At 41.2% G+C, this 55,846-nt stretch overlaps 4 protein-coding genes across 10 annotated transcripts in view; 1 reads left to right on the forward strand and 3 right to left on the reverse strand.

Annotated features, from left to right (window-relative positions):
• The window catches only part of dtx1 (deltex 1, E3 ubiquitin ligase), a 49,528-nt gene extending 44,025 nt beyond the window's left edge, over positions 1-5,503 (reverse strand). For 2 of the 3 annotated variants that reach the window (XM_008419187.2, XM_017306840.1), the window contains exons 1-2: positions 5,415-5,503; positions 4,359-4,988 (exon numbers count right to left, since the gene is read on the reverse strand). In XM_008419187.2, coding sequence (XP_008417409.1) covers positions 4,359-4,617 — 259 coding nt within the window. In that variant the 5' untranslated portion in view covers positions 4,618-4,988; positions 5,415-5,503. The remainder of the gene's footprint in view (positions 1-4,358; positions 4,989-5,414) is intronic. The other variant, XM_008419186.2, reaches the window with a different exon arrangement.
• Positions 5,504-9,015: 3,512 nt separating this feature from the next.
• slc20a1a (solute carrier family 20 member 1a) lies at positions 9,016-18,333 on the reverse strand. 2 transcript variants are annotated; one of them, XM_008419190.1, is made up of 12 exons: positions 18,194-18,333; positions 16,507-16,633; positions 16,031-16,398; positions 15,799-15,939; positions 15,604-15,689; positions 14,529-14,625; positions 13,142-13,261; positions 12,053-12,256; positions 11,444-11,915; positions 11,182-11,367; positions 11,011-11,095; positions 9,016-10,107 (listed from the first exon to the last, which is right to left on the reverse strand). In XM_008419190.1, the coding sequence occupies exons 3-12, from the start codon at positions 16,377-16,379 to the stop codon at positions 9,952-9,954; spliced, it is 1,896 nt and encodes a 631-aa protein (XP_008417412.1). In that variant the 5' UTR covers positions 16,380-16,398; positions 16,507-16,633; positions 18,194-18,333; the 3' UTR covers positions 9,016-9,951. The 2 variants fall into 2 exon arrangements, with proteins under 2 accessions (XP_008417412.1, XP_008417411.1); XM_008419189.1 differs by having other exon boundaries at positions 16,031-16,401.
• A 6,042-nt stretch (positions 18,334-24,375) lies between these two features.
• On the reverse strand, positions 24,376-31,054 carry vgll4l (vestigial like 4 like). Of its 3 annotated transcripts, XM_008419195.2 has the most exons (7): positions 30,965-31,054; positions 30,583-30,702; positions 28,039-28,121; positions 26,276-26,399; positions 25,946-26,189; positions 25,322-25,403; positions 24,376-25,175 (listed from the first exon to the last, which is right to left on the reverse strand). In XM_008419195.2, exons 3-7 carry the CDS (start codon positions 28,103-28,105, stop codon positions 24,883-24,885), a joined length of 810 nt encoding a protein of 269 aa, XP_008417417.1. In that variant the 5' UTR covers positions 28,106-28,121; positions 30,583-30,702; positions 30,965-31,054; the 3' UTR covers positions 24,376-24,882. The 3 variants fall into 3 exon arrangements, with proteins under 3 accessions (XP_008417417.1, XP_017162249.1, XP_008417416.1); XM_017306760.1 differs by lacking the exon at positions 30,965-31,054 and having other exon boundaries at positions 30,583-30,774; XM_008419194.2 differs by lacking the exons at positions 30,583-30,702; positions 30,965-31,054 and having other exon boundaries at positions 28,039-28,461.
• A 102-nt stretch (positions 31,055-31,156) lies between these two features.
• On the forward strand, positions 31,157-47,198 carry syn1 (synapsin I). 2 transcript variants are annotated; one of them, XM_008419191.2, is made up of 14 exons: positions 31,157-31,246; positions 31,497-31,965; positions 36,742-36,799; positions 37,814-37,905; positions 37,995-38,151; positions 38,248-38,337; positions 39,542-39,604; positions 39,703-39,845; positions 39,954-40,028; positions 40,114-40,216; positions 40,304-40,453; positions 40,879-40,948; positions 41,047-41,530; positions 43,011-47,198. In XM_008419191.2, the coding sequence occupies exons 2-14, from the start codon at positions 31,646-31,648 to the stop codon at positions 43,144-43,146; spliced, it is 1,941 nt and encodes a 646-aa protein (XP_008417413.1). In that variant the 5' UTR covers positions 31,157-31,246; positions 31,497-31,645; the 3' UTR covers positions 43,147-47,198. The 2 variants fall into 2 exon arrangements, with proteins under 2 accessions (XP_008417413.1, XP_008417414.1); XM_008419192.2 differs by having other exon boundaries at positions 43,049-47,198.
• Positions 47,199-55,846: the final 8,648 nt, after the last annotated feature.

Raw genomic sequence — 55,846 nt, forward strand, 5'->3', positions numbered from 1 at the left:
CACACACACACACACACACACACACACACACACACACACACACACACACACACACACACACACACGCGCACGGGATCCTGTAAACTTTTCATTCTCATACATGGACGGCAGAATTCTTCAATAACTTATTTCCAGCTGAACAGACACAAAATTGAAGTAATTATCTTTGGACCTACAGAGTTGGCACTTCTCAGGTACTACAGCTAAGCTAGTGATCAGGTCTGAAATCTGGGTGAAGTAATGGACTCAGACCTGAACCTTCAGAGCCACATAAAGGCAGCTACAAAATCAGCCTTTCATCACCTGAAGAATATTTCCAGGATTAGAGGACTAATGTCCCAGCAGGATGTAGAGAAACTCATCTATGCGTTTATCTTTAGTCGCTTCGATTACTGCAACAGCATCTTTACAAGTCTGGCTAAAACCAAAAAAAATCAGACAGCTGCAGCTCATCCAGAACGCTGCTGCTCACATTCTGACTAAAACCAGGAAGATGGATAAATCACTGGCCCAAAAATATATTGAAGAGCATGTTGAACCGTCTCAGTTGAACCAATTGTGCTACACAAATAAATTTGACTCCCATTTCCTGCTGAAACTGGCCTCAGAGGATGAGATCAAAAATTCCCCTAGTGAACAGGATTTCCCAACAGCGATGGAGTGCATGCCTCAAACACCATGTTTGACAAGCTCACGATGCGTCAAAGACGATGTCCTGGCTGGAGGTTGGGCGCATTTAGGAGCGGGTGGGTGGGGGGCGGGGTGAGAGTTCAGAGGATTCTCGTCAGGCTGCGCCGTGACAGGTTGATCCCAGACGGAGGTGAAGGCAGCGCTCCGAACGACACCGGGAGACGAGATAAACGTCAGGCCCAGCTCTTGCTGGCTGGCTGACAAAGTGTTTACTGGCTCATCTCACAGCCAGTCAAACTGGAGGCACGTGTGAGGCTGTGCATTGCACTCTGTTAGACAGGGAAACGCCAGCGAGAAGGATCAGAAACTAAGCCTGACATCTTCGGAGACCATTCCAGGGTTGAACGGATGCGAGGAAAAGCAGCCGCGCTCGTTTCCACGTGTTTTATTCAAATGGAGCTGAAATAAGCCGTTATTTACTACGAATTTACTTGTAGAATTAGTTCCTCCCGTAACTAATTCTACAAAATGCAAGGCGCCTTGAAGAGGTTTTCGTACCCCTTCAGTGGAAGAGGGATTTTGCGCACTAGACCAACATATTAGGGCGTAATTGTGAAATGTACGTTGTTTTTCCAAGTCTTTTACTAATAAAGGACTTAGTTTTTTGGTATTTGTGTTCAGTCCCTTTGAGTAAATTGTCTAAAAGCAACATTTCCCTGCGATCAGCGCTCTGTCTGAGTGGACGGCGAACTTCTGCGATCATCAGTTTTCAAGTCTCGGCACAAGTTCTAAATTAGATTTAGGGCTGATCTATTCAAACACATTAATGCAATTTGATTAAGGGATTCCATATTAGCCATGGCTGTGCCGCTGATGGCCCTGCGACAGACTGGCGACCTGCCCAGGATGTACCAAGCCTCTCGCCCAGAACGTTAGCTGGAGATAGGAACCAGCAACCCTCCCGACCCCATTAAGGGACAAGGGCGTAAAGAAAATGGATGGATGGATGTGCCGCTGATGACCAAGGCAGACCTTCATCCGAGTCTTTTTGCAGTCTGACTGGTTTTTCTCTAAGATTGCCTCATTTACCTCCATCCAACTACGCCACCGACTTCGGCTTTACTACCCTGTCCCTCCTGAATAACAGCATCCCCAGAGGATGATGCGTCCAGCGCCGTGTTTCATGGTGGAGATGGTTTGATTGAATACAAATTCACATCAGATATTTTCAGTTAAAGGGGTATGGATACTTTCGAAGGACACTACATAATCACCAGGAACTGCATAAACTTTTTTTTACAAAACCTGGCAAAAAACCAGAACATTAGCTCATCTAATAAAGTCAAACCGGAGAAAAATAATCTGTGTTTAGTCAATGTTTGCTTGTAAAACCAGACAGTTACCAGCCCCACACACACACACACACACACACATCTCAGTAAAACTTCAGATGGATCTAATTCAATGAGGCAGAGCCCTTACCGAATTAGAGACGTGCTTCTGTTCCGTCTGTACTCTAATATAATGATGCACTCGCAAATTAACCACAGCAAACCCATTAAAGGTGACACAGAGCAGTTCCATGCACTGCGGGGTCACCTTCTGCAGATCCCATGTGTACGTCTGTGAGCCACGTGACGCTTACATGTTGCATAACGTCTACGAATAAAAATAAAAAATAAAAAAAAAACAGAAGACGATCAAGAAACCCACAGCCTATGACAGAAAATTATGAAATGTGTTTAGGTGGTAACTTGTTTTTCCTTTTTTTTTTTTTTTTTTGCAGATGTGACCACTGCTCGCGATAAAGCTTCAGATATAAAACTCATTTTGTGGCTATCCTGATTTCTAGCTGATCAGACAAATTTAAGCCTACAAATGAAACATGAAAGTTTGGATTACTGAACAGAAGTTGTGAACTCCGCCATTTTGAATTTTTAGAAAGGTTCTATTAAATGGTTTCAAACAGTTATTATGTGACCTGCTATAGCAAACTCTCTTTTCTTCTGCATTTTGTACAAAAGCAGATGAGTTGGTCTTCGAGGCAGAAGCTAACTGCTGGTGCAAAAAGGGAACCAACTCAAACTTTTCGCATACAAAGACACCTCCAGTCTCAGAAACGCGGTTTATGCAAAGGCTGTTTTAGAAACCGCTGAATTGTCGTCAATGTTTACATAAAAGTAAATTATTATTTACATCAGAAATGGAGGCAGTGCACTTCAGTTGTGTCAAATGTTGTTTTACATGTTCCTTTTTTTCAGCACTAGTTTCCCACTGGAAGGTCACCAAGGTGAACATATTCCTTCCTCCATTTCCTCCTTAAATCACTGTTGGGTTTCTTGTAAAAATGACAAAAAAAAAAAAAGAAAAAAGATTGTGGTTATCACAATCTTTTTGTGATAACCATCCTGGCGTCCGTCCTGGCGTCATCCTGTACCTCCTCTCAGCTTATGAAGATGTAAAAACTGTCCTGTGACACATTCGCTAGTGGAATCGTTGTCTTTGAAAGGGGAGTAAACAGAAAGGCACTGACTAAACGGTGCTCACTCTTGATGACCTTAGTCAAGGTCGTGGCATTCAGACTGCTGGATGATGACGAGTCAACATAAAACAAAAAACAAAAAAACATGTTAACTCCACTTGAAGCACATTAGTGCTGTTTGCTTCTCAGTTCTGCATCTTACATACACGGGCCTCAGCAAATGAATGACACAAAATATTAATACAGCAAAGTGTTAACCGGATGGTCCAGTGGTATTTTTACTCAAGCTTACCAGATTGGGAAAATCTCAAACTGACCCACGCCTGCTTAAGACATGAAGCTACTCTTAAAGTGCTGTGAAAATTATTTGAATACATACATGTACGTCTTCTGTTTTCGCTTCCAAGAGCAAGAAAGAGTCGGGAAAGAAAATGGAGCTTTCTGAGGTGAAAACCACACACAACCGCCTCATCTCACATTTACCTTCAAACATTTAGATAACCCCCCTCCCCAAAAAAAAAAAATCATGTGGATTGACCAGAACAAAAGTGGAACTTTTTGGAAGGTGTGTGTGTGTGTGTGTGTGTGTGTGTGTGTGTGTGTGTGTGTGTGTGTGTGTTTGTTTGCGTGTGTGTGCGTGTGTGTGCGTTCTCTGCCAGAAAATCCCGCAGGAAAATGTCCAGCAACCGTTTTGTGACATTAAGCTCAAACACACTTGAGTGATGATGCAGCAGAGAAATGATCCAAACCACAGACAGCAGCTAGTCCACCTCTGACTCGCTCATAAAACGAAACAAAAATAAATAAATAAAAAAATAAGTGGAGAATTTTGGAGAAGCCTGGTTGAAATCCAGACATAAATCTCAGAGATCTCCCCTCATTGCTCTAAATCTCTCCAACGTGGCTGAATTACAACAGGAAAGTCTGATTCCCAGTTATCACAACCGCTTGGCAGCAGTTGTTGCCACCAAGGAGGATGGAACAGGCTGTAATTAGGTTTAAGAGGATATTACTTACTCACTTTTTTTGGGTTTGGATAGCGTTTACCAGCTGCTAAATTAAATCACCATACGAACACTGATCCATATTTACTCAAATGATCTCTGTCTCGGTTTACTAAAAGACAACAAAAAACACACCACAGAAAAAGTCTGCAAGGGACAATAACACATTTCCACTGAAGCGCCTCCACGCTCCTGGAAAGCAACAGCCAAGTCATCTCTGCCCATGGTCTCCTGCCTCTTACCTGTGTCCTGCCGAAACTGGTGCATAGACTGCAGGTCGATGATGTAAGGGGAGAGCTGGGCATCCACCTGCCCGAGAACCACGCTTCCCCTGGCGTCCCCCTTCAGCACGTTCTCGATGTGGTGGCACACCGCCGCGCTGTACGGCCTCCAGCGCCCGTGCTCGTTCAGCCACTCCCAGACCACCACCCTGGCCAGGTTCTGAGGCGGGTATCCCACCCCGTTCATGGGCACCAGCAGCCCCGACCCGGGGCGAGCCATCTCTCTCCGGCGGCGGCTGCGTCTGAGCTGCTGGGCTGTGTCCCCCGTGCTAGAACACCACTGCAACCCCCCCAGGCCCCCCTAACCCCCGCTGCCAGTCAGCTCGCGCACAGGAACATCGTTTTGGACCAGCCCTCAAAAGAGAAAAAAACAGCTCGAATCAGCAGTTAGCGTGATAGTCCCTCAGTTATCTCATGCTGCTTTCAGGCAGTCGGCTCCGACGAAGTCATCTTCAGCAGGTTTCTCTCTTGACAGGGGCCACTTTCGATGATGAGCCGAAGTCTACCTTGTCCTGTTTGAAGTGACAGATCCCGATCCTGATGCTGCTGATGACCACAGGAGAGCTACAGCAGGTCGACAGAAGACAGCCACTAAACAAATGACAAGTAGCAAAGAAAAAAAAATATATAATAAAAATAAATCCACTAATAAACAGATGTCCTAAATGAGTTTCAGCTACTGAGGCTGCAGCTCTGCTACTGTTGGCTATCCGGATTTCTGTCAAAATCTATGAAAACTGAGCGAGTCTACATGCGAGCTGTGTCAGCAGCAGCAGCAGCAGTAAAATAACTGCCATCAGATGTATAGATGGGCAGTGTGCAAACGCAGCAAAAAAATTAAAACAAATAGAGCCAGCTATCATCAGATCATCTAAACGGTATCTCACAGAAACAGATCTGTCTGCTATGGAGCAGGGGGAAAAAAATTACAACAACAAAATAGCACATGCGATCTCCAGATTAACTGTTAATACTAGTCAGAGAAAATGCCTCAAAAGAGATGTTACAGATACAGACCTGTAGGCAGCAGCAGCAGCAGCAGCAGCTGTGGTGCCACAGACCCGTCAGGTAAGAGGCTGCATCTTGCGGGAACCGGGATGAAAACCAGAGAGCAATACGAAGAGGGGGTTTAAAACAAACAAACAAAAAAAAAAGAAAAAAAGAGAGAGATGCAAACCCCTCCGACACACGCCTGCCTTTTCACAGACCTATCCCTATACTCAACGCTCCAAATTGTCCCGCAAACGCTGAAGCTGCCCCCGACTCCGTTACGAAAGAGCGAGCCGTCGCCGTGCACAGATCACAGCGGCTTGTTGGTGCGCTGCCGCTGCTGTGTGCTGACTGACTGACTGACTGACTGACTGTGTGCCCTAGTTGCGCGGTTTGCAGACAGAAGCCGCTCCGCCGGTGGGGAGGATGTTTCCTTTCCGTCCGTGTCACACCAACAATCAGACGCTCCTAACGCAAACACCCGATCCCACGCTGCTCAAGTATGCGCAGCCGTGCACACCTGTATGCATGGACAGAAACGTAGCCTATTGGTCAATTTCACAGAAAACACCGAAAAGATGGCACTTCCGGTATCCGGTTTCAAAATAAACTCTGCATCGTCAACGAGAGGAGCTGACGACGATAAGATGGATAAACGGGTCACACTCACACACACACACACACACACACACACACTCACACATCTATGTACTTTTTGAAACGTGAAAACCGCAGTGTGTTTCTCACTGAGATCGCACGTGAGGGACTGGCACAATTCAGTTCAATTCTGTTTTATTTATACGGCGCCAATTCACAACACACGTCATCTCAAGACACTTTACAAAAGCAGTCAGATCAGTCAGACACCGTTGAAGTTGAAGTTATCGTTCAAATCCAAGGAAACCAAGCAGATTGCATCAAGTCACTGATTGGATGAGCATGTGGCAACAGTGGAGAGGAAAAACTCCCCTTTAACAGGAAAAAGTCGTGTGTGAACGACCGTCTGTCATGACGGACTGGAGGTCTATAATTTTGATGTAAAGTTGTAGGCAGCAGTAGCTCAGCCGATGCTGCCACCACTATGTATGTACATTTGTATTGAAATTTGTGTGGTGTGTTCACGGTGATGTACAGCGTTAGTTTTTCCTCCACACAAGGTGTTTTTGGCATGTAGGCCAGAAAGCTACATTTTCTTCAGCATGTGTGCTGCTGTGTGCCCTACATGCCTTCTGTGACGTGGATGAGAGTTTGTGGCCTAACATAAAAAACATGTAATGGGAGGTGGAGGAAGAATGCACTATAACTCCTGCTATGTAGTTTTTTTCTTTTCTTAAGGAGATTGTTCCTATTTCTGGTTTTTTTCCCCCGTTGAGCTCTGCAGTGCTGTCTTTTTTCTGCACAATAACTTGATCTGTCAACAAATTACAGCACAAACAGTAAAAGCGAAAATGTGAATCTTGCTATTACGTAATCTCCTGCAATTACAACTTGCAATATAGCTGTCATCAAAACTTTAAGCTTGGTTTACGTCAGCATATCCCTCTAGAGTACGCACTTATATTGACAACATGACTAAGCAAGACAACTCTTGAATTCAGTACACAATGAAAAAAATGACTTGTCGTTATTTATTTATTTTATTAGTAGTTTAAAATTAACATGTCTTATTTTAAAATATATTTTCTCTTCGCTAGTTTCAATGATTATTCCTCTTAACCTGCCTGATTGTAAAGGTTCACTCGCTGGTTTCATAATGTGAGCATTACACATGTGTGTTGCCTGGTTACATGGAGAGATCAGTGTGAGGAAAAAACATTTTCTTCCTTTTTTTTAAACCCCACCGCCAATAGCGACTCTAGCTTTACAAAACAGCGCCATCACGTGGAATGTTGGTGTTAGTGAACTGAGGACAAAAAACCCAGCGATTTTATGAGATATGTTTGTGTGAAGCTACATATATCTTCATGTTTTTATTTATTTATTTATTTTTGCTGTGGACTTTTGAAAATGAAACCTATTATGATTATTATATACTGGCAAAGTAACAGTACAGAAGCAAAATAATCAGTTTCTTGGTCTGGAAACTGATTATTCTATAGAGGTTGCTTTGTGTTACTCAAGTCTCTTTTATAATTTTCTTCCTACTTTCAGTTCAGTCAGGTTCATCTCTGGGAGGAGTCTTTAACACAGACCCAGCCATCTTTACCTATTTATAAAGGTTTTGTCATATTGAGAGATTTTAGGAAACAACAAACTGAACTTCAGCAGCAGTCAAAATTGGAACAACACCCAAATCCAACCACACCTTTACCTGATGTGTCAAAGTCCAGAATGACCAGCCTTGTTTATAATCCAGGCAGTGTCAGAAATTAGCCATGTGCAGCCTGAGACAAAACAATGCATTTTCTTAAAGGTCACATTATGTCTTTTCTGGTATTGCAGTGCAGTTTTTCACTGCTGGCAGAGCTACACTAGCAAACAGACAGAGACCAAAGAAAGAATATCTGTCATGTTGCAAGATTTAAATGGATATATAAATGCAAAAAAAAAAAAGAAAAAAAAGAATGAGAAAGGCTGAACCTGCCTTGCAGAAGGACCTGGGTTGGGATCTTGGTCTGGTGTCCGTCTGTGTGGGTTTTCTCCTGGTTCTCTTCTCCTGACAGTCGAAAAGCATGCCATCCATCCATCCATCCATCCATCCATCCATCCATCCATCCATCCATCCATCCATCCATCCATCCATCCATTTTCTTCCGCTTATCCAGGGTCGGGTCRCGGGGGCAGCAGCTTCAGAAGGGAGGCCCAGACTTCCCTCTCCCCAGCCACTTCTTCCAGCTCCTCCGGRGGAATCCCAAGGCGTTCCCAGGCCAGCCGAGAGACAWAGTCCSTCCAGCGTGTCCTGAGTCTTCCCCGAGGCCTCCTCCCGGTGGGACGTGCCCGGAACACCTCACCAGGGAGGCGTCCAGGAGGTGTTCCACGTCCCAAGAGCCAGCTTCTGTAGCCGAGGATCAGACCGCCAGGGTCCCCTCCCTTGGCTGCCGCCCATAGCACAATGCACCTCGACAAGCATGCATGTTAGGTTATTTGGTCTTTCTAAGTTGCACTTTGGTGTGAGTGTGTACGTTCATGGCTATTTGTCCTGAGTGTCTCTGTTTTTTCCGTCTGAAGGTCAGGCGGCCTTTCCGACCTCTTCTGTAGCACGGTGCCTGATGCCGTCTTGGAGAGACATTTGCATGTCTGGGTGGATGGTTTATAGAAAGTAGGGATAAAGGACATTGTTAAAGGAAATCCGGCAAGGCAGGTCATGCAACTCGAAATCAAAACTGACTTTTACTCATATTTAATGCCAGTGCTAGAGCAGGGCTTAGAGACCTTTGTTTGGTCAGCGTGAATGAGCCGCACGTGAGCAATGACACATAACAGGAACAGCAGGAAAGTGGTTTTATTAAAAATGCCTTTCAATAACAATGCGCCACGAGTAATTTGCTTATATGTAAACGTTCTGCATTCAGACTTGTGCCTGCACTAGTGATTCTGTGTGATTTCCTGATTGCTTTCTGTTCTCACCTCCCAGTTTGGACCTGTTTACCTTGTGAAATGCCGTGAGATGAAATTTGTTGCTACACACTAAAGATTAATACAATTTAATCGTTCAAAATTATTGTTCCAATGCACACGTTTGACTGATTTATAAAAGTATCAGTATCACTATATTATTGTCCACTTAGGGATTTGCTCCATGCAGCAGGATGGTGGGGGCGATACTAAAAAAAGAAAAAAAAGAAAACCCAAACAAATACAGAGATAATCATAGAACAGCATTAGTAAAACATAAAAAAAAGCTATCACATATGAAGTAATGTTCACATTATGTTTTCAACGCAATCTGACTGAGCTTCAACTGTTTATCTATTTGCCTTTGCAGTAACAGCACCACCTTGTGGTGAAATTAAAAAGAAATTACAATTCATCTAAAATTGTAATTCACGTTGTACTTTTATTTGAAATATTATTAAATGTGTCAGTGCAGAACAAATACGTATAGATATACATAGATATTATAACAAACACAAACAAACAAACCTGTTAATTTTGTTCCATTATTTTTAGAATTTGAAATTTAAGCTCAAAGTGTTTTCCCCCCACCCACAGAACAACGTGAAGTGAATATTTTCTTGGCAAACACTCATACTTTGAAATCACTTCTCATGAAATGACTCTTTCCATTCAAATATGTTCAATAATTTAATTTCCATTCCAGTTATTGGCTACCGCACACTTTTAATTTTCAGAAAACTGATTTGAATTATACACATCATTTTTATACAAATATACAGAGGAATATACTGTACACAATCGCAGTTTCTTTGACAGCTGAACAGTGTTACTAAAGCTCCGCGTCATTCTTGAAAACCTTCCTATAAAATGATGGATGGAGATAAAATTACGCTAAATGACAAATCAATCATTAGTAGGTGACAAAGTGAAAGCATTTTATTTTATTTTTTTAAGAAATTGGTGAAAATAGAGAGCGGGAAGCTAACAGTGTTTCAAGATGGTGGCTTTACAGAATAACATATATAAAGAGAGCCATAATGGCAGCACTGATGAGCCCAGAGATGGGAACTGTGACAAACCAGGCGATGAAGATGTTCCTGAACAGATGCCAGTCAACTGACTTCCTGGAGCGCAGCCAACCAACAGCCACCACAGATCCCACCTGTGTGCAAGTAAGAGTTACTGGAAGATAAAAAAAACATCTTGCCACTTGAACTTTTAACCTTTGTCACCAAGCACCCACAAACCTGAATATAATTTATTGCTTTTGATGTGATGGAGCAACAAAATGAAGTGCGTGATGATGAAAAGGACGTGCGTTTAAAAATTCCTCACAAATAACAATCTGAAGCTCTGTTCAGCCCACTTTAAAGAAACACCCTGAAATAAAACCGAGTCCAACCAACTGTCTGTAGAAGTCAACCAGTTAGTAAACACACCAACTCCAACATAAAGCATGTGTGGTTGTCAATATGATGCTGTGGATTTTCTTCATCCAGAGCAGAGAAGCTGGATGAAGGTAAAACACATTTTCAGAGTAATCCCAGCAGTAAACCTGCTAGAGCATATTTGTTTGTTTGAATGGTCCAGTCAAAGTCCAGACCAAAACTGAATTTAAAATCTGTAGCAAAACTTCAAATACGCAGTTTATAGATGCTTTGCATTCAACGTGGGAAATACTTTTTCAGTCTTCAAATGTGCAGAGAGACATCAATAAAAAGACTTGCAACTGTAAGCCAATTTTGGTACTTGGTACTAAAATAAAGGCTGATTTCGCAAGGTTTTTGTTTCAAGAATTTAGACTGCATTTGATCATCAATCTTTGAATCATCTATAATTTTTGCAAAGCACCAGACTAGTATCCAAAAACCCATCACACAAAATCCAAATGAAATAGATTTAAGTTTGTGGCTGTTGCATAAAAAAAATTAAAAATTGAAAAAAATTCAAGGGGTGTGATTATGTTTGCAAGGCAGGCGTTTTCGAGATATATGACTTTCATAACATGCTCAGAGCTCACCACAATCTGTTTGTGATAAAGGATCAGAGATTTTAGCTTTATTACCTTGCAATGCGTCGTGCTGACAGGAAGACCAATATTAGACGCCACAACGACCGTGGCAGCTGAAGCCAGCTCGATGCTGAATCCACTGCAGGGAAAGGAGAAGTTTATTTTGGTTTTACAACCTGGTAAATCATCGCTTCTGCTCGGACAGGGCATAGCTACGAGGCATACCTTGAGGGTGTAATGGGGGTCAGGTCTTTACCCATGGTCTGGATCACCCTCCGACCCCAAACCCAGAGTCCAGCACAGATTCCTACTCCGCCGTACAGGAGCAACCAGATGGGAGTGGGAGCATTTGACACCACGGACCCACTCTCATAGAGAAGCCAGAGGGCTACCAGTGGGCCAATAGCATTGCTAGAGAAAGAAAAGAAATGTAAATCATTAAGAAGATCATACTTTGGCAAACTGAAAAAAAAACACCCTTGCTTACCTGACGTCATTTCCCCCATGAGCAAAGGAGCCGAAACATGCAGTCAGTATCTGCAAAAACTGGAAAAGCAAAGAGACTGCAGGTTGGTCGATCTCCAGCTCGTCTTCCTCCACAGCAATACTTGCATCAGCTTCCTGCGTCACGCTCCCGTCCGGGACCGTGCTTCCGGTGGTCACTGCTGAGTTGTAGCTGCTGCAGCTGTCCACCCGAGGTCTCCTCTGGAAGCTGGCGTCCACGTCTCTGTATTTGGGATCGCCTTGGATACCGTATATGGCCATGGTGTAGGACGTGTAGCTGTTGTTCCGCCGCATGGGTCGCTCCTCCGTGTCACTGTCACCGATGCAGTCCCCGACCTTGGCCTTGTGGAGCTTGTGCAGCAGGTCTTTGTAAAGGCCTGAGTCCTTGTGGATGGTGTGGGAGCGTCCACTGTGGGGATCGGTGATCGTCATGTGGCCTACGGAGCCATTCAGACCTGTGGGAAAAGCTCGCTCATAACATCGATTTGTTAACTGGTCGGTCGTAGCTGCGTGCGGTGTAACCACGTCTTCACAGCTGAGACACCAGTGTGAAAAATGTAACATTTCCAGCACCAGATTTAAAAATTCTCACCGTTGGAGATGTCAAGATCCTTGGATTCTATGTCGCTGTTTAGGTCAGTCTCCTCTGAGCCTCCCAGTTTAAAGGCCACCTTCTGGGTTTCTACCAGAGGGTTCTGCAGATGGAGGTCAGACAGGATTTGAGGTTGTTCTGTTGGAGGTTTGCTCGGGTTCTTCTCCATTAACGGAGTCTCACAGGGAGCAGGAGCCGTTTCACCTGAAAAGCGAGACGTTACAAGTCAAACAGCTTTGTTGCGGACAGCTATACTGCAGCAGAATTTACAGATTTATTACATTTAATTTATTGCTGGTGCATCCGTGGCGATGGATTATGTAATCGTCCAATGATTTATGGGATTTTATGTGGTAGACCAACACAAAGAAGTGCATAAATGCATAGTAATGGCTGTGCGGTATTTTTGAAGTATTTCATCACTGTGTGTGCACATCACGAGTCTGAATATTGTACTAATTTCTCTTTGCAAAATTGCTCAAATGACTAAATAATAAGGAAACAACACTACAAAATGATCATTGTACAAAATGCTACAACACTCTGTCCATGCTGAGGTAAAAAATAGTCCACTGAGCATGATGCTGCCACCACTCTTTTCTATTTTCTGCAATCAGCAGGGTATGGTCAAAGTGATGAGCAGTTCAGTCGTAGTATTACTCAGCCAGAACCGGGCTTATTGTTTTACAACTAAATCCTGCTTTAAATTTCTCCACATCTTTAACCCTGGCCTGCCTGCTGTGTGGAACAGATGAACACACAATTTGACTCTATTTACTAAAAGGAGAAGTTCTAAACTCCACTATGTTTCTTTAAGTATATCAGAACACAGGGTGTTGAAATTACTTGTACACTTTGAATCATCACGTATCATTTTTTTTTCCTCCAGTTGTTTGCTATTTTCTGTTGATGCGTCAATAAATTACCAATAAAATGCACTGAGGTTTTTGGTTGCAACGTGACAAAATGTTAAAGAGATGATTGGGCGTGATTTCTTTTGTGAAGCTCTGTAGTTCCTCGTCAGCCGCTCAACAGTTTCATCCGCGAATCTAGAGCGTTTGTCTTCCTGAAGCTGTCTCTGTTACTCACGTTCGATTTTCTTCTTGAGGCGTGGACAGACAACAAACCAGACAACCAGAGCGGTGATGACGGCACAGCCCAGAGAAATGCACAGCGTGCCCCACCACGGCATCCTGTCAAAGCCGAGCACTGTTAACCAAGGAGAAGAGACATGTCAGGAAAGGTCGCCTCAGGAAAAAAAAACAAAAATACAAACAGAACCATGTGTCCATTTAATTTTTGCCATCATGCTCTAAAATCGAAAATCAACAAAACCTGTCTTACTAAAATTACATCACCTTAGAAGCAGGACATCAGGTGTCCGGCATAACAAGTCGGACGTGTAATTTGTAGAAAATGATACGATTTTTCTTAAACGTTCGCTCCTCAGATGCCAGCATGTCTTTCTGCTTAAAGGCAGCAGTATCAGTGAAAGTGCACACTCCTCTAATCAGATACTGAGAAAGAGGCAAGTCTTGCGGCGTAGCGATAAAAACTCAGTTGGTGGCAGTTTAATAATTCCTCTCCTCTTCTAATGTTTTCACTGAACAGAGAGTGTGCTGTTGTTTTCTGCCTTTTGAAGGTGGAATAAAATGAGCTTAATCTTTCTTTCTTGTGAGCAACTGGATCATAACACCAAATAAGCCTGGCCAACATTATGGGTGTAGCCTATCTCTAACGTACATGCTAAACCGGATCGGCCTCAAACACTGGTAACTGCATGTGAGGCGTGCAAGGAGATAATCTCATCTCAGTTCAAGAAAACTCAACAGAACTAATGGATTTCCATCAAACTTGCAAGAGATAACTGCAACGACCTTCTGTACGATACGATTGTGAAAAGATGAGCAGTACTTTTGCACAACAGGGCTATTTTGGACATTTTCTTTTTGGACAGCCACAGCGGTGTGCAGTCAGGCGCCCTTTTGAAAAAAGTCAAATCCTGCCAATGAATGCCAATGGGACTTTTAGAAATCCATTCGATAGGGGATTATTTTATTCTCTTCTCTTGACCTTATTCATTTCATATCAAGCCTAGTATGGTGATGTTTATTTCCTAATTAATACAAATATTAGCAAGGAATAAAGTTTTTTTTTTTTAAGGTTTTGTTGGTTCTAGTTGCCTTTATTTGAAAGTAGTTTGACAGGAAAGAGAGTTATGAGAGAGGGGGAAGACATGCGGCAAATGTTGCCAGGTTGGGAATTGAACCTGCGACCACCGGCATGAGGACTAAGACCTCAATACATGGGTTGTGCTTTGCCCTTGCACCACTACAAGGAATAAAGTTAATAATCTAATGGATTTTCATTCTTTGGATCTTAATTTCATCATCAACCATCCTTGATATTACCCCCGGCTCATTTGGATGAAAATATCAAGTGACTTTCTGGTTTGGTGTGTCTGTGTGAAACTCACGCGGAGCTCCGGTGAACATGATGGAGAAGAGGTTGATGCCCATAGTGATGCCATAGAAGACAGGAAGAGCTCTCAGTCCATTTGGTACAGGGTTAGACTGTGTGTATGTGTGGGGGAGGAGGTGGAAAAAAAAGAGACCTTTTCTGGGTTGTTTGTGATTTTAAATCAAGTGCAGTTTCTTAACAAGTAATGGGTTTTAAAACTGAGCACGTTCAATGTTGTGAAGTAAATATCCAGCTGAAAGTCTTTGTTCCTGTTTTCTTCAAGTTTTGCCTTTTAGAGTAAAGTTTGCTCTGATCAGGCAGACGTCTCAGAATGGATATTTCAGTGAAGTCAACCTATCCTGTATTGATGTTCCTCTCACAGTCTGGGAGAACATGCGGATTTGGTACAGACCTCAAATCCAACTTCACCTTATTCCACTTTAAAACTGGAAATCTGAGGGATCAGTGACATGCCAGCTACTATTAGCAACACAAGCTGATCATTTTTTTTCGTAGTATTTCGTGCATTCCAACCGTAACACACAATGCTAACAGAGGTTGTAGCGCACTAGCTTTGTGTACTATACAGTGAGATGTGAAATATCAGAAGTGCAAATAAACAGCTTTTAGACAGTTGCTGCAGCTGTCCCTACATTTTACGTTTTAAGACAACCGCTGTGGATTTTGAAGAAATCCAAAAGTCAGAAATGGAAGTCTGACTTTTCCATTTCTGCCATTTATTTTCCCAATGTGTAGCTTGAACATTTTAACAGCTGTGATGAAAAATAGATGGCACAAAAGTCAAAAATAAAGCAAACTGAAAAAAATCCAAAGTCTTGCTGTATTGATGTTGCAAAATGTCTGCCATGATGGTGGTACTTAGTAGGCTTAGTATTGAGGCGTTGCTTTCTACAGATAGTTAAAATCTACAATTACACTTTGTGTAAATTATTATTTACATGAAACGATGCTCAGCCAGGACTGAAACGGTACTACAGCTTTAATAATGTAAGAAATAACAAAACAAGAATATTAAATATGATTTGTCATTTCATGATCTAATCACACAGCTCCTTGCTTTATTTACTTACCTTGTTCAGGATGAATTTGCGGACGAAATAAAAGAGAATTGCCGACATGATTCCCGACAGAACAGGCGACAGGAACCATGATGCCACTTTAAACAGAACATTTCATGTACAATTTATTTACATGACTTATATTTTAGCTTTTGTAGATTCTTCTTCCTTTTTGCTGGAATACTTGGAAAGAGAAAGTCTGCTTACCGATGCGAAGCAGCTCCATCCATTTGACCCCCTGGTGACCTCTCGCTACCATTGAAAAGCCAATTGTGGCCCCAACAATGCAGTGTGTTCCAGAGATGGGGAGCTTCAGGAACGAAGCAGTCAGCTGCCACACGGCAGAGCCTGTGTGGCAGAAAAACACCAGCTGAGCTTCTGTTTATGGCCTAAAGATTCACACTTTCAAAACGAAAACAAAATCTGCGCAAAGGCTCACCACACATGGCACTTATGGATCCCGCCATGAGCACGTGCTCCGAGCCGTTGTACATGCGCACGTCGATGATCCCCTGACGGATGGTCTCGCTGACCTTTGCCCCCAACAGCACCGAGCCCACCGTCTCAAAGATGGTGGCCAGGATGCAGGCCTGCCGCAGGGTGACCACTCCGGAGCCCACCGCCGTGCCGAAGGAGTTGGCGACGTCATTGGCTCCCACCGAAAACGCCAGGATGAAGGCGATGATGAACCCGACCACTAAGAGCCACAGGTAGTCCGACATGTCTGACTGGGAGACCAGAGCTACAGTGGTGGCAGCAGCCAACGTTGCTAGAGTAGTCGTATCCATGAGTATTCTCAATGTTATTCTACTAAAAAATAAAAGTAAAAAAATAATTTGTTGTTTGATAGCAACTTTTGAGGTAGTATGTAGCAATAAATAATAACAAAACCTCTAAGGTTTAGAACAAACGAACCTATTAGTGGAAAATGTATTAAATCTATTGCTAGCTGGGTATGCAGGGTTTATCTGTGAGGCTCATTATAAAATGACCCTGTATGGAAATGGGAGGAGAGTCCATTGTGGTCCTCAGATGATTCACGCTGCAAAAACACAGATATACGAGTCAGTATAGGCACCGTCCTTAAGCTGAGTTACACATTAACAAGCCCAAACAACCCAACAAAACAACAAGCGACACGCATCATTTACATCGACATGCATGATTTACTCAAATATGGTGGAGTGAAGAGGGGAGGAGTTATTCTTGCCAGTAAAATAAAAGAACTTTCTTTGACCGGTGAACAAAATGGTTCAATCAGGAATAAAAAGCGCTAAAAATAACTTCACAGCAGAGTGTGTCAGAGCAAGCGGAGAGCACTGAAGTTAACTGGAATATGTTTTGGAGGGTAAGAGCTCATGAGTGTGTTTAAGCCTTTAAAGACTCAATCAGGTTATCCCCATGGCGATAAAAGAGAAGAAGAACCTTTTAAATGGTTTAATGATCCAATCCACATTAAGTCCACTGATGCTGAGGTACAGCATATAATTAACTTACAGCACACTGATCGACGCAAAATCTGAACTTCTAAGTGAGCTCACCCTGAAATTGTTTTGCTGTAATAAAGAGCGTGTTTTTCTTTTGTTTGTTTTTTTTTATCTAACAAAACGTAATGACTCATCTGCTTTTATAGGCGTTGTCAGTCATGGTTCTTGAATTGAAGGTGCTCAGGCCAAGTGCCTCTGGTGACCTAATTTTTTTTTGTTTGCTACAAAGTAAAAGTTTTAACCAATTTGTAAGAACCTGTGATCGGCGTAGAATAATTCTGTCCAGTTTCGAATGTTGCATAAAGTATGGTTTTCATGCTTTCCTCAAATAAGCATAATAAGAACATGCAAAGGCCGAAGAATTATGCAGAGAAATGTTTCTACAGCACTATTAATTGTATTTATTTAAAAACTCACTGCAAAAGTTCAGAAAATTTTAAAAATGTTGCACAAGTATACCCAGTCTTGGAACACAAAGTCACACAGATTAGCTTGAAAGCATATATTAATTGTAAATGGGAATTTGAGTTCACAAAAAATAACTTGTTGCAGTTATGACTTGAATCATGGGATTTACTCAAGAAAAAAAAAAAAGAAATAAAGAAAGTAAACTTTTTTTGTTCTATTCAATGTATTTTTATATGCAGCCAAGCTTTTTCTGTATTTATAGCACACAGATTGTAAAGGTTTGCATAATCTCAGTATTTGTACTATTTGTTTACGGTTCAATAACTACGGTTCAGGCACCTGCCTGAAATATCTTAAGTGAAAGTAATTTAGAAGTTGCTTTCCCTTAATACCTTTTAACACAAGGGCTGAAGTCACTAAGCCTCTGTAGTAATATCATTTTTATATAAATAAAAGTAAACATTTTGAAATTATATAATCCCTTAAATTCTGAGATCCATTTTCATATCAAGTTCAGACTAATGGGGGAAAAAAAGTATTGTGGAAACTTATACGAAAAAAACATATTAAACAGCAACAGAAGTCAGTAGTTTTGAGCCAGTTTTCATCAGGTGGTATGTTAATCTCCTTAGTTGCCCTTACATAATTCAAAGAGACCACATAAAAAGGCAAGTCACTCTATAAAGTGGGGAAAAAGCGACACTTACGTGAGAGACGTACAGTTTTACTCGGTGTGTTGGTGTCTGTCCTCAGGCTGCTGCTGTCAGCTGTGAGCAGGACCAACAGTAGGAGGATGACCGCGCAGGCTGAGGGGACAGTGCGGCGGCCTGCGGCATTAGTGGGGCTTCTGCAGGGGGCTGCTTTATATACCGAGCCGAGAACACGCCTTTTCACTCCGGTCATGGGACAGCTGCCGTACAGAAGCTAATGTTTAGCCTGTTTGTTGACAGAGTGCAGAATAATTACAGCTGTGTGCTGATTATCTTGTCTTATTTTATCCTCAAATTACGCCGTACTTGTACAGCCGAAATAAGAAAGAGACAAAGCTTTTGCTGTGACGAATATAATCTATTTTCTAATTCGGGCCGTACTACTTTTTGGGCGATAATGTAATTTCGCACAGTATATCAAGACAATATAAGGTTAAAAACGTGAACAAAGTAGAGTGCACTTTGGAGACACCTGCTGGCCAATTATCGCGTAGCAGCCCCCAAAACCTTGGAGAATCCCTATTGGAACTGGAGCCAAGATTTTATGAGATCATAATTAACGCACCTCTTCTTTTTTAGCCCTACTCATCAGCCTGCAAAGCACTAATCTGCCCAGACATTTTTTTGTTGCATGCCCTCAATTTAACAACCCTAAATTAGGTTTTGTGTAAGGTAACCATATAATTTATTGGTAACACTTTATTTGAAGGGGTGTGCATAAGACTGACATGACACTATCATAAACATGACATAACACCTGTCATGAACATGAAGGAGTCTTCATGAATGTTTATGACAGTTGTCATGAAGTGTCATTCGGTAAATAATGACACTTTTAATGCAAAGTTGCTCTAAAAGTTGCATTAAAAGTCCATTAAAAATGCCAACTTTGCAATAAAAGTGTCATTATTTACCAAATGACACTTCATGACAGCTGTCATAAACATTCATAAAGACTTCTTCATGTTCATGACAGGTGTTTGTGTCATCTTCAAATAAAGTGTTACTAATTTATCTAACTTTGTTCCCAGATTACTCACCTTACATTAACTATTAAGTGAAAAATAGTAAATTAATAACAAAGGTCATTTCTTGCTCTGACTCACTCATTTGGTGTTGCCGTCATGACTGGTGACTGGAGTGCAATATTTCAGCTCAGACTTAGCAGAGCTGGGAAGGAGAGGCAAGTTTAATCACCCGGTATTTATCCACTGATTAATTTACTTTCACGGAATGATTGAAGTGTGACTCCAGCACGGACGCAAACGGCAAATATCAGTAGTGAGTGATGAACTATTAAACTAGATATTTTTCAGATATGCTGCTTGTGTTGTTTCAAGGCAAGCCATGTAAGTATGCCAGAGGACCCTCAGAAGCAGAAGCCACAAATGTGGTCCTCATACTTTTAATAAAAAGTACCACCTCAATATATACCCATGTTTCCATATACCACAGTGCCGACATCTATTTTAAAATGGTAACATAACCCAATTTGTGGGTTTTTTTTTTTTCAAGAAGAAAGACAGAAAAGTTACTGTAGTCTCTGCTGAAGGATGCGGTTCAGTTATGCGTTCAACATCAATTTATACACAAATTAACAAGAAGTATCATCTATCCATCCATTTTCTTGACACCCTTGTCCCTTAGTGGGGTCAGGAGGGTTGCTGGTGCCAATCTCCAGCTAACGTTCTGGGCGAGAGGCGGGGTTCACCCTGGACAGGTCACCAGTCTGTCGCAGTGGTTCTAAACGAAACTTGCAATTCCTTGAACCACACGTCGCTGAGGATAATTGTAGCAAAAATAGCAGAGATATATTTATATTTTTATGTGAATTCGACATCATTGGTGTTTGAATAAATAAGACACACAGAAGATTACTGAATTATTGACCAGCTAACAATAGTTAGCTTGTCACTGAATACAACAGTTAGCATAACTCGCTAGCTTTCTGACTTGCAACTGGAAAACAGTTTGTTTGGGTTTACTTGGGTCGCTACCACTAGCCACTGCGCCAGGTTCATTTTTGTCTTCCTCAGTTTATACAGGGACTTCTCAGAAAATTTTCCACAGTACTACTTTTTTTTTTGAAGTATTTGTTTAAAGGAAGCATAAACATGCTTGAGCAACTCCTCTTTCTGGAAGTTTAAAACAAAAATTCCTCCTGAACAATCTCTAAAGACAATCCAAGTATCATCGGTTTTAGTTGTGCCAACTCTGAGAAGCATGTGTTTATGAGATTTAGTTTTTCTTGTCTATTTCTATGTTACTGTTTACGGTAATTACACATCCAGGAGACTGCAGGCTTCGTGTCTCTTCTGGCAGAGAGAATGTAGAGAGTGAAGAAGCAGCAAAAGACAAACCCCGCACCCCAAAATACCACAAGCTGACGGTAGCGATTTGAATCAATGTCTGTAAAATGAAAATACCTGAGAGGAAACAAAAAGGGCTTAATTTAGGTTGAACAAAGTGCTACCTTTAGTTTCTTCAAATGGGGACTTTAAAACCCTTAACTATCATGAAGACATCTTAGACCCATTGACTGACCCGTCAGCATTTTGGGAGTGACAGTTAAGGGGTTAAACCCATATGTGCTATTTGCTCAGAAACGACAGTGAACTCACCATTACTGTAAACTTAAATATGAATCACTGGAGAAATCACACCCTTTTAAAACTTAGATGACGACACACACACAAAACAGATCAAAGAATCTGATGCACAGTTTTCATTTTGAGTCAAACTGAAAACCAAACAAAATTACTTTAGTTGCTTTACAAATGTAGAATTATATTAGCCCCAAATAAAATTGCTATTGGCTCAAAATGTACTGCTGCCCCCATTACTTTGAGTATTTACTGCAGGCACTGCTGGACTGAAATCACTAACACTGGCTGGTGATTTTAATGACATGTTTTCATTCTAAATCAATAGCAATTTAAAAGTAAGTTCAACAATTTGGTCAGAAAAAAACAAAATCAAACTAAAATCAGCTCAGCGACTGCGAAGCAACAGTCAGTGTTACTAATCAACCTGTCGCTCAGGTCCCTTTTTCCGGGAATGTCCTGGAGACATGTTTAACGTCAGCAGTGCTGACTTCGTCCTAAAATGCTCGGATGCCTCTGAATATGCTGATCACTTCCTCCTTTCATTATTTATTTATACTATGCTTGGCGAGGTCTGCATGTGTGCCATGTATGCAGAAGTGCAAGCTACGTGGAATATTTTCACCTCGCCGAAGCCACGCTTACACAACCGTTCACAAGCACTTTCATCCTTTTTTTCTTATTGGAATATTAAGTGTTAGATCAGCACAAAGTCTTCTGCTTCATTGGGAAGCAGAGGAAAAAGGATCCACAATATTTTACTTTCAAAATAAAAATATTAAAAGCGTGGGATGCATATGTGCTTGTAACTCGATCTCAGTTTAAGTTTAGCTGTTCTGTGACGGCCTTGGGCGTTCGTTAGAGGTCATTAGTGAACAAACAGCGTAATAAAACCTATAAGGATCACAGCAAAGCAGGTAAGAGATGAAATTGTAAAGAAATTTAAAACAGGATTAGGTTATAAAACAATATCCAAGCTTTGAAGATTTCACAAAGCACAAAATGGAGAGGTTTGAGTGGATACGTGGAGCTACTGCTACTCATATAAACTTAACTTGAACTGGAACTTATCATAACGTCAAGCAGTCTCTCTGGCAAGACAGTTTTATCTTCATTATATGTTAAGTGGATGGATTTAAAAGAAAAAAAACATGCTTTGATGAGATGTAACATTTATTTTTATGTGCTTTCTTCTTTTTTTTTGTCCAATTCAAATTTCCCCTTTTAAATGTATGTCCTGCATTCCTCACCAATATCTCTTATTAAGTTCAAAACTGAATTACATTTTGCAGGAGCTGGAAAAAAACCCCCAAAAAATAAAACAGTTTTAACACATTAAATTAGCAAATTTCTGGAATATGGATTCTTGTCGATGTGAATGTTAAGACTATGGGATTGTTTAAAGAAACCCAAAGAAGAAGGAAGATTTTATTAATTCAGTCTTAATTTCAAACCTCAGTTGGTTGGTGACCTTTAACATACAGGCAGAGCAACAATGGAATGGTTTTGACCAAGTGATATTCATGTGCTATGGTGGCCCAGTCAAAGTGCAGACCAAAATTTCCAATTTTTTTTTCTATATTGAAAAGAAAAGTGAAAATATTCAACAGGAATATTAAGATTTGTGCAGAGCACAGCAGCAAAAATGCTGCAGATCGTAAAAAGGCAACAGCTTTTTTAGCCACTGGGATTTTTAAAGTAGCTTTTTAAAGTAGATTTTTAAAGAGACAAACCAATTTTCATGACTGGTTTTTAAAATTTTACTAGTAAGGTCTTCTTTTTCGGCAAAGCAATTCTACCAGCATTTAAATCCCTTAATTTGTCATGTGAGAACATCAAAGTGGTGACATTAACTTTTATTACAAATAAAATCAATTAATTAATAACTCAAGCTTCTCATGTCTTAGCTTGCCTTTGAAGCAATTTCTAAAAACTGGTCTAAGTGAATAAAACATGGAAAATTTCAGAAACAAGCTCTCTACGATGAGGCAACGTTGTTGCACCAGAGGCGCAGGTGTCCTTTCACAATAACTGGCTGATTTTAAAGCTCGGAATTATAAAAGTGTATATCCCAGACAACTTTCTCTGATTAAACACAGCGCTTCACAAGATCTATTTACCAACATCACAGCCACATTTATGTTCTCAGGAGATTAGCGCGCTACTGTTTCGTGTTTACAAAAAGGATTACGGATTTGTTGACAGCGATTTATCCAACAAAAATTCAAGAATTTTCCCAGAATGGTGTGGCCAATTTTTCTTATGGTAAGAGATTTTTAATAACTGTTTGCATGAGTTAAATGCTGTTTTCTGTCACTTATGAAGGATTAGGGATGGCAGTGAGCAGTGACTGCTCCCTCTCTCAACAATGTGCATTTGTTATCCAGCTGCATGAGAAGCATTTCTCGTCACATTCTCATCGCAAATTCGTCTGCACAGTTCAAAAACCATCTATCAAGGTGATGGCACTCAGGACCTGCTGTGCTTTACTAACCTCATTGTTACACTGGTAGATTTAATGTTTTTTGGGGTTTTTTGCATCGACTTCCAGATTTTGGAGGGAAAACCTTAAATGTGAGACTGTACCTGTAGGTGAGAGTCCATGCATTTCATTGTGATTCTACAAGAGAAAATGATTTCCTCTTTCGCTTCAGCGTCAAAACACCTGCGTCCAAACAGCCGTTTTCTAAAGAACTGATAGTCGCTGGTGAAGTTGTTTATCGCACGGCATGAGTCACTGGAAATTTTGGCTGTTTAAGCACTTCTTGGGAGCCTCTAGGTGGCATCAAAGCCCCTATTCAGGTTACACTGGATGAATTTGTTGAAATACCAGTTTGTGACTCACTGAGAAAGTAATCATCCAAGGTTGATCAATATTTTGCTCCCATACATGCGAACTCACCCAAGACGCTGTGGAGTGCGAACGTTTGATGGCGTTTTGCTTGTTGTAAAGAGGTTCAATTTGACAAATACAAAAGTTTATTCCATTTGCAAGATGAAGACAGAAACAATATCCGCAGCTCGGCTGTAGTTTTCCCGCCCGAGAACAAATTGTCCGGACATTCAAGGTAATCTTTTAAAATCTGAATTTCAGTCACAGCCTCTTTGGTATTTTTCAGTCAAAGTCTCCAATCGTTTTCAAAATTTGACAAGCTAGGACATGCAAATAGGGAACAGCAGAGCATGACTAGTTCTCATGCTCAGGCCTATCAGCCCAACCCTTTATTCCCCTGCAGCCCTACCTCCGATCCCTTGCCAAACAGGATCTGTAAGATCTGAGGGAGTCATTTTCTCAGGACACAGGAATGTCAGAGCGCCTGCTGGGACATGCTCCCTACATTCTCTCAGATTTACTGGAAAAGGGGTCCAGGATGAGTTGCTCATGCAGCCATTTAATTTTAGAGTTGAGCAACAATGCTCATTGTTGGAAAGCGTCTTCTGGCCAGGTGTGTTCACTGACTCACCGATTAAATTAAGATTGTCCGGATCACTCTGATCTCCGCTTAAAAGATACCCATAATCTTCCATTTCCTTTCAGACTTGTCATCCATGCAAAAGAAAGAAACATAAAAAAAATATTTTTTTTTGTTCATTTTATTCTTTTTTTTTAGAAAAACATTTGCTAATTTGTGTAAAGCTTACAAGCAAAAAATTTTACACAGCAGATAGACCAGTCATTCAGACTGGGGAAAAAAAACCCAAGTGTATCAGAATATAAATACAAATACAGTCAATTTGTGGCAAACATGCAGTCTGCTAAGAATAGCACAAACTTAAAGAAATGTAGAGGATTACTTGGCCCAAAAAAACCATCTAAAGTATTTCAAGTGTCAGATGCTAAGCACAGGGTAGAAATATAATAAAACAACGTTCTCCGGCTCAAGTGCTACATTTATCAGAGTTTAGTGTGTCGGGTTTGGATGTGCACGCGTCCACGGTGAGTGCACTCTGTTGTGATCTGTTGGCCATCTCTGAACACTTGCGCTGGCTCGTCTGTTTTACGTGGACAGGCAGAGCCATTTGCGCTGAAATGTAAAAAAAAAAAAAAAAAAAAGAAAAGTTCAGTAGTGGTGTCATTCCCGCTTAGTTAAGGGTCCAGTGGCTGGATGTCAGCAGCGACTGTTTGTGGGAATGGTTGGGACTGTGGCTGTAGGTGGGCGAGTGGGTGACGCTGGGGCTACTGGGAGGCGTGGAGGAGCAGGAGGACGACTTGGATTTGATCTGCAGCCACTTGTCCTGTCCCAGTGCCTTGGCAAAGTGGTCGTCCACAGACACACTGATGGAAAGTTCCTTGGTGGGCGCTTGTTGGTAGTTCACCCCTAGGCTCCTCTGGAAATGCTCCTCGAGGACGTGATCATAATTGGAATCAGAGTCTCCTGGAAAAAGAAAGGATGCATGACACAAGTCAAATACACACCTCTGTGAGTCAGAGAGAGTCTGTTCAAGGCTGAGTGGGTATTTAGTCTATGAGTTGATTGTGACGAGTTTGGGAGTGACAGTCTGGAGAGAGTGAGAGACTGACCTGAGGAGTGGCTTTTGCGGACCTCGGGTCTAGAAGAAGGGCTCTGTACTGATGACACACAGGTGATCACCGATGGGCGCATCTGTGGGAAAGGAAAAAGAAATAAGTGGGTCAATCATTATTAGGATTTCAACAGTGGCCCTAGGTTTTGTTTTCCTTTGAATCTTTAACCTTCAGCGCTGCTGCCTAAACCTGAGAATGAACTCTGTTAAGATTACAACCACAGCAATGTGCACAGTTTAACGCAGAAGTGATTAAACTGGTTGGGTTTGCTCCTGAAAATCAACTCGCTTCTACTGTGATGGCATAAACAGTTCAGAAGGAAAGCAGTCTGTTTGGTCTTGTTGAGGGCATTCCTCTTTCCATTGCTTACATTTTCTACTTGAATCCGGCTGGATTGCATTGCTCAGGCAAGCTTAGGCCTGTGTGCACTCAGTAGACTTCACTGACTAAAGAGTAGAGATGTACCCCTGCTGTGGGTTACCCTCAAGCTATGCTGCTGTTAAAAGGGAACATCACAGCTGCCACGTTTCCAAAGTAATGACTGCCTGAACTTCCTTTATCTCAGTCAAAAGCTGGCCTCCTGAAGAAACAAGCGGCTCTTGTTCAGAACAGCTGAAGTACCTGGATCTGAGTGGCAGCAGAGGCCGTAGTCTTTCCTCTTGCGTTTTCAAGGTCTTTCCTTGGTTTTTTGATGAGCGCCAGGGGTTCGTCACTGACTGGTGTGTAGTAGACGTAGGGGGGGAAAGGGCTGGTAGGACTAGGCGTTGGGCTCTGAGGGGATGATGGACTCTGCTGGTTACTGAAGGGTGCAGGCACCGGACCATCCCTCTGTGCCATCTTGTTCCTGTTTATTGCCCGCTCTCGCCTAAAACGGATAGAGTCATCAGAAATGGCTTTGTTTCTTCAAGACAACTTGCATTTATGTGGGCAAAAATCAAAGGTTCTGCTAACCTTTCCTCCAACGTGAGGCCCCTCTCGAAGTTACGCTTGCGTTTGATCGGAAACACAGCCGGAGCTCGAGGTCGCTCGTTACCCATATGTCTGTACCGGTCTTCACCTCTGAGATGAGGCTGACCTATAAAACAGGGGTCAGAGTCAGACAATCAGAAAGGTTTAAGCAACATGATGACGATATCCTGATATACTATTGGACGGTTACCGTCTTTCATCTAAAGTGACCTGTCACAATGTTTTTTTCTGTTAGAAAGCACTTAACACTTACGGGTGACTAATAGTTGTTTTCATCCCATGACATCAACCTGCATGACAGCTAGTCGTGGGAAATGTTTTTTTTTTTTTTTCACCGTTAATTGTAAGCTCCGTTAAGCAGCTAAACTCGATCTACCTGATCAGCGAGGGTTTCAACACTTCACAGCTGATTCAATACTAACGGTAAATGTTGTTTTTCTTCAATGCTGGCATCCAGCCCATTCACACGCCTCCAAGAATACGATCAACACAGTTTTTCATTTCATTTGTGGGGTAGAAACTGTTCAAAGAGTTGGAAGTTTTCAAACGTTTGGAGGTTTGAAAACTGTTCACATCCATGTCCACAGAGGGACGTAGATGCGAACCCCTCTGTGGACATAGATGTACCTACTTTTGAAATTTTATTTTGAGTCTACTCAAGTTAAAACGCGTGAGCTGAGGTTGGGTCTGATAAGCTGAATGCAAGAGCTGGAGAGATGCACAATGGTGAGATTCAGTCCCCCAGTTAAAAAAAAAAACAAAGAAAAACAAGGTGTGATTTTCACAGGTCTTTCATGGTTGCATTTGATTCCAAATAGAGCTCACGCTGAACCAAATCAACGCGCCATCAGGGTTTGGGATAGTTTGTCATGCTTATAGTCAAAACACCAACACTCCTTAAAATTGTGATCACCCCACGCTTCGCTGTTAAACACTTGCAAGTCCACATTCACTAAATGACTGGAGGATTCCTCCGTTTGCAAGACAACACAGTAACCACTGCAGTCTGACCGAAACAATAGGTGATTATCCGTTTCGCAGTGCAGGACTAAAAAGCGGGGAGTTCATCGTCATTGCTTGAACTCATCAGTTTGCCTTACCTATTGCATAAACATTCCATCACCTGCGTGCTACTCCTTCACACAGTTTGCCATTGTGGAGGGGGGGGGGGGAGCAGGTATAACCACACCTATGCTGATTTTCTAATGCCTCGGGCATGGATATTTTTTTCTTATTAGCTGTGAGTGTGCGGCGCGTGACCTTCAGTTTTGCTAAATTTAATCAGACTTTTGCTGAAATGCGAAAGCGGCACACACTGTACAGTTCCTTTGTTGACATTTTAGAAACAAGGTCTAAAGTGGTGTCCCTCATTGCTTTAATCTTGACAAGACTTCCCGTATTAAAAAAAAAAAAAAAAGAAAAAAAAGAAGGTACCAATCCAACAATGTTCATCTGTAACGTGCGTTGTACGAGGTACTTTTTGGGTTTTAGCTTCAATTTGATCAGATATGTGTTCTTATCAATCACTGCATTTACATAAACACCACTGACAGGACAAAGGCAGGCAGCGGCGGAACAAAAACAGGCAATGACTGTACGTTAATGAGGCAAATGGATATCACTGAAATGTAAAGCTGTTCATGTTACTTGTACTGGTCATAAAAGTACATGTATTTATATATACATATATATATCTATCACAAAGTAACACAAAGAAATAAAGAGAAAGTGTCCCCCAAACTCACCTTCTAAAATGTAGACCTTGAAGCCACTGCTCATCCGGGTAATGTACTGGAAGTTAGCCACAGCCATGGCTGCTGGACTTTGTCTGAGTGGAGAAAAAAAAAAACACTCGGTGGAGCAATCTGAACCTCAGATACGGCTTGTATTAGAAGGGTAATGAGATTCTGGCTCTGCGCTCAGGTAGGTAAAGTGTCAGGTAAGCGCGGACCGCCTCGACCTGTGACTCATGCCTGCACTCAGATTGGCTGCTCTCCGGGCCAATCAGACGGCCTCGTTCATTCACTCCATTGTTGCGGTGTTTTTTAGGCGTAAGGTTCTCACAGGTAAACTTGTTTCAAAAGTGGAAAGTTGAGTTGTTAAAATGTCATGGGGTTACACTGCTCCCTCCTACCAGAAGAGCATTCACAAATCCTTTAAATATACTCCCCCAAGTCTAAAATAATTAAAAAGCGAACCTTTTTTATTTTATTTTGTTTTATTTTTTGTTTTTGTTTTGTTTTGTTTAGGCATATACATTTCTTTTCCAAGAGGGGTTTCAAAGACTCCTAAAGGTGAAGAATGCCTTTTGTTTTCCCTCTGTGGAATCAACACCTTGCCCACCCTTGTATGTCCTTCCCTCTTCCTCCCCCCCAGATCTGAAATCTCACCAAACTGCATTTTTCTGAGTGCTTAGCCCACTGTGGCTTCAGTCATTCCACTGATCTGCCCATACACGTTTGCAGCTGTACTCTGAGCCCGCCTCACCTCTAATCCAAAGGCTTTTGTTAACGGCTGGACAAAGACTCCTAAGTTCTGAAAATACTGCAGGCATGAGAACAATCTTATCTGCAGACACTACGACCCTGGTGATATGAGAAACAAGTAACCCGCACTATGTGTGTGCTACTGTGAGATAGCAACCATCTAAGCATGCACGGGGAATATTGGCCTTAAGCTTAAAATTTCAAAGCACTCCAGCTGCAAAGGTCTTGCCTGAATAGTGTTTGTGAACAAAACCGGGTCTGATTTCAGCCCAACAGTGCCCCCTTACGTCGACATGCACTGGAGAAACAAGACTTTCTACAGCATGTTTCAATAATAAGAGATGAAACATTCCTGGTTAAAGGTACACATGTTTAAAGGCATGTTTACACAGTGACAAATTCTTTGCAGAGTTAACATTTCACAACATGAGGAATTTAGTCTTAAAATGCAAGGAATCTGTGAGTGGACAAGCAAGTCTGAGAGCAAACTTCTTCAATGAACGCGGTTCATGACATTATCTAAACCCGTGTGTCCTGACAGGGTCACCGTGACAGAGTTATGCTCCAACAAAGCTGCATTGCTCAGTGATCTCACAGTTTCAAAGTATTTAAATAATGCAAATAGAAATCAGACACATCATGTGAGAGACCGCTAATATTTTAAGACTGTTCTAAATCATTTTAAAATGCCCATTAGCAACAATTGTGCAACAAGGTGTCAAGACTCTAATCTCAGGGTGTAAAAGCAGTTGAGTTAGCTTAGCTCATCTTGAAAAAGAAAACACTTAAACCCACATCAAAACCTTTGGGTGACGAGACAACTGGAATGACAAGCATGGATTTCTCAAATAACATAAATAAAACTCTCACTATTACCACTCTTAGGAAAAATGAGGCAATTTACAAAAAGTTTGTGTTTATCTACAGAGCTGAATGAACAGAATCATGATGTCTTAAAGCCTCATATATATATATATATATATATATATATATATATATATAAAGCACTCTTGTGTAACTCTTCTGCTGGCTCCCTCTTGGGGACCCAGACAGACGCCTCATGTTCATATCACTGTAACTTTTGTTTGATACGCTTAAGTTCTGCTTTGTGAATCTCGTTTTCACTTGAGGCCGTCATTGTTCCAAAATGGTTTCATTGTAACCGTAGACCTCTGTGTAAACAGTAATAAACGAGTGGTTAAACTTTAAACAAGGTACTCGCTGGTGTTTCCCTAAAATTATTGATGCTACATTTTGCAAGCATGTTCCTGACAACATGAATTTAAAGACACATTGGTTGCTTGAGCAAATCAAGGATCATATACTTTAGTTCTTTATTAAGAGCTATTTTTCTGACATTAAAATAAAACTCATGTAATTCTTTCATGGCTTTTAGTTTGGTGTGTCCGGTCACCCCTTACAAAAATATTCTGGAGACGCCCCTTGTTTACAGGTCAACAAACTTGCAAAAAATTCAAAGATAAGCACTTTTTTTTTTTGGTTTATTTTATGAGCAGAGGGTGAGCTATACATTGACCCTCCACTATATTAATGATTCAAGAGAGAATAGCAGGAGTGCCTGTTTCCCTTTGTGATCATCGGCAAGTTTCCACCACAGTGTAGTTTCCATATACAGTAGAGGATATAGGGCTCCCACGGGAGGGCATATGCAGAGGGGGTGGTCTGTTCATCACCAACAGATGGCGCATCACTAAAAATCGACCGTATTGAAAATCAAACGAGCACCTGAGCAATAAATAGATGTGTTTCTATTGGCCCCCAGCGGGATCCCATATGACTTACCGACCTGATGGTCCCGCGGAGTCAGCAGCTGGTTCACGCGTGTCAGAGGCACACGACCTCTGCCACTGCCTCTCATCAGCACCACCCTCATTACCCTTCACACTGCTGCGTCAAATGCACCTAAACACAGCCGGAACACAGGAAGTGTCCCTCACAGTTAATGCTGGACAGAGCAGCAGGAAGCTCTAGTCTGATAAGAATTGTATTTATTTTAACTATCAGCATACTACTGTAAATAGGTAGGCACGTATTAATTACATTCTTGTCTTTTAAAAATGCTATCTAATGCAGGAAATTCGACAAAAAAAAAGAATGTAACTTTAACAGCATGCCTTTACTTTCCAAACAGCACCGGAAATCAGCTCCTGCATCCTCGCGTTACCTTGACAACTGTCCAGCCTCGCAGCCTCCTCTCCCTCAGGATGACTGGGGAGTGACGCAGGGCAGACGGAAAAAACTGGGTCTTGAAGGGAAGCAGGGCGGCGGGGATGCTGGGAAGACTTTAGCTTGTATTTATTTCTCCGGTTTCAAGTCGGACGCACGGCCTGGCTCTGCGCCCAGAGGACATGACGGTTACCTGCGTGCAGGCTTTTCCTGTGACTGAGCAGTAGGAAACCATCGCCTCATCCATCCTTGGGGCGGATCACTTTGGATACATTCCCAGGTAGGCTTCAGCAAGTACCTTGATGCTTATTTTATTGCGGGAGAGCCCCATTAAACGGAATTAATATGATTCAAACGAGTGATTTAACCTGTGCATATTTCAGCTGTAATCTAGCTGCAGGCTGATTTTCTCTGCTGTAGCAGTCACGATTTCTTACTATGTTCATTTCTTTAAAAAAAAACTAAAAAAACCCTGAAATTATTAATCATCGCGATCTAATTAATAAAAACCCGACTTTATTCTCTTTTAGGTGGCGGTGATTCCCGTTTATGCACATGGGAAACTAGTCCAATCATTTATTTTTCTCACCGAACACCAAGTTCTGTGTCAGTAGGTGGGATTTAAATTTTTTTTTTTTTTGACCTACTTCTCTCTACGTCATTTCAACAAACCTCCACCATGAATTACTTGCGTCGACGTCTCTCGGACAGTAATTTCATGTCCAATCTGCCCAATGGCTACATGACCGACCTCCAACGCCCCGACCCGCCGCAGCAAAGCCCCGCAGTGTCGCCCGGGCCGGCGGAGAGGCGCCAGCCCGCCGCTCAGCCGCAGCCGCAGCCTGCAGGCGGAGGCTCCGGTTTCTTCTCCTCCATCTCCAATGCTGTCAAGCAGACCACCGCCGCTGCGGCAGCAACCCTATCCGAGGCGGCGGATCGGGCTGGAGTCTCCAGCCACGGCAAGATCCTCCTGGTGATCGACGACCAGCAGACCGACTGGTAAGAGAGCGGCGCGCATCAGCGGCCAGTCTAGACACAGAATGTGTGCCAGGTCCACTGTGGGCTGCAGTGGCACAAGATCTGGAAGGTCATATGATTCAGGTGATGCCGAGAGGCGCTCCACGTGAAGCTGCCAAACGGCTTCGTGCTTAGATGAGGAGGATGCTCCTGTGCTTGTGACATGGCAAAGATGAACCTTGCATGCAAAAACAAAGGAGAAATAAAATAAAATAAAAAGAAAGAAAGAAAGAAAGAAAGAAAGACAGAAAGAAAGAAAGAAAGAAAGAAAGAAAACCCTGCATCTGCATCATGTAACATAGCCAGGTGGCAATCAGTCGTTGATTGGTGTGAAAGTTACACTACACTTAAAAAGCACTGACACCCCAACCCTTGAGTCTTTTCTTGATTTGTCAAATCACAACCACAATCTTCAGTGCATTTTTTATTCATGCATGATTGTGAAATGAAATGGAATGAAACGAATACATCGGTTTTTAATATGTATATACTTTTTTGTTCTCAGAGGTTTGTTAGATAGACCCAAGGGCGTAGGAACGAGTCTGTCATTGGGAGGGACGCATATCGGAAACCTGACAGATCAGTAAATAGCTTGAGCAGAAATGTCAAACAATTATGCCATCAACACATCAGCAATGCGTTACTCTAATCTGACCCTTGTTTCAGTAACAAGTATTCTAACATGTTACTATTTACAATCCAATAATCAGATTAGAAATTAGTTGCTTCACAACTAGCAAGATAAGCACAGACAGGCTAACAGATTGTGATATATATTATTGGTCAAAAGACATTTGATTATTGGTCAAAATGGATTGGTATAAATGTACTGGTAATTGAACAGGTTCTACCTCTTTCTAAAACCAAAGTAGAAAATAGCTCATAAAATAGGACTTGACAGTTTTAAACTCAATACAGCAGTATGACCAACAAAAATAAAATCTAAAAAACAAGTTTTGTTCTTCTTGAACAACTTCTCTACATCAGTGCAACAGTTTGATCTACAAAATAAATAAAAATGATAATTTTCACATCTATCAGACATCTTAGCTCCTCACTGTTAACTCAGTCTCACTTTCCAGCCCTGCATTCAGTAACTTACCAAACATGAGCCATAAAAAACACTGAAGCAAAAAGCCTAAATGTTTTTATTATCCTGTTATTTTCAGCCGTAAACATTTAACTAAAATATCTACGGATATGTGTTTCTGTCTCTCTGACTCTCTGCAGCCTGATGTTCCTGCATGGATTCATGTATTTACGACAGACACTACAGTAATGTACAATGTCAGAATGTGAACTAAATATAAAAAAGTATATTTTTATCATACAGAATGAGAATTTAAACAACTTAATTTTCAGATGTATACATTATTATACATCTCAACTCTATTTACTGTGTAGCAAAAATTTTCAATTATTAATTTTTAAACCTCTCCTCAAGCACTTTTCTTATTGTCTCCTAACCATTACCCTTATAGTGTGGAAATAATGAAAAAAATATTGAAACGTTGAAAGAAATCAACTTGACATCAGTCTTCACCCATTGTCCTTTCTGGTTTTATTGACATTAATATAATTTTATATCTTCACACTCTGAAACTCCACCTGGCTCTCCTATGTCTTCCCTGACCTGCTCCTCTCATAATAAAATAGTTTAGTTTATTTAAAAATTAAAAACAGTTAATACATATTTCAATAAACTAAATGAAGACCTCACCAGAACTTCTTCACCTTTTTTCAACATCATTCTACCACTGCTGTTCTCCTAAATATCTAAATAATATAATATAATATAATATAATATAATATAATATAATATAATATAATCAGGGGTGAAAGTAGTTTTAAATTCTTGGGGGTATTATGCCAAAAAAATATACATCTGGTTGGATATATATCCAACATCTGGTATATATCCAATTATATTTCCTTCAGCCCACTGGCTGCAATGTTGACAACTTGAAATGCCATGAGACCTAAATCCTGAACTGAAAACTGGCATGGAGTGCATTCCAGTTTTCCTTGTCTGGCATATAACAATTCATTTTAGCTTTTAACCTGGTTCTATTGATCCTGTGTCCAGACAGAGGGATAATCAGTAGCCCAGCATCATGACCTGTTTGTTCTGAAGATCMTGCAGCTTCCACTTCTCTTCCTAACATGGCGCCTCCTCATCCTGACTCTCATACTGATAGGAGGAACCACAGAGCTCTGTTAGGTTAAAGCTCATCTTCTGAAGTTGGGATATTTTTCCTTCAAMAGGTTCCAGAGGAATCACCTCAAACCAGATGTTGGACTGGATTTTATTTTAATGTCATTTGTGAATGTTAGAGCCTCATTTCAACAGTGGAGCTATAAAGGTTGAAAAAGGTTATTTTGGAGAAAATCTCATCAACATCAATATTTCCACTAAATAAGAGGCAAAAAAAAAAATTTGTTTGATAGAGGAAAAGCCTCTCAGACTCTGAGTCCGACAGCACCAAATTATTTTTTAATATTAGACAATTAATTAAATTTCACATAATTATTGTGGTAGAAGCCATTTGTTTGTTAAATACTTAATAAAACGTATTTACCGTGTTTGATGTTTGTTGTTGACTTATTCTCACAAAGAACGWGGTAATTAGTCCAAGTTTGTCATTTATTGAATGTTCAGAAACTACAGCGGCTGTGAGGCGCCAAGACAAAGGAAAACAAAAGTAAAACAACCTGAACAAGTGATCAACTCTAAACCACTCGCACATTTTTACTCTCCGTCTCTGTCATTTAAGCACACCCGTTGTTGTTGTTCTTTTTAAATAGTTTTGAACATTTTAAGCCAGTCAGAGGAGGACGTGTTGCTCTCTGCATACTGGCGGCGTTCAGTTTGTCTCCTAATGCCGAGATCGACTCAAAACCTTCCACGATCGACATATTGCGCCCCTGCCCTGGCAAAGCACGAACAGTTCAGAAACAATATGAAATGGGAAAAAAGTTATTAACTGATTAAGTCGTGTTTTAGATTGTTCTTGAAAAACTAATCAGTCATGGGTGATTAGTGGGTGCACTCGCGGCTGCACAGTGAACCCATTGATTCTTTACAGTAGACAGCCGCTCCCCTCTCTTGCAGGTACTGCGTACCCCTACTAAATCTTTTAGGGGTATGCAGTACCCTGCTGTACCCCCTTACTTTCACCCCTGAATATAATATATAAATACATGGTAAGTGGTCGAGTATGATCAGGTGTTGCTCACTTTAAAGGCTAATTTTGCTGCTGTTTCAGTCTCATTCTAAATCATTGTGACTAGACTAGCTAACTTTTAAACAAAGTTAGCAGTAAAACTTTGGACATGTGACTATTCCAGAATTAAAACCGCTTAACCAAAAAGATTTAGTTCTACATATAAAAGACAATTGACAATAAGATGTTATAAACGAGCGATATTCATGGCAACATTCCTGACAGACAGTTTGCGCTGAATGCGCTGTTGTGTGCCTTCAAAATAAAAGTATGCGAGTGGAAGATTTTAAAATTCTTCGCAACTGCGGTGAAATTATTGGGGGGGGGGACGAATGTGGCTCTCTCCAATATTGGGGGGGACATGTCCCCCCCGTGCCCCCGGGTTCCTACGCCTATGGACAGACCACATAGACCAAAAAAACACATTATGCCTAATTTAGTTGTAAGGGCGTTTATAAAACAATATCCGTTTTTCCAATTGTTGTTTGGGGAAAAAATGACAAAAATACAAAAACACGAGTATCCACCTAAACGCAGCCTAACATTAATCAGAAGCATTTCCAAAAGGCCCATGCTAACTCTGGAGGAGCTGCAGAGATCCACAGCTCAGACGGGAGAATCTTTTGATTGGACAACTATGGCTCATTAACTGCCCAAATGTGACCTTTACGAATGAGCGGCAGGGACAGAGTAAAGCCTGAAGAAGTTTGACGTACAGAGTTTGACACAAAGCGTGAAATAACACAGGAAGCATTGTAGAAGAATGTGCTCTGGTTAGAAGAAATCAAGCTTCTTAAAGCTACACAGGGCAGTCCTGGAAGAAAACCATGTTTAATGCTGCTCCTTTTCCAGCAGGGCAACAACCGCTAAACAAACAGAACCTTGCAGTTACAGTTGCTCAGATTAAAGTATATGAAAATGTTAGATTGGACAAGACAAGACCTCAAAATAGATTTTCATAGGCACTCCAATCTTACTCAGTTTGATTTACTTTACAAAGAACATTGAGTTAAAAACATCAGCCTCCAGATGCACAAAGCCTGGTACAGCGACATAACACAAACATCATGTAGCTGCAATTAAAGTGAAAAGTTGTGTTACAAAAAAAATATAAAACATTCTCCCATATTTTTAACATTTCTAGTTTCTAAAAACCATGTATTGTTTTCCTTCGATGTCACAAGTATGCACTATTTAAATAAAATCCCAGACATTTGCAATTAAGTTTGTGACAAAGTGTGTAAAGGTTTGCGCAGCAAGTTTTCAAAAAGCAATAACTAAGCAGACAAAATGACTCACTATCACATGCAAATCTCAGCATCGCAAAAAATTAAGTTGCGCTTTCAGATTTAATCTGAAGCATCAGCAGCCTGAATGTGTCAAAGCCGAGACTGTTCCCAGTTTCAAAATGTCCTGCTTGGGCTGGAGGAAAAACAAAAAGAAAAGAAAAGAAAAAAAAGCTTCAACTGTTTTTCATTTTGTTCCCAAACATAAACAAACACATTGATTCATATCTTTGTTTCACATTCAACAGGGTGAAGGTTTTCAGAGGAAGAAAGATTCACGGTGAATTTGACATCAAAGTAGAACAGGTAGGTCATGAACCCAACTGTTAAGTGTTATTTCCGCAGCAGGAGAGTGAATTTACAAAACGAAACAACAGTTTGATCGAGGATAAAGAAATTAAAGAAATCGTCCAAGCAGTTCACCTGATGGAGTCTTCAGTGAGAGCGATGTTGCATGCTTTCTTTTTTTCATAAGATTGTAGCGTGTTTTGCTTGCCGATGGACAACAACTGCCTTCGATCTTCTTATGTCAAAACAGAAATAGGCCTCCTAGCGTACAGTTTATTTTTCTTAGCAGAAAAAAAAAGCAGTGGCATTATTAATGAGCTGCCATGTTCACAGAGAGCTCCAAACAATAAATGTCTCAGGGTCCGTTTCACTATCGAGTAAGAACTGATACTCACAGCTGCATTAATTTTCAGTGAAACGCTTTCTTACTTATTAATACACTATGAAGTCATTATGAATGATCCAATACGGTACGCAAGAACCCTGCCTGTTAACGTGACCCGATGACTGACCAGGAGTAATTTAGCTAATAGTTTTAGCAGAAACGTGTTGGCCAATGGTGTTTGTGTTTGCAGATTTAAACCGGTGGTTATTTATAGCATGCTAGGAGCAGGAATGCGCCCAGATGTTTCAAAAATCATCTTCTTTGCCTCAGGCACTTTTATCCGTGTGTATTTTGGTCTCTTTAACTCTCGGCTCTGACTTAAAGTGCCTTGCAAAAGTATTAATACCCCTGAACTTTTGACATTTTGTTATGCCGCAAACTTTGTTTTATTTCAATTGGATTTGAGCTGATAGACCTGTAATAATAATGATTTTTGTGTTGTTCTATCATAGAGTAATGTGACAAAATGAACTTAGTATTAATCTGGCAGGATATCACATGGGTAAATCAATCTCTCCAGAAACGAATAGCTTGTAATAAGTCTTCCTGGCTGATGGATTAACTATTATTTATGCTCATGCACCCCCACAGTTAATGCAATTTTTATGTGGTTGAAAAGGGTTTGAATTTGATGTTGTTCTTTCCAGGCAGAGTTCTCAGAGATCAACCTAGTGGCCAATGCCAGCGGCACCTATAACGTCAACATGGACGCCATCAGGAATGGGCATAAGGTTACTAAGTAAGTCCTGTTTTTAGTTTGGAGTTTCTGCTGCAAAGTTTAGGTTCTCACAATTCCGTTCAATGTTTTCCTCATGCCCTCTGTGCCAGATCCTTCAGGTCAGACTTTGTGCTGATCAGGCAGCACGCCTTCAGCATGGACAGGAACGGAGACCATCGCAACATGGTGATCGGACTGCAGTACGCTGGACTGCCAAGCGTTAACACCCTGCACTCTGTCTATAACTTCTGTGACAAACCGTGGGTGGTAAGTAGTCCTTATGGACTCTGTTCGGTCCACGGCGAGCAGCTTCCAGATGTACAGACAATCAGAGTGGCATCTCAAGGTTAAATTCTCCCTCAGTTTGCTCAGATGTCAAGGCTCCACAAGCAGCTGGGCCCAGAGGAGTTCCCACTGATCGAGCAGGTTTACTATCCAAATCACAAAGAAATGGTGAGTTCCTTGGAATCTCCTCTTCGCCACTTCCTGAGGCATCAGATTTTCAGCTGTAATTCACGTTTTATTTCACATAGCTGCTAAAGCCATTCTGACTTTTCTCTCGTGATTTATATCTGTTTGGGTTTTTTGCTTGCGGCGGCAGAGTTTTTTGATTATTGGGCTGCCGAGTCAGTGTCGGGAACATTGAGGTTGTTGCTGCAGAGCAGTCATCTCCACCCCTGCAATCTCAGGCTGACAGAACTGGGCTGGCTTTCAAGTCTTCAAAATGACTGTGTGTCCTCAATGTTGGATTAAGCGATTGATGTTTTAATCATTAGAAACAATATGTTACAAAAACAGGGGTTTTCTTCAGCAATTTTCGTAATGAAGGTATGCTCTGCTGGGATTTTTATGCACAACCATCTCTCACGTTCACAGAAAAAAATCTGAAAAAGTGAGAACGTCCGGCAAGCGGGAGCCGAGTGGATGAAAATGTCTTGTTGATGGCACAAGTTAGGAGAGAATGACGAGACTGGCTGAGATGACACAAAGGAAGCAGTAGCTCATTATAATCAAAATATGTGGAAAACCAACATATCTTGACGAACCTTGAAACAGAAGGACCACAGCAGGAGAAGATTAGCTAACAACAGGAAACGAAAAGGCTCAAGAAAGCTAGACAATGTCAGATTGGAAAAATGTCGCCTCATCTAACCAGTCTTGATTTTAGGCTAACGACCTGAAAGCATGGATCCACTCTTCTTTCTATCGACTGCTGATGGTGGTGCTGTCATGGCAACGGGATTGTTTTTCCTTTTGGATCCTTAGGACAAATTGACCATCACTTGCGTAAATAAGTGATGCTCATTTGGTGCTGTGTGGGTGGGGTTGCTTTTGTGGGGTGGAAGCTCGGCTGGAGACTGAAGCTCCAAGGAGGATCTTTGTGGGAATAGGCGGAGTGTTATGTGAGCGAACGTTAAGGTACCTATGAATGGTTGCCATGGGAGATTTAAGAACAATAGTCCGGGTTTGATGAAGGAATAACATCATAACATGATCTAAAGCTCAAAAAAGGGGATTTTACATAACCCTCCGTAATTACCAGGATAATACTTTGTTTTTTTCTAACCAATCTCTTCAAATGCCATGAGAGTTTTGGATTTAGGATCAAATGGTGTGGTAGTTCATAATATAATGTTGTTGTTTTTTTTTTTTACAGATCAGCGCCCCTAAGTATCCTGTTGTCGTAAAGATGGGCCATGCTCACTCAGGAATGGGAAAGGTAGGGATGGAATGATCAACCCTTTATGTTATGTAGAACACATCGCATATGGGACTAACGAGTACTACCAAATGTGTGTTTTCACACCTGCCGACTAGGTGAAAGTGGACAATCAGTATGACTTTCAAGATATCGCCAGTGTTGTGGCCCTGACCAAGACCTACGCCACTTCCGAGCCTTTCATTGACGCAAAGTACGACGTCCGCATCCAGAAGATTGGCAACAACTACAAGGCTTACATGTGAGTCAGTTCGTTGTGTCTGTGTTTTTCGAATGTCATGTTTCACTCTCACTCACCTCACTGGAAGTGTGTCATAAACTGCGTTTTTTTTTGTTTTTTTTTTACCAGGAGGACCTCCATTTCTGGAAACTGGAAAACTAACACGGGCTCTTCTATGCTGGAGCAGGTGGCCATGTCAGACAAGTAAGAACACGTGATTGAATGCTACTAAAATCCAAACGGCATGTCTCGCAGGATAACAGAATTCCTACTGACCACATGGTTGCAGGTACAAATTGTGGGTGGATTCATGCGCAGACATCTTTGGCGGGTTAGACATCTGTGCTGTGGAGGCTTTACACGGTAAAGATGGCAAAGACTACATTATCGAGGTACTTTACCGCAGTGCGAGCATGCTGACGTTTGCCTATCATTACTTGGGTGTTTCTTACAATTTGAAACATTATGCTTCATTTTAGGTTGACGACTGTTCGATGCCACTGATTGGGGACCAGCAGGATGAGGATCGAGTTCAGATTGCAGAACTTGTGGTTTCTAAGATGCAAGAGACTGTTCCACGTACTCCCAGTTCTTCCTCGGTACGCGCGGCAGCGGGACAGCCGGCACAGGTGCTTACACTGCGTGCACAATATGCTTACCCTAGCAAAGAAAAAAACAAACACTCTTTTGTTCTCCATCTTGTTTGTAATTGCAACTCCTGTCACAATATGTTACTACTTTGCTTTTTCTTGAAATGAAGGATTCGTGTAAGGTATGAAGGTCTGTGTTTGACTAAAGTAGTGCTCATCCTCTCCAATTTACAGTGTTTTACTCTTTATGTGAAAATAAAGACGATTTATATTTAAAGTAGAAAACCTATAAGAGTGGTCATGTAATATGAAGATGTTGTTCATACTTAATAAATAACAGTTCAGCAGTTAGTGTTGTTACAATTACCTCCAACTTTAATCTTTTATGAGGACGCTTCCACCTGCATAATTTGTACACATTGTGGCAGATGCGACATTTTCTGAGCCATCTGTTTGTTTTGCAGAAAGCAGTTTCTCCTCAGCCTGTCTCACAGCCAAGAGTGCCACAGGCTCAACAGCGCCCCTCTCCTCAGGGTACGTTATTCTGATATTTGGTGTTTATTGAAAAAGTCAAAACCAAAGTAATATCACGGCATACAAATATGAGTGGTGCCATATTTTACCTCCTGCAGGTGGTCCCCAACAAAGTCCTCCGACCCAGCAGCGACCCCAGCCTCAGGGCCAGCCTCCAGCACCAGCTCAGCAGTCTGCTGCCAGCCCGGGTACCGCTGAGCCCGCTTCTCAGGCCAAGCCTAGCCAGGGCCCTTCAGCCCAAACCCGAGCCCCAGGCCAGGGCGCTCCTCAGCGAAGCCAGGGAGGTTCCCCTCAAACTCAGAGGCAGCAATCCGTCTCCCAGCAGCAGAAACCTTCTGCCAGTCAGAAACCTCCCAGTGGGCAGCAGCAGCAGAAACCAGCCCCACTCCCTAGACAACAGTCGCAGGGAGGATCACAGAAGGTCCAGCCAACCCGTCCCGGGCCTCCAACCACCCAGCAGCCGAGACCCGCTGCCCAGGGTCAGGGTGGCCCGGGGGGACGCCCCCCTCTGCAGCAAAAGCCCCAGCCCCCACAGAAGCCCAGTCAGGACAGCCCGGCTATGGGCGGCTCTCCACAACTAAAGTAAGTAGCCGTTCCCGAGAACAGAACAACGAACTGGATCAGTACCATCTCATTTGTACTTTTCAAGCCTCAGAACTGACATCCACAGAATGTCTATTCTTACTTTTTTTTTTTTTGCCTGCTCTGAGGCATGCATGCCACATGTAAAAAAAATCCGCTCACACAGCGGCTATCCGCTTGAATGTGCATGCTGTATCGATTCCTACATTTGTCATTCTTACAGCAGTTAGTTTTACAAAACAGAAACATGTCAGATTGTCTGGTGAGGTTGTGAAACACTAAAGCAACAGGCAGCTTTTACCAAACGGGAATTCAGGTGACACAACTATTAAAATCCTTGTTCCGAAGCAGCTTTCTCAGGGACACATTTAAACACCAAATTACAGGTAATAACTTAATAAACGGTTGGTAAAGACGTCTGTTGACACAACGGGGGTACTTATAAAAGTCTAATCCTTTATTTGTTGAATTACATATCTGAGCACATGAGAAAATAGACATAAAAAAAGAAAAAATGTTGACCCTATCTTGAAAAGAATGAAATTAAGAACAGTTTCTATCTTCTGTAGGAGTGGTCGACCTGCAGAATTCACTCTGACGTGAGAACCTTTCCCACTGCTACTTTTAAAGACCAAATGTGCTAATGCTAGGACAGAGGTGTTCACCTGGAAGTTGGCTAAGATGATACCAACAAGCTGGCAGGTTAATGGATAACGTTTTATGTTTCAAACTACACTGGCTGTGAATTTTGTATTAAGAGAAACACAATATGTAGAATAGAAACCATATCCACATTACTAAACATGACGGTGGCTAAACATGATGGTTGTATCATAGTTTGGATCTCCTGTGTTTCATCAGGTGCAGGGCAAGACGTTTTAATTATTGAAGCTTTCTGAAATAAATCTTATGCAAAATAAATAAAAAAGGTTGATTTTGCAACAAAGCAAGAATGCAAAAGTCACAAATAGCTCGTGACAAATGTATATGGAATATTTCTGGTTTTGAAATAACCACCGACACCACACTAGATTGTCAAAAAGGTCTAAAAGTAAAAGCTGACACACATTCATTACTCACAGATACAACTACACCGTACGAGTTTCTTTCCGTTCTTTAGCCGACAATTTTCTGATGCCCCCGTTTTTTTTTGGCTTCTGTTCATTTCTATTTTGACAAAATATTTTCCCGATCAATCCCAGACAAAACACACACCAATATAAACAACGTCATTCACTATTCATATCATGTCAATGCTGACTTGAAATGATAAGGTAATTCTGAATGACCCCGGAGAAGGAATGATCCTTTTTTCATCTTTTATTGAGTATTTCCTCCTCTGTATCGCCCTCTCTCTCTCTCTCTCGCTTTATCTCTGTCTCTTTGCCTTGCTGTGCTCCAGTCTTTTCATTCCATTGGTTTGCTGCATGACTTTAATAGCCTTTCCTTCTCCTCTATTGCCATTTCCCTCTCTTTATAGCAAATCCCAGTCTCTTACCAATACCTTCAACATTCCAGAAACCCCAGCGCCCCGAGCCAGCCTTAGCCAGGACGAGGTGAAGGCTGAAACCATACGCAATCTACGCAAATCTTTTGCCAGTCTCTTCTCAGACTGAGCTGGCATCAGATCCTCCCATCCCTCTTTCTTCTCCTCCAGCTGAGAGAAAAACAGACAGGCAAACTGATGGACAGACACCTCTTCTACACCCCACTCCGGAAATGAGCAAGGACCAACAGAATCTCCAATTTATGAGTGTGATATGAAAGTGTACACACTTGACACCCACTGCCCAAACAGTTAATACCTATTAGAGTGAACAAAAAGGTAGAATAGAGTCAGATGATGTGATGTTTCAGACATTTCTCGCCTTGCTTAAAGCTTAACCGGGTCATCATGGCAAACCTCACAAAAGCCTATATATGTGCATGTGACACCCATTAACTAAAATCAGAAACAAAGCAGCACAATACGGCTTCCTCTTGTTTGTTGGTGCTGTAAATCCGTTGTGGTATTTGTGGTCAAAAAAACTGAAGGACTGTACAATTGTTATTGGGATAAGGAAAATAGTAAAAAAAAAACAATTTCCTATTACTCCGTAAAATCTTGATCTAGTGACAATTATTGCAAGTTATACTAAAATAAAAGTAAAACAAAAATACACTCCATTTTCTTGAAAAGATATGCTAGGAATTTTTTATTTTTTTGGCAACAAAATCAAATACAGGAGCTGGGTTGCAAACCTTTTTGTAGCAACTTTACCTAAGAGCAAATTTCCTAATGCAAAAGCAAAGAGTGTTGCATTTTATTCCTAAGATAACGGAAATGTTATTTGGTGTAGCATTAGAGCAGAGGAGGAGACGGAAATAAAAAATAGCACCGTGGAAACTATAATCTCCACTTCTTCCTTTTCTTGTACAAGCTAGCGTTAGCTAAACAGTTCAGCTAGCTGCAGGTAATTAGGAAGTTACGATATAAAACTCCCATGAACCATTGCTTCAGTGGTTCATAAACACACTCTAACTCAAAGCAAGACAGTAAAGATCAAGATAGCATCACGATGTCATCTCAGCTAAATACTAAACCAAAATTGCTAACAAATAACAACCGAATCCTAATGAAATTAAAACAAGCTCTCATTCAGAGAAAATGTAGATGGGATAAAACAGTTTCTTCATATTTGTTCTGTATCTTGACAGAATGTATTTTCTGTCAGATGGGAGCAGCTAAAAGTCTCAATATGGAGAGAGTAGGATCCCACACAAATATGAAGGTAGATATGAAGTTACGGCTACTAGATCACAAACATTTTTCATTTTCCTGTTCCTGTGGTTTAAAGTACTTTTGATGAAATCCCAGAGAGTGACCTGAGTTTTCTCCCGATGTTTGAAGCATAAAGTAGCACCACGCTCCAAGCTCTCAATTTTACATCTGTTGCTCCTTCCTTTTTTACAACTGTAATAATCAACATTTTACTTCATTTTTGAAGCAGTTTAATATATATTTTTTGGTTTTTCTGCTTTAAATAATAGGTATTACCATTTCATAGCTCTGTATACTTTTCCCTTTAACAGGGTGCTGCTACAAATGAAACTATGGCATTTTCATCAAAGTTATCATGTCAAGAAAACCTTAAAGAAACCCATCCTTAGCTGGGATATTGTTAATGATAAGCATTACTAATAAGTCATTTAAACAGTGATATATTGACAATACAAATAGCATCAGCAACCAATGTGTTACTTTATCTCTTGTTGTTATGTTATTTTACGTTATGCTACTCTTAAAGAATGAGTACACGCTAAACATGAACCGTTTTGCTATTTGCTTTCATTGGGAGGAAGAGTTTGAGATTTCACACATCCTGATTTGTCCAGTGGGGTTCCGACCCCCCATCTTAGGAATCCTGTGCCTCTGATAAAACACATTCCTATAACCCACTCAAAAGTTATCTACTTTAATATCAGCAGCTGAATTTTAGTCTCAATAATCAGCATGTAGCAAAATGCTGTTGATTAAAAAAACAAAAAAATCTTTGATCTCTTGAGGGCTACGGCAGAAATGAAAATAGATTGGCTATCTCAATATCGTCGGAATTTGACTCGAAAGGTGCAAAATCCCACCACCACCTGCCTCAATAATTTTTGTACAGTCCACTTCCACAGCTCCCCGCAGTGTTAGCAGACACTCTAGATGTGTTCGAGCCGTTTCGACTGCTCACGGTGATGTCGTAGCTGCATGTCAATAGGAGGCAACTGTTGCGGTTTCCAGCATCTCACTTCGGCGCTTGTAACTGTGTCGTCACATGTAGTGGATTAGTCAGTAAAGTAGCTTCGTAGGTGTCGTGGGTATGTCGTCACTCTCGCTTTCTTTCCATTAATTTTTGCTGCACACGAATGAAACGCTCTTCACCTTAAGAAGGAAAATAAAAGAAAAAAATTACAAAAGAAAGCACGCCTTAGACAGACAAGAACTTCAGATCAAATGGAGCTGTCTCAGGGATGTCCACTTGATTGTGACACTCGTGCGTGGCTGAGGTTCTTCCATTTTCAGGCACAATGTGGCTGTTTACAGACGATGAGGGACATGCATGCCTTTTTTTTTTTCTTTTCATTTGCCGTGACGTGAAATGTCTTGTTGTTTAAAATACTTTTGCACAGACATTCAGCAAAAATCTTACTTGAAAATAATGTCATGCACAAATGTGTGAAGTTTGCATTTTCAGGTTTATTTGATGGGGCACTTAATGGGGCACTTGATGGAGCGACAGCTCATTAACCTCGCTCTCAGAGGTGGTGCTGAGCTGCAGAGAGGAGCAGCAAGGACTGGGAGTTAGAAAACGGTCAACAGGTTTTACAATGGCCCTGACTTTCAAGGGGAGAGGGGGCGGTTGCATTGCACTCCAAACCTGAGTCTGTTTTATGAATCTCAACATCTACTTCCAACCCTGCTTCCTATTCTTTTCACTGGGACATACCCTTATACTCAGCCAAGGAATGTTATTGTGAAAGTCGTGTGTGCAATGATAGCAGCAAAACAATTGTAATGAAGGATCTCTGCAGAAGTCTTCACTAATCGCAGCAGAAATCCAAGTTGCTAGTGGAAATCAACTCTTGTTACCAGACGCCAAACATGTCTTCCAAAGAGAGTGCATTCCATTTGAATAATAATGTAGAGCTGCAATAACCTGCTTATTTTCCCTTTTTTTTTTTTTTTTTAAAAGTAGAGAGTAATCACAAAATATTGATTCTGCAGATTCTCCTTCACGCTGCCTGTGCTTATTGGTCTGTTCGTGTAGCCACAGTGACTCCTTGTGCTCAACAGTGCATTAATGTGCAAATTGTCCAAACCGAATAGATGTGCTGTAAAGAGCTCTGAGCTTCTCCCCCTTGCTGCTGTTTCATGCTTGTTGATGTTAGGTGTGCTGGTGAATTGTTCAGTTTTTAAGTTAAAGGTATTCAAGTGGCTCTTTTACTTATTTCTAGCATTGCCTTTATAAAATCTATGAGGTTCCACAGTATGGGGCTTGTAATGTTATGCATTAATTGATTCAGGGTATCATTTTAAAATTTCGCAACTCACTGTCGGCGCATATTATTGTCTGATTTATCGTAAGTCTATCAGCAAAATCAGCAATGTGTAAAAGCAAGCCATCGCATTTACCATGGATGGTTGTTTTTTAATAAAATATTACCCTCAGAGGTCTCTGCCACTCTGAGACATAAAACATGCAAGGAATGAGCAGAGGCAACAATGCAACAAAGTTTCCTTTTCTTTGGGTTTGGGTTTTCACCAATTTGGATCCTTTACTGTGGCTATATTTGACTGTGAATGTACATTTTTGTTTGTTTTCATACAGATGACTTTATTGTTTACCTATTGCACTGTATAATCATTGTGAAAATATAAAATCATTATGAACCTGTGAATGGGTTAAAGCAGTCAGTCGATGCCTCTCATGTTCAAATCGTTACACCCTAAATGTGAAAAAGTGCAAACGCCCGAGGTTCCTCGTCATCGCAGACAAGACGATGTGTCGTATAATTTATGGTGGATTATTGAGTTAAGTGTAAAAAGAAAAATAGATGTTATATGCAATGTAGCTATATCATGTGAAAATGAATATGTTATTGAAACATGGACACGTCCAATAAAGTCTATGACCAAATACGAACTTCTTATTTGTGCTTCTTCTTCTTGTGGAACTATGAAGACCTGGAAGGGATTACTTAGATAGGAGCTGGATTTTCTTTTATGCAGAAGCAGACAGGAGATTGAGTATAAAGTGGTGCACCACCAATGATATTCCTCTGTAAAACAGAGAAAAAAATGTATTTCTTACATTATCGTAAGTCAGAAGTGCACATCTTATTGGAATTACCCTGGCTTAAAATCCACAAACACTGAGCTAAAAAAGACAGTTGAGCGTTATCAGGGTGAGTGCTTTGGGACAGGGTACAGGCTGCTGGGACCAACTACGGCTCACTGAAGGGAATAAATCCTAATTCATATACCTCACAGTCTGCTTGACTGCAAAACTTTTATACTGTGCACCTTTTCATTTCTGTTTTTCCACCTTTAGCTATGGCCCTGATTTGTGTGACCACTAGACTGTATGTGTTAGATAGGACTATAATAACTTCAGCCACAAGAGGCGCCAAATACATCCATCCATCCATCCATCCATCCATCCATCCATTTTCTTACACCCTTGTCCCTCAGTGGGTTCGGGAGAGGTGCTGGTGCCTATCTCCAGCTAGCGTACTGGGCGAGAGGCGGGGTCACCCTGGACAGGTCGCCAGTCTGTCGCAGGGCAACACAGAAACACACAGGACACACAACCATGCACACACACACTCACACCTTGGGGCAATTTGGAGAGGCCAATTAACCTGACAGTCATGTTTTTGGACTGTGGGAGGAAACCGGAGTACCCGGAGAAAACCCACACATGCACAGGGAGAAAATGCAAACTCCATGCAGAAAGACCGGGGCCGGGAATCGAACCCAGAACCTTCTTGCTGCAAGGCAACAGCTCTACCAACTGTGCCACTGTGCAGCCCGCGCCAAAGAAAACATATAAAGAAAATGAGGGGATGAGCAGAAGAAGTAAAAAGAGAAAAGATTTTTCAAGAAATACGGCATGGAGAGATTTACGGAAGAAATCGTGGCTACACGAAAATAAAACAGTTCTGACTTTAATCTCAGAATTCTGAGAAAAAAGTCAGAATTCTGAGATTAAAGTCAGAATTCTGACTTCAGAACTGTTTTATTTATTTTTTTCCAGTGACCCTAATCCTCTTCCGTAGAGATTTGCTGTTTTCAAGCAGTGGACAATTCCTCTCTCAAGAACAACAAAGATATTCTGGTGCGATATCACTTTTTTCTTCATTTTATAACTTCAAAGTAAACAGTTTAAAAACCATTACTGTCCTCTATAAGGCTGTAGTGAAAACTGTTAATGAAGCCGGGTTGCTCAGGTGACCCCAAATTACGAATAGGAGAGCATGCTTCCACAAAAGCTCTTGTAGAGTGACAAGAAATATGTCAAGCCTTTAACAACAATATGTGCCATAATATCACTTTTCAAAAGCCTCCTGTAATTGGAGTAGGCACTGCTAATTCTGCTTTGCTAACCTGCTGTAACATTTCTGATTTTTATGCTGCTTTGTTGTCATATCAGACAATTCCACTAAGCAGAAATATTCCACATATTCTAATAGTACGTTTCCCGCAGGAAGGTTATTGGTTGCAGACAAGCTAGCGATATCGACAATCCAAATGAGAGCAGTGAATGAGAAACACACAAGTCTAAATGAGTATATAAGAGAAACAGCAGACAATTAAAATTATTTAGTTTTAGTTAAAGAGGAAGCGATATATGTTGGAATCATTATTTATTAATTGTTTGCATTAGCTGTTTATAATTTGATACTAACCTCATCACTTCAATTTTTTCTTTAACAGATTCTATACATGAAGAAATTTGTAGTTTTAGTTTAGGAAAAATGCACTGTTAGGGTCAAATATGCTTTTTTGTGGCATTTAGCTAAAAATAATGTCCAGTAAAGTTTGTTTTTTCTTCTTAAATTTAAACCTTTGGAAGTAATTGCAACTAACTACAGAGCTGAATAGGTTTTCATCGTTTAACAACAGTTGCACACTGACCACAAGGTGGTGCAGACCATCAGTCTGTCGCCTGCAGCCTCCGGCAGCACAGAACCACTCACACATTCACACATTACAATTGGTCAAAGTAGGTTGGTTTTCTCATTCTCAGTTAAAAATTCAGAATAGCATCACGTGCACTCCGGTTACATTTATGAACAGTTTATGAGTGTAAAAATTTTTTTTAATTGTTATATGTGACGCTTGAGAGGTTTCAATTTAAAAAGATCTTATCTAAAATTTAATAATTTATTTTCATTTACTTTTGACACTTAAATTGCAATCATACAACCTTTTATATATATGTAATATACATATACATATACATATGTCGACGCAAACAAACTCATCAAGTCATCTTTGGTAGGACAGTGGCCTGTTTCTTGCTTATGATGTCATATGGTATATTTTAGTCTGACTTTCCTAAAGGCTTTAATTCTAAATACAGCAGCTGCAGCTGAGAAATGCTAATACATTGTACTATGTGACCCACCATTCCAGACACACACTCATCTCTAGGGCCCTGTTCTGCATACATCGCTGACACCATCTACAGATGTACCAAGCGGACTGTTTTATTTTTTCTCATCAGGTACAAAAGATGCAGTTTTAACCACTAAATGGATCAGCTTCTACATCTACTGCAAGCTTCCAATGCAGACAAAAGGAAATGTGTAAAATACAGTTTGCAGACAGAATAATATATATGCTCACTCATGAAAGGTCAGTGCTTTTTTTTTCTTTTTTTGGTGTTTCGTCTTGCTGCCTTGCATTTTCCACCCGGAGAGACCACACTGCTCCCTGCTTGAAAATCCAGGTTCAGGAAGTGGGAAGGATGCTCATCCGATCGGGGGGGACACACACACCAAAATAATCACTTTAATATTTTGCCAGAACACCAAAGGCTGCTTTTTATAACTTAGAAAAAATTCATTCATGAGGAATATAACAACAGGCGGCATTTTGTGTGTAATCCTGCTGATACAGATTTCATGACTTTGCTGGTAACAAACAAAGGATTCATAGACATTGCCGGCAGTAGTTTCGCTCTGTTATAGCCAAGAGAGTAGAAAGCAGAGGAGGGGTTGGGGTGTGTGTGTGTGTGTGCGTGCGTGCGTGCATGTGTGTGTGCTGGAGGCAGGGGTATCACGACTTCTTCTCAGATCCGTGATATTTGTAGAGCTGACCCATTTAGGGAAGCTGCAAGTGCAGCTGCATTGTGCATGTGCAAGGCTGCAACCAGGGTGCTCAGCTACACAGTATTAAGATTGCATTAATTCAAAAATAGAACCGGGTGTCCAAACTAACATGCACACGCAATTTGACAGTGCGACTGGTGCAAACTGCACAGACCTCCTAGCTGTCCAGAAGTGTTCCCAGCTCCTCGTCACGTGTCTTCATTCAAGCACAGAAGATAACAAACCGTCTCAGCTGTTCTTTTTGTGGACGGGATAAAGAGGCGGACGTATACACGATTCAACTCTTAAAACTGCAGCCCCGAAGAGGCTGATACAGCTTTTATAGGAGGCTTACAGCTCTGCACAATTAGTGCAACCCAGTACTGCTTTTGCATTGTGCTGCCGCGGGGTGGTCGGTGAATGATATCCATATTTAGAAGGCGCTCATTGATTCTCCCTCGACGAGGCACAAAAGATTTGTTGTCTGTCCGGTCTTGAATAGTGGGGACCTTAATGACAAGCCCTGCTTTACAAAACCCCTTTCCCCGGATCTTAATCGGTGTTAGAAGAACAGAAAGGAGAAAAAAAAAAAAAAGAACCCATAAAACTGCACGTTGAGACTGCTGGCTGCTCTAAACGGACCATTACCGCGTTCTATTTCTATTCTGTTACATAACAATATCAATGGTGACAACAACAACTCACATCTCTCAGAAAGAAGCGGGCGCCCGCTGAGAGGCCCCGTCTCCTCATTCCAAAGTGTTTCCCCCTTTAATAAACCTGCACACACATGACTGAGTGATTCCTCGGCCAAAATGGCAGACGATGAAGGATGAGAGGGAGAGTGTGCAATGAAGATTTAATTAAATCTCACCATGGGATGTTTTGCTGGGACTCCAGAGATCCGGACAGAGGAGTTTGTGTTTTGCTCAGGCAAGCTATGAATAATATCTGCACTATTCCCCACTTTGACCCAAATGCGACGGGGAGTGGGAGGATCCGAGAGTTAAGGCCGCATCGCTGCAGGCTTTTCATCTGATTTGCCAAGCACACAACTCTTCTACTTCAATCTCAGCTGTCAATCTCAGCTGGAGATGAGCTGCTCTGTCGAGCACACGCTCGCTTCAGCGTTTTCCTCCCGGCGTACGTTGCACACGACGCCGAACTTTCTTTGAGTCCGCTGAACAATTTCGCCTCTCTGCTTCTCACTCGCGACGTGACGTAGATTTTAAGGTCTCCACGGATAACTCTCGTCAGTCCTTTACTTTATTCCCTTTCAAATCAACCCTGCCTCTTTTGCTCCTACTCAGTGTGGGTTACCATGGATACCGCTCCCAACTGGTTTGGCTGGCACATGAATTTGTTTATAAATGTTTCTCTGAGTGGACTGGAATGTTCTTTTTTTTTTTTTTTTTCCTATGTGCAGTCACAATGTTATAATTAAGCATAAGCAAATTAAGTCTAATACTTTTCTCGTTTCTGTCCAAAATATTGTCATAAAATCTCTTCATGTGCGAGTTTTTCAGACCATGAAGTTTCAGATACATAAGGGAAATCTGCTCCTCTGGTTATTCTAATTATGACTTGCTGAAGTATTCACATCCTCTGAACCTTGCATAACTTATAACATTACAACATTTTTTTGGAGAGTTTATTTGAGAGATCAACACAAAGGAGCACATGATTGTGAAGAGGAAGGAAATGGGTAAGTGAAAATCTTAAAAAAAAAAAAAAAAGTGGCATGTGGATATGTTCAGCTTCCTTTACCCTAAAATCATTAAATAATATCCATTGCAACAAAGTTGTCTTTTCAGAGGACACCGACTTCATAGTTGGAATAATGTGTGTAGTTTGATATGTTAATCCAGCTGTTCTTTAAGCTAACACATAAAGAAAATATCTAACAAACAGGAACTCACCAGACAGACCAGGAATTAGGGTTTGGTGATGTTTGACCATTCAAAGACTTCAATTTACTATCTACATGTATTGTTTTTCTTGTTATGTAAAGTACCTTGCTGCTAAAATGTGTTATACATATAAACTTGACTTAAATCAAGCGGGCAATGTATGTGAAGACTTGATAATTGTCTGACTGAATTCTGGGGAGGAATTTTTGTCTCCACGTGTGACAAAAAAAATTCACATGCGGTGTCTAAAAGACCTGCGGCTTCAGCTACGATGCTTCTATAAACTATTGATACCCATGCGTTTGTTCTTTCCCCTTCACAGTTATTCACTACCTTGTGTTAGTCTGGCTAATAAAATACTTTGTAGTTGTAATATGAGAAAACGTGGGAAGGTTCGAGGTGTATAAATATTGCTGCAAGGGACTAAAGCACAGTGAAAACAGTCATTTGCGCTTAATCTGGTCTGATCCAGTAGGACCGAAAATTATGGCAATGTGGAATCTGAAGAGCCCTAGCTGAGCTGTAAAGCATCTAAATACTTCACATGGCAGCCTCTAAATCCTCATCAAAGTTCTGAGTGGTGTGCATCCTGCACGGACAGCCGCGACAATCTGGGCCAAGGAACGTGGACAGAGAGGATTCACTGGTTTAATTTGTCAAAGACTTAATCAGGGTTTGACTGGATTTATGGGGAAGTCTGGGTGCGTCTCCCACTGAGTCTTCAGATTCTCCTCTGCTGGATGTCTGTTCCTTCTCAGTGTGAGCTCACTGACTCTAGATGTCTTGCTGGTGGATTCCAGAAAACCAACAATATTCGTTCACGTGGCTCTCCAAAGGGGTCTAATTCTGGCTCTTTGAAATATTCAGCAGTGCAGGGGCCATATACAACATCTCTGGCTCCCCTGAGAGCAAAGTGAAGCGGTATTTCTTTGTCCTTTTTTTTTATATCCCCATCCCTTTTTCTTGTTTGCTGTGACACATTATTGACGTCTAAAATAATATACAGACTTCACATACTCTCGCATTTGTGTTTTGCAGAGGTATCCACACCCCTTGAACTGACAATCCGTTTACCATTTTATAGCCACAAATGTAGCGTATTTTATTATGATTCTGTGTCTTAAGCCAACAAAAGGAAACACATAATTATGACGCAGAAGCATAAAAAAAAATTAAAAGCATAGTCTTAATACACTGCACAAAAGTTAGTCTAATGAGTGTGCCTTTGGTATTGTAACCCAGCTAACATGTGGAAGAAGGTGCTCTGGTCGAATGACGCTAAAATTGAATTTGTGGTTTACATCTAAAAGTTAAGTGTTGGAAAACTAACACATGCCAACAAATCAATTTGAACACATCTATTCCACTGTGAAACATGATGGTGGCCATATCATGTTGGAGATGTGCTTTTTTTCTCACAGCGAAAGTGTCAGACGTGACAGGAAGAAGTATAGAGCTGAATGCAGGACAAACAGGTTCCACTTATCACATAAAATAGCAAAAGACGTAAAAGGAAAAAAAAAAGATTTTGACATTTCAAATCGTGTTAAAATTCAAGAGTTAAGAGTAATTTTTCCAGTGTACAATAGCTATTGTACATGCCTGGATTTCTGATTGCGTATCCATCCCCACATCTCTTATGTAATTCCCTCCAGTGGGAACTCAGAAAGTAAATCTACAGTGAATTGCTTAATCTAACATAGACTTAATGGGAGCCAGCCAGAGAACTGAAGGGTGTTTACTGAAAAAAAAAAATGCATGAAAGCTTGTTTGAGCAGTCAAGGCAGTGCTCTGCTTCAATGCTGCTGCTTTGAGGAGTAGAAAGCCTGATTGATCCCCATCAGTAAGGTTTCTAATCAACAGAGAGCCATTGATTTTCTCTCCACGCACTCTATGAGATGCCCAAGACACCTGCTGGCAGCCAGCTGACAGACACTGCTAATCAGCAGCTGACACACGCTGATGCCAGTTTGCCATGCCGGAGCTGGTAAGCTGCACATGCTAGCATAGAGATGCTGCAGCATGCACAATGTGAGATCCAATGTTTTGTGAATCATATCTCATACACGTGGTATGTCACAGATGGGTTCTCGGTAAGTAAGCCGGGGGTTGTTTTGCGACCAGCGTGCAGTGGGCAGGAAGACGAAGACTCACTGTATCCAAACATGCAAACACACACATAAAAAAAGAACAAAACTGGTCATCGTCTTAACACGGGAGACATATTTTTCCTGTGACAAAAAAGACCTCTGTCACCGAGTGTCATTACGATCACCACCGTGATCAGCAGAGTTTGTCTGGAGTGGCTTCCATCCGCAGGGAGAGAGAGCCTTAGTAAGCAGTTTCTCTGCTGGAGTCACATGATTTGGGTTGAGGCTCGCAGCCAGCTGTCCCCATCATGAATTCAGACAATGCAGAAGGTTGATGTAGATTGGAGTTCGGAGCAGAGGCATTTTGAACGGGGGGGAAATGGGTGTAGAAACTACAAGATCTGCCAGCAAAAGGAATCAGGTTGTTGGATTAAAGTCACAATTTCCAACATGCACCTGTATCCATGGGCTAGGCAAGTTTGGATACACACACATTGGAATAGCAAAAGTGGGTCTACTATTTGGTTATTCAGTTAAAGTAAAAACAAAGTGTACATAAAGCAAAAGGGACATCTGTTCACGAGATGTTAATCCTTAAACCCAAATGATGGATTCATGTTGTTGCAACAGAAGAACCAAAGAAAGAGTCAAATCTTTGGCTCTAGTTTATTGGGTTAGAGGAGAGGGAGGCTGACCGTACGGCCATTTTGACCTATTCAAAGAATCAAATCAAACTTCACTGACCCTTTTCTATAGTATGAAATTAAATGAAATTTTGCTGGATAATAATATCAACGTCAATATACTGTGCTAATGACTTGTCCACATAAGTCAAAAATAGCCATTCACCTGCTAAATAGTGGTGAAGGGCTGAGCTAGCATTAGCTAGTGCTATCCATAGCCAAAATTCAGACTTTGATCAATGAATCGGCCATACAGTCAATATTGCTTCATAGTATTGTAAGGCCGATTCTTACAGTCAATACAAATTGGCTGTATGAATGGCCAAAAGTAAAATTAACTATGTATTTGCTTTAAAATAATTTAAAAAAAAATCTAAAGTAGAATTGTTTTGTAAAGTAAATTTGTCACATGTAAGCGAAAGAGCTGTATTATTTCCTTGCTGCTATTGCATATTTTATATTCTAAAAATTACAGTTAGCTCTTTCAAACTCCAAAACTGGATTTCTGCTGCTTTACATGTGTTACAGCAGAGACAGATAAGTAGCATGCTAGCAGTGGTGGAGAAAGTACTCAAAAAATGTACTTAAGTAAAAGTACAAATACACAGACACAAATGTACTCAAGTAAAAGTAAAACTACCACATTAGCATTTGTACTTAAGTAAAAGTAAAAAAGTACTGGCTTTTAAAAATACTTAAGTATTAAAAGTAAAAGTGCTTCTGAATGGATTACCTAATCGCTAATATCATTAAGTGTCCCGATCATATTTAATTTTAATACATTAGAAA

This window comes from Poecilia reticulata, linkage group LG9 (assembly GCF_000633615.1).
Source record: "Poecilia reticulata strain Guanapo linkage group LG9, Guppy_female_1.0+MT, whole genome shotgun sequence".
NCBI classification, from domain to species: Eukaryota; Metazoa; Chordata; class Actinopteri; order Cyprinodontiformes; family Poeciliidae; genus Poecilia; species Poecilia reticulata.

Coding starts and splice junctions, on each gene's coding strand:
- slc20a1a (XM_008419190.1), bottom strand. CDS start 16,379: ATGGATACGACTACTCTAGCAACGTTGGCTGCTGCCACCACTGTAGCT. Junction 11,368..11,443: donor CATGGGGGAAATGACGTCAG/GTAAGCAAGGGT, acceptor TTCTTTCTCTAG/CAATGCTATTGGCCCACTGG. Junction 11,096..11,181: donor ACCCCCATTACACCCTCAAG/GTATGCCTCGTA, acceptor CTTTCCCTGCAG/TGGATTCAGCATCGAGCTGG.
- vgll4l (XM_008419195.2), bottom strand. CDS start 28,105: ATGGCTGTGGCTAACTTCCAGTACATTACCCGGATGAGCAGTGGCTTC. Junction 26,190..26,275: donor GGCCTCACGTTGGAGGAAAG/GTTAGCAGAACC, acceptor TATCCGTTTTAG/GCGAGAGCGGGCAATAAACA. Junction 25,176..25,321: donor CCGCAAAAGCCACTCCTCAG/GTCAGTCTCTCA, acceptor TTCTTTTTCCAG/GAGACTCTGATTCCAATTAT.
- syn1 (XM_008419191.2), top strand. CDS start 31,646: ATGAATTACTTGCGTCGACGTCTCTCGGACAGTAATTTCATGTCCAAT. Junction 38,338..39,541: donor ATCCAAATCACAAAGAAATG/GTGAGTTCCTTG, acceptor TTTTTTTTACAG/ATCAGCGCCCCTAAGTATCC. Junction 40,029..40,113: donor CAGGTGGCCATGTCAGACAA/GTAAGAACACGT, acceptor ACATGGTTGCAG/GTACAAATTGTGGGTGGATT.